This window comes from Staurois parvus, unplaced genomic scaffold (assembly GCF_062004578.1).
Source record: "Staurois parvus isolate SC_StPar_1 unplaced genomic scaffold, SC_StPar_1.0 ptg001320l, whole genome shotgun sequence".
Lineage (NCBI taxonomy): Eukaryota > Metazoa > Chordata > Amphibia > Anura > Ranidae > Staurois > Staurois parvus.
The window spans coordinates 192,506-264,594 of record NW_028319116.1 but is presented as its reverse complement, the minus strand read 5'-3'; the positions used below and the strand labels follow the sequence as shown (position 1 = coordinate 264,594).

At 48.3% G+C, this 72,089-nt stretch overlaps 1 protein-coding gene across 1 annotated transcript; it reads right to left on the bottom strand.

Moving 5' to 3' along the window:
- Nucleotides 1–11,681: 11,681 nt before the first annotated feature.
- DRC5 (dynein regulatory complex subunit 5) lies at nt 11,682–52,043 on the bottom strand. Its single transcript, XM_089661172.1, has 5 exons — nt 51,940–52,043; nt 41,905–42,124; nt 22,185–22,759; nt 16,785–17,234; nt 11,682–12,003 (listed from the first exon to the last, which is right to left on the bottom strand). Exons 2-5 carry the CDS (start codon nt 42,086–42,088, stop codon nt 11,818–11,820), a joined length of 1,395 nt encoding a protein of 464 aa, XP_089517298.1. The 5' UTR covers nt 42,089–42,124; nt 51,940–52,043; the 3' UTR covers nt 11,682–11,817.
- Between the last annotated feature and the right edge of the window lie 20,046 nt (nt 52,044–72,089).

Here is a 72,089-nt window from a genome sequence, read left to right as displayed (position 1 = left end):
TTGGGACATCGACACAATTCTAACATTTTTGGCTCTATACACCACCATAATGGATTTGAAATGAAACAAACAAGATGTGCTTTAACTGCAGACTGTCAGCTTTAATTTGAGGGTCTTTACATCCAAATCAGGTGAACGGTGTAGGAATTACAACAGTTTGCGTATGTGCCTCCCACTTGTTAAGGGACCAAAAGTAATGGGACAATTGGTTTCTCAGCTGTTCCATGGGCAGGTGTGTGTTATTCCTTCATTATCCCAATTACAATGAGCAGATAAAAGGTCCAGAGTTCATTTCAAGTGTACTATTTGCATTTGGAATCTGTTGCTGTCAACTCTCAAGATGAGATCCAAAGAGCTGTCACTATCAGTGAAGCCATCATTAGGCTGAAAAAACAAAACAAACCCATCAGAGAGATAGCAAAAACATTAGGCGTGGCCAAAACAACTGTTTGGAACATTCTTAAAAAGAAGGAACGCACCGGTGAGCTCAGCAACACCAAAAGACCCGGAAGACCACGGAAAACAACTGTGGTGGATGACCGAAGAATTCTTTCCCAGGTGAAGAAAACACCCTTCACAACAGTTGGCCAGATCAAGAACACTCTCCAGGAGGTAGGTGTATGTGTGTCAAAGTCACCAATCAAGAGAAGACTTCACCAGAGTGAATACAGAGGGTTCACCACAAGATGGAAACCATTGGTGAGCCTCAAAACCAGGAAGGCCAGATTAGAGTTTGCCAAACGACATCTAAAAAAGCCTTCACAGTTCTGGAACAACATCCTATGGACAGATGAGACCGACATCAACTTGTACCAGAGTGATGGGAAGAGAAGAGTATGGAGAAGGAACTGCTCATGATCCTAAGCATACCACCTCATCAGTGATCATGGTGGTGGTAGTGTCATGGCGTGGGCATGTATGGCTGCCAATGGAACTGCTTCTCTTGTATTTATTGATGATGTGACTGCTGGCTGAAGCAGCCGGATGAATTGTGAAGTGTTTCGGGAATATTATCGGCTCATATTCAGCCAAATGCTTCACAACTCATTGGACGCTTCACAGTGCAGATGGACAATGACCCAAAGCAGACTGCAAAAGCAACCAAAGAGTTTTTTAAGGGAAATAAGTGGAATGTTCTGCAATGGCCAAGTCAATCACCTGACCTGAATCCGACTGAGCATTTCACTTGCTGGAGACAAAACTGAAGGGAAAATGCCCCAAGAACAAGCAGGAACTGAAGACAGTTGCAGTAGAGGCCTGGCAGAGCATCACCAGGGATGAAACCCAGCGTCTGGGGATGTCTATGCGTTCCACACTTCAGGCTGTAATTGACTGCAAAGGATTTGCAACCAAGTATTAAAAAGTGAAAGTTTGATTTATGATTATTATTCTGTCCCATTACTTTTGGTCCCTTAACAAGTGGGAGGCACATATGCAAACTGTTTTAATTTCTACACCGTTCACCTGATTTGGATGTAAATACCCTCAAATTAAAGCTGACAGTCTGCAGTTAAAGCACATCTGGTTCATTTAATTTCAAATCCATTGTGGTGGTGTATAGAGCCAAAAATGTTAGAATTGTGTCGATGTCCCAATATTTATGGACCTGACTGTATGTGTTGTATGAAGGCGCTGTATACAAGGCATTGTACTGCGCATCAACGCAACACACGTCAAGGCACGCCACTCTAGGGAATGGTGCCGCATTGCTCATACCATGCCTGGCAATAAACATTAGCTGCAGTCCTTTCTGTGCGTTGTGGTCTGTTGCCAGTCCATTGAAGATGAATGGGCTGCCTTAACCCAACGCAGGATAATGCATGTTGTGTCACATTCACACCATGAACCGGAGCACTGAGCTGTGAAGGGAGCGTTAATGGATTTTTTTTTTCACAGTTCCAGATGTATTAAAAGGTTCTGTCCCTGGAAGTGGAATCTGCTATAGACGGTCCTGGTGACCCCATTGTAGTATTAATGGTTGAGAGAAGAGTGGTGTGACTTATCATTTACAGCTGACACTGGTGTGAGTGGGGACCAGTGCGTCCGACAGGCGGGGGGAAATCACATCACCGCTATGACTTCAGAGCTCCAATGAATTTCATTACAAAATGTATTGCTGTGCAGATGGTAATAAAGTGATGTCGGAGCAAAAACCTCTACAGCCCAACAGGAGCTGTGCTGCCCCGATGCAGGGAGGGGTGCCGCTCCAATCCAGGGAAGGGTGCCGCTCCGATCCAGGGAGGGGTGCCGCTCCAATCCAGGGAGGGGTGCTGCTCCGATGCAGAGAGGGGTGCCGCTCCAATCCAGGGAGGGGTGCTGCCCCGATGCAGTGAGGGGTGCCGCTCTGATCCAGGGAGGGGCGCTGCTCCAATGCAGAGAGGGGTGCCGCTCCGATGCAGAGAGGGGTGCCGCTCCGATGCAGAGAGGGGTGCCGCTCCGATGCAGAGAGGGGTGCCGCTCCGATCCAGGGAGGGGTGCCGCTCCGATCCAGGGAGCTGTGCTGCCCCGATGCAGGGAGGGGTGCCGCTCCGATCCAGGGAGGGGTACCGCTCCGATGCAGAGAGGGGTGCCGCTCCGATGCAGAGAGGGGTGCCGCTCCGATCCAGGGAGGGGTGCCGCTCCGATCCAGGGAGGGGTGCCGCTCCCAATCCAGGGAGGGGTGCCGCTCCGATCCAGGGAGGGGTGCCGCTCAGATCCAGGGAGGAGTGCCGCTCTGATCCAGGGAGGGGTGCCCCTCAGATCCAGGGAGGAGTGCCGCTCTGATCCAGGGAGGGGTGCTACTCCAATCCAGGGAGGGGTGCTGTCTCGATCCAGGGAGGGGTGCCACCCCAATTCCGGGAGGAGGGATTAGCACTGGGATAGAGGAAATCCCACATAATGGGCATGGCAGACCTGGGAACTCATCACAGAGATGGTGGAAACCCCTCATAATGGGCACAGCAGGGGTATAGACCCTGGAACTCAGCACAGGGATGGTGGGAACCCCTCATAATGGGCACAGTGGGTGTACAGACCCAGGAACTCAGCACAGGGATGGTATGAGCCCCTCATAATGGGCACAGCGGGTGCACAGACCCAGGAACTCAGCACAGGGATGGTGGGAACCTCTCATAATGGCCACAGCGGGTGTACAGACCCGGGAAATCAGCACAGGGATGTTGGGAACCTCTCATAATGGCCACAGCGGGTGTACAGACCCGGGAAATCAGCACAGGGATGTTGGGAACCTCTCATAATGGACACAGCCGGTGTACAGACCCAGGAACTCAACACAGGGATGTTGGGAACCTCTCATAATGGGCACAGCCGGTGTACAGACCCAGGAACTCAGCACAGGGATGGTGGGAATCCCTCATAAAAGGTACAGCAGGTATGCCGACCTGGAAATTTAGCACCGGGATGGAGGAAACCCCACATAATTGTCAAGGCAGACCTGGGAACTCAGCACAGGGATGGTGGGAACCCCTCATAATGGGCACAGCAGGTGTGCAGAGCAAGGAATTCAGTGCAGAGATCTCACCCATAGAGACCCTGATAGACAGACAAGACTGTCAGGAGGATTACCACTCATTGATACAGCGAACAATAACATATCAGGATTGGGAGGAGTGACTCTAGTAGCGGGATGACGTGCTGTACACAAGGATCTGACTGCAGGGCTCATTCACAGGCTTCTCCTTTATTCAGACGACTCCAGAGTGAATGAGGCCTTACTGAGTGTCCCCATGTCACCTTCCTCTGGCAGTTGAGAGGTGACACCCTGAGCTGGTCTTCTCCTGTGTGTATTTGGATTGAGGGACCCAGCAATGGTGATCACCATATCACGCCTTCGGCCAGAAGGCCAGTACCGTCATTGCATATCACCCCCCACCCCCACCGTCATTCTCAGTATCATGTGACCCAAGCCGTTCCGCGAGGGTTCTCACCGTAGTCTCTGCACTGCACATCCAGATTTACAATATGTTTTGTGACAATTTTTTTATGTGTTTTCGTTACTTCTTTTATTATATATATATGTATATAGCTTTTACCACAATGTTGCCTTTTGGTTGCAATATTGAAGATTGTAAATGACATCTGTGTAATAAAGTCACAGACGGTTCACAAACACAGCCGGGCTCTGAACTGTTTATTTATTATTACAGGTCTTTCTATAGTGCCGACAATTCGCATCCATCCCTGCCCCCGAGGAGCTTACAGACTCACAATCATACTCACACATACTGGAGCCAATTCATCTACCAGCATGTCTTTGGAGTGTAGAAGGAAACCCGCGCAACCACATAGGGAACATGTAGATTCCATGCAGATAGAATCCTGACTAGGATTTGGACCAAGGACCCCAATGCTGCAAGGCAGAAGTGCTAACCACTAAGGCAGGCCATAGACGGGCCATTTATCGGCCGATAAACGAAAAATCGGTCGGCGCCGTTGCCGATGCTGCCACCATCGTCCACAAAAAATGCCTGCTTTTCGTGGATTTTCCAGCATGATCGATAAAAGTAAACGGGACGATCCATGAAAAACGGCGAACGGGTGGGCCCCACTAACGGCGTGAATATCGGCTGATTTTTCGTGCGGACGAAAAATCGGCCGATAAACAACCCGTCTATGGCCTGCATAAGCCACTGTGCATACCATGCCGGGAATGGTTTCATGGACAGCTCAAGTGATTTACTCTTTAACCGCTTAACCACTTCCAGTCCGGACACTTTCACCCCCTTCCAGTCCGGACACTTTCCCCCCCTTCCAGTCCGGACACTTTCACCCCCTTCCAGTCCCGACACTTTCACCCCCTTCCAGTCCGGACACTTTCCCCCCCTTCCAGTCCGGACACTTTCACCCCCTTCCAGTCCGGACACTTTCACCCACTTCCAGTCCGGACACTTTCACCCCCCTTCCAGTCCCGACACTTTCACCCCCCTTCCAGTCCCGACACTTTCACCCCCCTTCCAGTCCCGACACTTTCACCCCCTTCCAGTCCCGACACTTTCACCCCCCTTCCAGTCCCGACACTTTCACCCCCCTTCCAGTCCCGACACTTTCACCCCCCTTCCAGTCCCGACACTTTCACCCCCTTCCAGTCCCGACACTTTCACCCCCTTCCAGTCCGGACACTTTCCCCCCCCTTCCAGTCCGGACACTTCCCCCCCTTCCAGTCCGGACACTTTCCCCCTCTTCCAGTCCGGACACTTTCACCCCCTTCCAGTCCGAACACTTCCCTCCCTTTCCAGTCCGGACACTTTCCCCCCCTTCCAGTCCGGACACTTTCCCCCCCTTCCAGTCCGGACACTTTCCCCCCCTTCCAGTCCGGACACTTTCCCCCCCTTCCAGTCCGGACACTTTCCCCCCCTTCCAGTCCGAACACTTCCCTCCCTTTCCAGTCCGGACACTTTCCCCCCCTTCCAGTCCGGACACTTTCCCCCCCTTCCAGTCCGGACACTTTCCCCCCCTTCCAGTCCGGACACTTTCACCCCCCTTCCAGTCCCGACACTTTCACCCCCTTCCAGTCCGGACACTTTCACCCCCTTCCAGTCCGGACACTTTCCCCCCCCTTCCAGTCCGAACACTTCCCCCCCTTCCAGTCTGAACACTTCCCTCCCCTTCCAGTCCGGACACTTTCCCCCTCTTCCAGTCCGGACACTTTCACCCCCTTCCAGTCCGAACACTTCCCTCCCTTTCCAGTCCGGACACTTTCCCCCCCTTCCAGTCCGGACACTTTCCCCCCCTTCCAGTCCGAACACTTCCCTCCCTTTCCAGTCCGGACACTTTCCCCCCCTTCCAGTCCGGACACTTTCCCCCCCTTCCAGTCCGGACACTTTCACCCCCTTCCAGTCCGGACACTTTCCCCCCCTTCCAGTCCGGACACTTCCACCCCCTTCCAGTCCGAACACTTCCCCCCCTTCCAGTCCGAACACTTCCCTCCCCTTCCAGTCCGAACACTTCCCTCCCCTTCCAGTCCGGACACTTTCCCCCCCTTTCAGTCCGGACACTTTCACCCCCTTCCAGTCCGGACACTTTCACCCCCTTCCAGTCCGGACACTTTCCCCCCCTTCCAGTCCGGACACTTTCCCCCCCTTCCAGTCCGGACACTTTCACCCCTTTCCTGTCTCCAGGCAAATTTTTTCAGCTTTCAGCGCTGTCACACTTTAAACGACAATTGCGCGGTCATGCAACACTGTACCCATATGATTTTTTTGAGACAGATAAAACTTGATTTTGGTGGTATTTATTCACCACTGGGATTTTTATTTTTTTATAAATGAAAAAGTCCCAAAATTTTTGTTTTTCTTATAACATTTTGCAAATAAATAATCTTTCTTCATAAATCTTGGCTAAAATTTATTCAGTTATCTTTTTAGTAAAAAAAAAATAATCCAAATTAGTTTATAACCAAATATTATAATTTAAAAAAAAAATTTTTTTACATTTTTATTTTTTTTTATATTATTGTTTATGGTTTTCTTTTTTTAACATACTGTCACCCTAGCAGTACAGGGTCACCATGGTGACACTGCACTACTTATGGGGGGTGATGAAGATTTTGTTTTTTCTTACACTGATTGATTTTACACCCATAAAGGCTGTAAAAGCAATCATTTCTCTTTGTCTCTGGCTGCATTCTTGCAGCCATTCAGAAATACTGTGAGAGCTGTGATTGGTCACAGCTTGTCACATGGTACAAGGCTGTTGTGAATGGCCCTGTACCATGTGATCTCTGTGATCATTTACAGATTTCACACATAGTAAGCAATGATGTCAGAAGTGACATCTTGCTTACACCTATTCATGTGATCACTGATTGGCCAATATATATATACACACAGTATATACCATAGTTTGCAGACGCTATAACTTTCATGCAAACCAATCAATAATTTACTGAGATTTGTCTTTTTCGAAAGAGATGTAACAGAATACATTCTGGCCAAAATTTATGAAGAAGTTGATTTGAGTTGATGAAGAAGTTTGATTTTTACTTTTTTTTTTATTGGATACGTTTTATAGCAGAAAGTTAAAAAAATACTGGGGTTTTTTTTCAAGATTTTCGGTCTTTTTTAAGTTTATATCGTAAAAAATAAAAAACCAAGTGGTGATTAAATACCACCAAAAGCAAGCTCTATTTGTGTGAAAACAAAATTATATAAATTTTGTTTGGGTACAGCACTGCATGTCTGCAAAAGTTGTGCCGAATAGTAAAAAAAAAAAAGGGGATAAAACCTTCCGGAGCTAAAGTGTTTAAAATGGAATTAAACTTACCAATAAAACCGAGTCCCATCTGAAAATGAACATAAAATAGTATAAATAAATAGTACCCATGGATAGCTGCCAGCTCATTCAAATCAATCCTCTTTTTTTTGTTTTTACATTTTTTTTCTTTTCTTTATGTCAGTAGTACATGTGCACGGTCCCCCACATTTCCAAAATCTGAGCCAGGGGCAGACTGACAACTCATGGGGCCCCCTACTGACCCCGGGCCCTCGGGCAGTGCCTGAGTTTTCAAATGGTCAGTCCACCCCTGATCTGAGCACTGCCACAACCTTCCTGTGATTGTGTTCTGGTGGTGCCCCTGCTTCTCCCATCTGCTGTGTGTCACTTGTGAGGCTATTCATTATAGGTTTGAAGAGTGATGTTGGTGGAAGAGACCAACAAGGAAGTCAGAGAATCAATCCAAAATGGCGCCGGTATCGGCTGCTGGAATGGTGGTGTGGCCTGCAGTGTTCAGTGGGATAAGGGAAGTCTTTTTTTTCTGAACTGGGCACTTTAGCATTTTGTTTGGGACCTAAAATATACTCCAGAGATTTTTGGGGCCGTTACTAGTTGGGTTTAGTTCTGCTTTAAGACATCCAGAGGAGCTTGTGAAACTCAGAAGATACTCATCTATGGCGAACATTAACAGAGATCTTCAATAAATATTTTTATCGATCTTCCACACCGGAATCAATATAAATGTTTGGTGACCTTCATCAGGGATAACATCTGCTATTCTGATCTGTGATTTATATGAAAATTGATATCCATGTATTTACCCCCGGTTCACATATCCACGTTCCTGCGGGCCGCGTTTTGTGCGGGCACGAGAGCCCATTCATTTGAATGGACTCCTGTGCCCCGGGACACGCAGGGAAGAAGTCCCTGCACTTCTGAAAACGCAGCCAAGGTTCCCAGTACGGTTGCAATTTCTAGTGCAGGCTGCGTGCCATTAGAATGAATGGCACCCGCCCGCGGGTGTGCAGGTGGTGCGGCTGCACGGATTTTTGTGCCTGTTTTTTGAACCTAGCCTTACACCCTGTTGTATCTTGGGCTTAAAGCAGATCAACATCAAAAGTCTCTCCTCTCCACTAAACTACATCACAATCACTTTTTTTTTTAAACTCAGAAAAGGTTCGGTTTCACCTCCTATGCACATCATTTGCTTAGGCCCTAGGCGTATGAGGTGTACTGTGCTTCATAAAGGAGGAGGGGGGCGGGCCTAGCATCACGTCATTGGGAGGCCTGCCGGCTGAACCCAGAAGAACCAATGAAATCACACACAAACCTGGCGGCACGGGACCCGAGCGGAGGCTCCAGAGAAGAGGATCTTGGCAGGACAACTGGGCGGTTGAGTATCTAAGCTGTGGAGAACCCGCAAGAAGGTAAGGGGGGAGTGGAAGTAAAGGGACGATTATGAAAGTGATGCCCTCATATGTACACCATATGGGCAAAAGTCTGTGAACATCTGACCATCATGCCTATTTGAGCTTGTTGGACATCCCATTTGAAAACGTTGGTCTTTAATAAAAAGTTGCCTTGATGCCCCGTTCCACCAACCCCCTCCCCGCCCGGGCTATACAGATGCCCTCCCCTCAAGGTCATCAATAGCTCCCTGTCTATGTGGCATCCCTAGTTTTCTGTGGCTTCCCTTCCCTAGCATCCTCCACTCTTCTGGGAAGACTTTCCACATTTTGAAGGGTGTCTGTAGGAATTTGTGTCCATTTGTGAGGTCTGGTACTGATGTTGGATAAGAAGACCTGGCTCACCATCGATGTTCCAATTCATCCCAAAGGTGTTCAGTAGGGTTGAGGTGAAGGACACTCGAGTTCCCAAAGGTGTTCAGTAGGGTTGAGGTGAAGGACACTCGAGTTCCCAAAGGTTTTCAGTAGGGTTGAGGTGAAGGACACTCAAGTTCCCAAAGGTGTTCAGTAGGGTTGAGGTGAAGGACACTCGAGTTCCTCCACACCAAACTGGTCAACCCATGTCTTTATGGAGCTGGCTTTGTACACAGGGGCACAGTCATGGTGGAACAGAAAAGAGCCAACTCCAAACTGTTACACAAGGCTGGAAGAGCACAATTTTCTACAGTCTTTGTATGCTGTAGTAGTAACAGTAGTCCTCACTGGAAACACCTGAACATAACTATTTGGAGGGGTTCCACAAGCTATCGGCCATATAATGTATAAATATATGACTTTTGTTAACAGACCAAATTCGCATTTGCTGAAGACAGGGCTCCAGCAGAAGACTATACAGCACTGAGGCCTGGATCGTGAAGCCGTAAAGAAGTGTTTTACCCCATGCATCTCTGTCCAGGAGACCCCTTATTTTATACTGCAGTGTTACCCTCTCCTGCTGTTCTCCATTTACAAACATAAATTATTAGTCCTGAAGAAGAGGATCCCCAATACACATCTGGTTACCACTAGATCAGGAGTCTCCAAAACTTTCTAAACAAAGGGCCAGTTTACTGTACTTCAGGCTTTAGGGGGGGCCAGATGTTGGTGTCAGTGGGAGGAGTAATACCCCATCACTGGTGTCAGTGGGAAGGGTAGTGGCCCATCATTAGTGTTAGTAGAAAAAATGGTACCCCATCATTAGTATCAGTAGAATGAATAGTGCCCCATAGTTGGTGTCAGTGGAAGGAATAGTACCCCATCAATGGTGTCAGTAGGAAGTATAGTGCCCAATTATTGGTGTCAGTAGAATGAATAGTGCCCCCTAGTTGGTGTCAGTTGGAAGAATAGTGCCCATTATTGGTGTCAGTAGAATTAATATTGCCCCCTAGTTGGTATCAGTGGAAGGAACCATCATTGGTGTCAGTAGGAGGAATAGTGCCCCATCATTGGTATCAGTGGGAGGAATAGTGTCCCATCATTGGTATCAGTGAGAGGAATAGTGTCCCATCATTGGTATCAGTGGAAGGAATAGTGCCCCATCATTGGTGTCAGTGGGAGGAATAGTGCCCCATCATTGGTGTCAGTGGGAGGAATAGTGCCCCATCATTGGTATCAGTGGAAGGAATAGTGCCCCTTTGTTGGTATCAGTGGGAGGAATAGTGCCCCAAGAGTCAGATAAAGGCAGATAAAGGGCCACATTTGGCCGCCGGTGTGAGGACCACTGTGTTAAGCCATCAGAGAGGTGAAATGCAAAGAACACCGTACCAACAATATCCACAAAATCAGCTTGTTTTTTATAGCCCGTTGGAGGAAACAGCACTGATGTGTCCCCTAACCCCCTCCATTAATTACTCTGCCCTACACCACCATGGCTCCTCTGTCCATCACTGACAATACAGCTTTTGTCTCATGTTTTGTAAAAGGAAATGGGCAGGAGAAGTATTTTGCGGTGTGTGATGTAGGAAAGGAGGAGAGGAGTGCTCCTCTGTGACCAAGCCCCGGTGTGTGGGGCGAAACGTGTCAGAGGGCATGGCCAGAGCAATGGCTGAGGCCATCTTCATACTAGATTCCACATGTGGTTAGAGCGGCGTCCTTTCCTACATCACACTTGCAAGACTGGATACCATTGTGGACACCGCTCCCCCTTCATACCAGTGAGGCGACTATTGGAGCGGCGCCACCACGCTACACATATTTTGGGGTGTGGTTTGAAACAATGGGGTGTGGCTTGTTTCTACACAAATGGTGATAATGCCACTCCAGTGCTTCTCATCTTTATGGAGGTATGTACTGCTAGCCTTTACCTTACTCCACCCAATGGGATTACCGTATCTCCCGTACATGTAGTATTATTAGTATTTCAGGTACTTATATAGTGGTGTCAATTTACGCAGCACTTTACATATATATTGTACATTCACATCAGTCCCTAACCCTCAAGGGGCGTACAATCTAAGGTCCCTAACCCTCAAGGGGCGTACAATCTAAGGTCCCTAACCCTCAAGGGGCGTACAATCTAAGGTCCCTAACCCTCAAGGGGCGTACAATCTAAGGTCCCTAACCCTCAAGGGGTGTACATTCACATCAGTCCCTAACCCTCAAGGGGCGTACAATCTAAGGTCCCTAACCCTCAAGGGGTGTACATTCACATCAGTCCCTAACCCTCAAGGGGCGTACAATCTAAGGTCCCTAACCCTCAAGGGGTGTACATTCACATCAGTCCCTAACCCTCAAGGGGCGTACAATCTTAGGTCTCTAACTCACATAAACATACTACGGCCAACTTAGACAGGAACCTATTAACCTACCAGCATGTCTTTGGAGTGTGGGAGGAAACCGGAGTACCGCGAGGAAACCCACGCAGACACAGGGAGAACATGCAAACTCCAGGCAGGTGGTGTCGTGGTTGGGAATCGAACCAACGACCTGAGTACTGCCAGGTGGAAGTGCTAACCATTTAGCCACTGTGCTGCCTGCTTGTTACCCCATGTGAAAATGTTCTCTAAATAATAACTAGAACACTATAGATTGATGTTTTCATCATTTGGTTTATTATTCGCTTGATATACGTTTGTATGTATGTGTCCCCTTACCCCTCCTGCTGGTTCTAACCGGACATCATACTGGAGGATTTTAGAATGTCCTGGTGATGGAAACATACTTTTTAGTGCATGTGGGTTTTGCTTGGTGTTGGTTTTGGTTGGCTCTGTAGTCGGGCCCGCTCTTGATTACTTCTCAGGACCTGGTTTATGAAGAATTCACTCTCCTGTCCCACATCGGTCAGCCGCAGATCGAACTCCAGCAGGGTTTTGTTCTCCGACATCCCTTCCAGCAGCTGCTTCCCACCATCCTGGAGACACAATGGAGATCATATGATGCCAGACATGCAATAACTCCAAGGCTCTCATCAGACTCATAACATGTGCTGATCCTTCATGGTAAAGTATGGAACGGCATGTGTTCTGTGTACCTGGTGCAGTGAGCATCGCCGTGTCGGCTACTCCTGGGCATGCATCTTGATGGGGTCACATCTGGTTCAGTGGGGCAGAAAGGTTGCAAAGACTTTGCATGGGGCAAGTTCACTTGTAAGAACCCCTTTCCCCCCAACCCTCACTCTGCATCAGATGGTGTTGGAGCCTTCACTTCTATCCTCTCCTCTTCAGGTGACAGTGTCAAGAACTGGTGATTGGGAGGAGGTTGCATGCTTACTAAGGGCTCCAACATAGCAACGGAGCCGGGGCTGGGGGGGTGCAGCAATGGTGTGTACCAGCAGGTGGGTGTTCTTACTGAATCATTTTGGAAAGGCCAAACTCTGGCCTTGAGCATTCATCTAGAGCTGGCAACGCTTATCAGGTGTCTTCAAATTTTATTGGCTGCATGCTTGTTCCAGGTCAGCAAACCACATGGCTAGGTCAGGACACCTCAAACTGAAGGCACATGCTCAGTTTGGTGTGTATTGCTAGGACCCTGCATTCACTATATCGGCTCTCCCCGGACCCTGCATTCACTATATCTGGTCTCCAGGGCCCTGCATTCACTATATCCGCTCTCCTCGGACCCTGCATTCACTATATCCGCTCTCCCCGGACCCTGCATTCACTATATCCGCTCTCCCCAGACCCTGCATTTACTATATCCGGTTTCCCCGGACCCCGCATTCACTATATCCGCTCTCCCCAGACCCTGCATTCACTATATCCGCTCTCCCCGGACCCTGCATTCACTATATCCGGTTTCCCCGGACCCTGCATTCACTATATTTGCTCTCCCGGGACCCCGCATTCACTATATGCGCTCTCCCTGGACCCCACAGTCACTATATCTGCTCTCCTCGGACCCCGCATTCACTATATCCGGTTTCCCCGGACCCCGCATTCACTATATCCGCTCTCCCCGGACCCTGCATTCACTATATCCGGTTTCCCCGGACCCTGCATTCACTATATTTGCTCTCCCGGGACCCCGCATTCACTATATGCGCTCTCCCTGGACCCCACAGTCACTATATCTGCTCTCCTCGGACCCCGCATTCACTATATCCGGTTTCCCCGGACCCTGCATTCACTATATCCGCTCTCCCCAGACCCTGCATTCACTATATCCGCTCTCCCCGGACCCTGCATTCACTATATCCGCTCTCCCCGGACCCCGCATTCACTATATCCGCTCTCCCTGGACCCTGCATTCACTATATCCGCTCTCCCCGGACCCTGCATTCACTATATCCGCTCTCCCCGGACCCTGCATTCACTATATCCGCTCTCCCCGGACCCCGCATTCACTATATCCGCTCTCCCCGGACCCCGCATTCACTATATCCGCTCTCCCCGGACCCTGCATTCACTATATCTGGTCTCCCCGGACCCTGCATTCACTATATCCGCTCTCCCCGGACCCTGCATTCACTATATCTGGTCTCCCCGGACCCTGCATTCACTATATCCGCTCTCCCCGGACCCTGCATTCACTATATCCGCTCTCCCCGGACCCTGCATTCACTATATCCGCTCCCCCCGGACCCTGCAGTCACTATATCCGGTCTCCCCGGACCCCGTATTTACTATATCCGCTCTCCCCGGACCCCGCATTCACTATATCCGCTCTCCCCGGGCCCCGCATTCACTATATCTGCTCTCCCCAGACCCTGCATTCACTATATCCGCTCTCCCCGGACCCTGCATTCACTATATCCGCTCTCCCCGGACCCTGCATTCACTATATCCGCTCTCCCCGGACCCCGCATTCACTATATCCGCTCTCCCTGGACCCTGCATTCACTATATCCGCTCTCCCCGGACCCTGCATTCACTATATCCGCTCTCCCCGGACCCTGCATTCACTATATCCGCTCTCCCCGGACCCCGCATTCACTATATCTAGTCTCCCACAATACACAGAACATGGAAATGCAATTATTTTAGTAAATATAACTGCTAAATCCTTTTTCTCATCAGCAGTATATAGCAGTCTTGTGACTTCTATCAGTGTCCAGCAGAGCACTGGTTAATCTTGTAGGGGGAGTTTTTATTTTGCTCTAGGAATCCTCCTAGAGAACCCCTGACCTTTGTCTAGGTCAGTGTTTCTCAATGTTCTTTCAGTCAAGGCACCCTTTAAAATGATGGAAAATCTCAAGGCACCGCAATCTAAAATGTGAAAACATTATTCTCCACACATCCAGGACACCCAACATTGGAGGCCATTTATTCTTCCACAGCAAATACACCTTTGCACACCGACTAGCATTCCAGTGTGTCTCTCCCTCACTCTGCTAATGTGACCCCAGTGCTGAGAGGGGCGGGGGAGGGCCAAAAAAAGGTGATGTGCCGGCACCCGATGTCCTCCTTATCAACCGATGATGTCATTAGTTGTTAGGGTGCTGGCAGCTAAAAGGTCAGAAAACTGCACAATGATAACCTGTGGATGTGTGTACTAGAAGGCAGGAATGATCCACCTGCTGGCTTGTTTACAATTTTTGGTCATTTTGCCAAGACACCCCTGAGGAAGCCTGAAGGCACCCCATGATGCCTGGGCACCCTGGCTGAGAAAGGCTGGTCTAGACAGTGCTGATTGGCCCTGTGCTGATCACATGCACTCTCCCAAGAAAAAAGGATACACACCAAACTGAGCATGTGCAGAATGTCTCCACATGATATGTCTTATCAGGAGATAAGAGGGGGACACTGGAAGAAAGGGAGGATCAGAGAAGTCAGGATCAAACAATCAAACAGCGTTTTTACACAATGGAGAGGATTAACCCCTTAGGTCCCACAGTGAGTATAACAAGCACGCTTTACTGCATCTACAGACTGATTGTACTGTTGTGGGTTTAGGAACACTTTAAAGTGGTTTTAAACCTCAGACATATGAACAAAGCATATCCTTCTATAGTATGTACTTGTCTCAATCCAGAGCACTAAGTGTCATTTCTGTCTGCTGCCTCCTTCCTCTGCTATCTGCTTGAGTCACTTCTGAAAAATGTTTCTGACACCAAGAGAAAAATGGTGACAGGGGAGGGAGCTCCAGCACACAGCTTGTGCTTGACAGTCTGTTTAAAGGGGGTTGTGTCCCTTTCCACCAATCAGCTGTCAGAGCTCTCTTCACTGAGTGTTCACACTAATGCTGTGCGGGATACCGCATATAAATCGCACAGGAATCACACTGCATTCCTGAGCGAATTACATGCAATGTCTGTGAGGTGCGATTTGAGCCATACATTTTGTATGGCTCAAATCACATCGCATCTGCACCAAAAAGGTGCAGGACCCATTTTTTCACCCGCACCTGAATCGCATTGCATGGGTGTTCTCACCCATGCAATGCAATTTCTGCCAATGGCATCGCGTTTTGCGATCTGTTTCAGGGTGTCATTAATTTAACATTGACACCCACACCAGATCGCATGAACGCCGTACAACTGCAATGTAGTGCAGGAAACGCACAGGATTCACAACGTTTCCCGCACCGCATTTGTATGAACCCGGTCTGAGTGTAACTTAGGCTCTCTGTCCCCTCTGACAGCTCAGACAAGCTTTATAAATTCTGGACTTTGAATGGCTGTAGAGAAGAGAGGGTTTCAGCTAAACAGGTACAACTTCTGGGTTTACAACCACTTTAATCACTAAAGTATTTGTCTGCAGGAAACTGTCTTTGTGGATTAAGGGAGGATATTTATTGGTATTAGTGTAACTATACACTCAGCGGCCACTTTATTAGGTACACCTTGCTAGTACCTTGCAGTTTACCGTCAGAACAGCCTTCATTCTTGGAGGCATGGATTCCACAAGGTGTTGGAAACATTCCTCAGATTTCGGTCCATATTCACATGAGATACCCCCAGTTCACATCTATGCGGCCGTGCGGGTTGCGTTTTGCACAGGCAGGAGAGCCCTTTCATTTGAATGGACTCCAGTGCCCGGGACACGCAGGGAAGAAGTCCCGGCACTTTTTTGGAAAATGCAGCCGAGGTTCCCAGTACGGTTGCATTTCTGAGTGCGGGCGGCATGTCATTAGAAACAATGGCACCCGCCCGCGGGTCCGTATTTCTCTGTGCGGGTGGTGCTCGGCTGCTCGGATTTTCGTACGGATCCGCAGTGGCACCTCCCGCACAGATGTGAACCTAGGGTGACTGTTGCCTTTCTATCATCTGGAACCAGTCTGCCCATTCTCCTCTGACCTCCAACATCAACAAGGCATTTTCCTCCACACAACTGCCGCTCACTGGATATTTTCTCTTTTTCGGACCATTCTCTGTACACCCTAGAGATGCTTTTTGATGGGTGGTTACACCCCTAATTAATGGCACTTTTTTTTTTCGTATAAACCCTAGAGATGGTTGTGCATGAAAATCCCAGCAGATCAGCAGTTTTTGATACTCAGACAAGCCTGTCTGGTACCAACAACCACTGCAAGTTCAAAGTCACTTAAATGCCCTTTCTTCATCATTCTGATGCTCGGTTTGAACTTTAGCAAGTGGTCTTCACCACGTCTAAATGAATTGAGTTGCTGCCATGTGATTGGCTGATTAGTAATTTGTGTTACCAACCAATTGAACAGGTGTACCTAATAATGTGGCCAATGAGTGTATATCTGCAGTGCAGACCACCACCAGGTAAGGCTGAGTCAGATACATACCAGGCCAATGCGGTTGCTGGAGAGGCTGATGCTCTTTAGTGTCATGTTCTGGGTGAGGACCTGTGCCAGGACAGTCGCTGTGGGTTCAGACAGCTCGTTGCTCCCCAGATACAGAGTTACCAGGGTGCTGTTTTTCAGCAGAGCGTTAGAGAGCGCCTGTCCGCCCTCATCCCCGATGTGGTTCAGTCGTAGATTCAGTGTATTGAGAGTGCAGTTTTTGGACAATGCGTGAGCAATGGCCTTGGCTCCATGCGGCCCCACGTTGTTATTGCACAGGTTGAGAATCTGAAGCTGGCTCTGGTTCAACAGTTTGCCTACAGCACGGGCTCCGCGGTCTGAGATCTGGTTGTGTGACAGGTCAAGGTGAACCAAAGATGGATGATCTAGTAAACTCCTGATCAGGACACGGGCCTTGTCATCATCCACTTTACTCCTGTGCAGCCTGAAGACCTGGAAAATGTTGGAGGAATCATTAGTGGAAGAAGAAAATACAAAGGAAAATGTTTGTGAAAAATAAAGCTGTGAAAAGAAAAAAAAAGAGCCGAGCTTACAGCAAGCAATCAGAAAAGAAGAGCTGTGTTTACAGCAACCAATCAGAAAAAGAGAGCCATACTTACAGTAACCAATCAGAAAAAGAGAGCCATACTTACAGTAACCAATCAGAAAAAGAGAGCCATACTTACAGCAACCAATCAGAAAAAGAGAGCCGTACTTACAGCAACCAATCACAAAAACACAGCAGTGCTCACAACATTTAGGCCCCATGTACACGGGACGTTTCTGAACAATGGAAACTGACCGCTGGAAACCGTAGGTTAAAATAAATCTGTTTAGCTGCGTTTGCATAACATGTTTATGCGCGTTTGCATTTAAAAATGTTTTTTAAAGATAAGCACAGGAGAACCTTGCAAATGCCCAGAATGCACTGAAAAGTGGTAATTTATTAACTATTTCGGACTGTTTCAGAGAAATACAGAGAGTAGAAGCAGAGACAGCAGTATGTGTTGAGATCAGCTTAGGTGTGAGTTGCTCATTAACATTTCTTTTGTCTCCAAGGGTGGGAAAGGTGTCTGGTGGAGGGAGTCATTGAGGCCAACTGGCAGGGGGTCTTCATGAGGAATTTGAGGTGTGAATGGTCATTAACATATCTTTTGTTTCCAAGGGTGGGAGAGGTCTGTGGTGTGAATTGGTCATTACAATGTGTGACAAGCTTGGTAGGAACATCCTGTGTTCAGTGTTTTGTCCATCTGAGCACCTTGAAAATTCTTTGCATGAATTTTTCATGATGAAAAAAGGCTCCAGACAGCATCGGGAACTGGAAGAGTTAAAAAAAAAATTTAAAACGCTTATAAACGTGATTTGCCGCGTTTAGCAGAGTTTACAAGCGTTTTGCGTTTGTAATGCTGATAAAAGCGACGTTTGAACGCAAGTTTGTTGCATTCAAAAAAACGATTGTAAACTCTGCCTGTAAACGAAGATGTCTATACGGACACATAGGAAAACATTAGGGAGAGTTCAGGGGCTGTTGAAAAAACGCTGAACAGCTCCTAAACGTGAGTTTAGCAGCTGCAGTGTACATGAGCCCTTACACCGTGTTCCAAATTATTATGCAAGTTCTATTTAAGTGTCACAAAGATGAAATATTTTGTTTTTCAGTGTAACTCATGGATGGCATTGTGTGTCAGGGCTCTTTTGATCACTGAAAACAATCTCGGACACCTGTGATAATTAGATTGGCCGGTGAGCCCAATTGAAGGAAAAACTACTAAAGGACGGCGTTCCACATTATTAAGCAGAGAGCCATTTTCAAGCAATATGGGGAAGAAAAAGGATCTCTCTGCTGCTGAAAAGAGTGAAATAGTTCGATGCCTTGGACGAGGGATGAAAACATTCGATATTTCACGAAAACTTAAGCGTGATCATCGCACTATGAAGAGATTTGTGGCTGATTCAGAGCACAGACGGGTTGGTGCAGATAAAGGCACATTGAGGAAGATTTCTGCCAGATCCATGCATCGGATCAAGAGAGCAGCTGCTAAAATCCCATTACATAGCAGCAAACAGATATTTGAAGCTGCTGGTGCCTCTGGAGTCCCACGGACATCAAGGTGTAGAGTCCTCCAGAGTCCTGCAACTGTGCATAAACCTTCTATTCGGCCACCACTAACCAATGCTCACAAGCAGAAATGGCTGCATTGGGCAGAAAAATACATGAAGACTAATTTTCAAACAGTCCTGTTCACTGATGAGTGCCGTGCAACCCTGGATGGTCCAGATGCATGGAGTAGTGGATGGGTGGTGGATGGCCACTCTGTTCCAACAAGGCTGCGACGTCAGCAAGGCGGTGGTGGAGTCATGTTTTGGGCCGGAATCATGGGAACAGAGCTGGCCGGCCCCTTTAGAGCCCCCGAAGGTGTAAAGATGACCTCTGCAAAGTATGTGGAGTTTATGACTGACCACTTTCTTCCCTGGTACAGAAGGAAGAACTATGCTTTCCGTAATAAAATCATCTTCATGCATGACAATGCGCCATCTCATGCTGCAAAGAATACCTCTGCATCAATGGCTGCTATGGGGATAAAAGGAGAGAAAGTCATGGTGTGGCCTCCATCCTCCCCTGACCTCAATCCTATTGAGAACCTTTGGAGCATCCTCAAGCAAAAGATCTATGAGGGTGGGAGGCAGTTTACATCCAAACAGCAGCTCTGGGAGGCTATTCTGACATCTTGCAAACAAATTCAAGCAGAAACTGTCCAAAAACTCCCAAGTTCAATGGATGCCAGACTTGTGATCTGCTATCAGATAAGGGCTCCTATGTTACAATGTAACGTGACCGCTTCAAATGTTTACAAAGTTAAAATGTTGTTAAAAGTTTGATTGAAATAGCTTTTGATTTCAGTAAATTTGCTGCAAACACAACAAATGACAATTTTCAGTTCTTTACAACCTATAAAGTGTTTTGAAACTTCCTGTGCGGAATAATTTGGAACAACATTGTAAGTGTTTTATGTTTTAAAAAAATCCTGTTATCATTAGGAGGTTTGTGCAATAAAATGTGAATTGTACTCTTAATAGTTGATAACATGAGAATTATGCTGACTGTTATTTACATCAATTATTTAGGTAAATGAGAAAAATATAATTTGCATAATAATTTGGAACACGGTGTATAGGTAAAGTTGATCCAGGGAATATCCGATTGCCTCTCAGGGGATCAGGAAGGAATTTTTTCCCTGCAGGAGCAAATTGGATCGTGCTTTGCTGGGTTTTTTTGCCTTCCTCTGGATCAACTGTGGGTGTAGGATTATAACTTTTTTTTTTTTTTTTTAAACGGTTGAACTGGATGGACTTTTGTCTTTTTTCAGCCAGACTAACTATGTAACAACAACCAATCAATAAAAAAGAGTGGTGTTCTTGCAACACTAATGAGGAGCACACACGGGTCGAATTCCCAACAAATTATCTTTAGAAAATCAGAATTTGTGTGCACTTTGTAATCCAATGGCGCCACCTTTGATTTCGAAATTCGACCAACCAAGCCTTCAATTTCTCATGTTGCTACAGAAAATAATTTTCGTGGCCAAGAATCTTCTTTTCTTTCCAGGTCACAGCTCATGCTTGTTTCTTTTTCGATTATATTTCTCGCATGATTCTCCCATCGATTAGAAATTAGTTTGTTTTTCAAAAAATTTCCAACATGTCCGATCATTCAGATCAGTGCTTAAAATTTCAAGTCCTGAGCTACTAGCCAGGCCTTAAGAGTTACTCGCCACCAACAAACACACACAAACAGAGACACCTGTACACACACACAGACATGTACACACACACACACACACACATACAGACACATGTATACACACACAGGCACGTACAGACACGCATACACACAGATACATGTACAAACACAGAAATACACATGCACACACATGTACATACATACATATGTACATACATACACATGTACACACACACACACACATACAAGTACATACACGCAGACACATGTACAGATACAAACATGTACATACACAGACATGCATACACACACACACGCTGTTAAGTGCTCTCTCCTCTCCCCTGAAGCCACCACTGGCTGACAGAGGATCATGTGACCAGAGTGAGTTGAAATTCGGTACACACACACCTATAAAAAGTTGCAGTACTTCGTTGTTCACGCACAGAGCCAGGTACTGCACTCTAGGGGGAGGCAGAGAGCACAGCACACACTCCTTGCTTTGCTTTCACTGCGCTCAGCTATTGAGCAGTCTGACGGCTCCCAGTGCCAATGACAGATCCGGCCTGAGCTCCAAGCCTGCTGAGCAAGACGGCCCAGGGGGACACACTCGCCCCCACCATAATTTCCACTCGCCATTGGCTAGCAGGCGAGTGGAAATTTCAAGGCCTGATTCAGATTCGATGATCGCACAAAAATCAGACGTTTCTGTGGTCCACCAGTGGTTCAAAATTCAGACAAAAATTCTTAGAAAAATTTTCGAAAGAAAATTCTTTTGGAATTCGACCCATGTATAGCCGGCTTTAGCCTAGGTTCACTAATGCGATCTGTGCGTGTTTTTTGCACCACCCTTGCAATCTGCAGCGGGTATCGGTGCAATTTTAATGACACTCCAAACGCAGGTCACAATTGCAGTGCGTTTACCTGCACCAGATCACACTGGATCGCATGGTACAAAAAGACCATGTGATCCAGTTGCAGTGCGGCTCCAAAATTGGTGCATGCATGTCTTTGGTGCCATGCAGCGCGATTTGAGCCCATTGAAAACACAATGAGTTGCGAAGACAGTGCAGTTCCTGCGCAATTCATATGCAGTTCTCAGTGTGAACCAGGGATAGATGGACACAAGATATCTAACACAACCCGATATATATATATATATGTATACACTCAAACCACCACCTGGGGTTTGGCGGGTGCAGCTGTTCCTGGGCCCTTTAGGTGAGGGGTCCCCAGCATTATAATTTCTTTATTTCACAACTGTGTGGCGGCATTACATTCTAATAGTAGAATTTACTCACACCACTTCTATGCTATTATTGGCTCTTTGGGGCTCTATAAAAGGAAACTAGAACCCATTTTAATACATATAAGTGGAGGGGGACTGGTGAAGAAGGCACGATCAGTTAACTTTCAGAATGCCATGGGAGCCCCAAAAGCTAGAAGGATCTATTGTTCAAACAGCTACTTTTGATCCATAGGGTGCAGTGTACCCCCTTCCACACCTAATAGTCAGTGCTGCCAATCACACTTGGGAGATGTGGATTTAGGATTCTGAAAGGGTCTGCAATCTTGTTCTGGAAAGGTGGTGAGACCTTTGACAGACCTACTGTAGAAAAGTGGCCTCTTATTTCCTTCGAGCCAATTGTCTCCTCATCACTTACCTTCAGGTTTCTGAATGTCTTGAAGGTGTCAGCCAGCAGACCGCAGTCCCGCTCTGTGAACCTAAAGAGGTTCCACTCAAAGTTCATGCCGCAACCTTTAACCCCATAGACAAGGTGCAGTTCCTCTAGACCACAGAGTGAATTGGCTATAAGGTTAAAATCAAAGTGGTCCATGGATGGCAGGTCACCACCGACCTCACTTCCTTCATCAGAGACCTCATCGACCTCCTCTTCCTTCTTCATCTCTACCTTCACCGGTGGCAGAAGCTGCTGGATGTCCAACCTTTTCACATACTCCTTGCTGAGCTCCGCAGCCTCACAGATGGTCCGTATCTCAGTCACATCAGGTATGAATCGTTCGATGAGGTTCTCCAGGTGTCTCTCGAAGAATAACCTCTTCCAGCTGGAGCCATAGCGGGAGACGTCACAGATAGGCCAATGTTCAGCACAGCACCGTCTCCAGTATTCTTCATAACTGATCAGGTTTGCCGTCACCTGAAGGGGTAGTGAGGTGGAGAGAGTGTCCAAGACTTTGACCCTGTGCTTCGGGAGCAACTTATCCAGAATAGGTTTATCTGCAGACATTTAACAGAAAGAGAGTTATTCAGAAAAGTGACACCATGGCCAAAAATTTTTGCATAAAATTTGAAAGTAATTATTAATGGGACCTTTGAGGCACTCATGAATATGAATCAAACTGCAGATCAAATACTGAAAATGTAATTACCACAAATTATTTAGCTTTATTACTAAACAGACATGTGCAGTGCGTTCTGTTACGAATCAAAATTTGGGCAAAATTTTCGTTATTCGTAGACTCAGATGTATTTCCGAATCACAATAGTAGCGAATTTCAACAGAGAGCATTCATCAGAGAAGCAGCCAAGAGGCCCATGGGAACTCTGGATTTGCTGCAGAGATCCACAGCTCAGGGGGGAGAATCTGTCCACAGGACAACTATTAGTCGTGCACTCCACAAATCTGACCTTTATGGAAGAGTGGCAAGAAGAAAGCCATTGTTGAAAGAAAGACATAAGAAGTCCCGTTTGCAGTTTGCGAGAAGCCATGTGGGGGACACAGCAAACGTGGAAGAAGGTGCTCTGGTCAGATGAGATCAAAATTGAACTTTTTGGCCTAAAAGCAAAACGCTATGTGTGGTGGAAAACTAAGACTGCACATCACCCTGTACACACCATCCCCACTGTGAAACATGGTGGCAGCATCATGTGGTGGGGATGCTTTACTTCAGCAAGGACAGGGAAGCTGGTCAGAGTTGATGGGAAGATGGATGGAGCCAAATACAGGGCAATCTTAGAAGAAAACCTGTTTAGAGTCTGCAAAAGACTTGAGAACGGGGCGGAGGTTCACCTTCCAGCAGGACAACGACCCGAAACATCCAGCCAGAGCTACAATGGAATGGTTCAGATCAAAGCATCTTCATGTGTTAGAATGGCCCAGTCACAGTCCAGACCTAAATCCAATGGAGAATCTGTGGCCAGACCTGAAAATTGCTGTTCCCAGACGCTCTCCATCCAATCTGACAGAGCTTGAGTGATTCTGCAAAGAAGAACGGGCAGAAATGTCCCTCTCTAGATGTGCAAAGCTGGGAGAGACGTCCCCAAAAAGACTTGCAGCTGGAAATTCAGCCAAAGGGGATCCTGCAAAGTATTGACTCCGGGGGGCTGAATACAAATACTGCCACACTTTTCACACATTTATTTATCACAAATGTTGAACCATTTCTCATTTTCCTTCCACTTCACAATTATGTGCCACTTTGTGTTGGTCTATCACATCCAACCCCAATAAAATACATTGTAACATGACAACCTGGAGACATTTCAAGGGGTATGAATACTTTTTTAGGGCACTGTAGTTGAATTCAGGGTCCTGGTTTTAGTAACACTTTAAGCCTTAGCAAGTATCTTCCCGAAAATGTAATTCCTATTGTGGGGGGCTACATTTTTTGTTGTGTCTTAGTGCAACCACCTGAGAAAATCAGTGAGTCAATCATACAAGCAGGAAATTAAATTTCTTGGGAATTTCTGTACACCGCCAGTGTACAGGTGTCAGGGCAGGAGCGGTGGAATGGACGGGCAGGCCTAATGGTAGGGTGACGCACCGACTGAAGACAGCCACCACCCACAGACCGGAGTCCCTCAGGGCGCGGAGTCTAAGCCCCAGGATGCCTTTCACCAGGGCCCCTGATGGTGGGGATGGACTTGACGCAGCCAGGGACCAGGTCACGGCCCCGAGTAACCCCAGCTGCGGTAATGGCCGCCGCCAATGGCGTATAGTTGGTGGGAACCAGATGGGAAACAATAGCGTAGTCGGACAGGCCGGGTCGATAACAGCGGGACAGACAGTACAAGACGGTAGGCAAGAATACACAGGTCACGAGCCGGGTTCAGCAACGGGAGGTCAGATAAAGGGATAAGGCAGAGAATAGTCTTAGTCAAAGCCGAGTCGGTTTCCAGGAGAGCAACGAGAGTAGAACAAGAGCTTGCTGCAACACAATCATACAGGACACAAATGCAAAGAGCTAGTGCAGACAACAGGCTTAAATGTGATCAACCACACCCCTCTGGAGGAGGGACTGCAGAGGTCTGAAAGCATAAAAGGCTCCCACCATGCTTTGCAGAAACCAGATTGGATGCCAGCACATGGAGCAGCATAACCTCTGGGGAAAGGTAGGACCTTGACAACAGGACATGCCTCCATATTGCATTTAGTTTTTTGACAGTTTTAGAAAATTACAGTGGCTGCAGACTGATATGGAAAAGCCACATGTTTTGTCATGTCATTCATAATGCATATATATCATAACCCCTAGGAGGCAAGGAAGATAAAGGCCTATTGTCCTAGTGAAAAATGGTGCATTATGTATTCGTATTTACTATACAAATTCCATTTTCTTTCTCTTTTTTTTTTTATGTCCCATGCATTGTTTTTATTTTTTCCACATTTACATGCAGGCCAAGCTGTCTGGCAAAAATGACAAATATAGGGCTTAGACAAACCATATACAGTAACACAGTCGGTGGGGGAGGGGAGGGGGTAACTTTTCCTTATATGGTTTAAAACGTTTTTTCTAAAAGAAAAAAAACTGTTCCTCTAACTTTTAAAAAAGTGGAGTTGGGCATTAATTAGTTAAACTGTGCAATGGAACCAACCCCAGACTGCACTTGGGTACTTCCGTTAGACTCCCGCTTCCCCGTCCGAACACCGACCACAGACACCACAGCTGACCATACAAGACTAGACGACACCAGTCTTGATGTAAACCAGGAAATAGACTAGTTTATTTTAACACAGATACAAGATATATACATTTAAGGGCACAACAACCCCCCCCCCCTCCCTGCATAATGACACAAGGCGGGTCAATCTACATTCAGTAACAAGAGACACACCAGCAGACAGTCCCATCAGGAGGGAGGGCTGCTGGAGACACCCCCCCCCCCCCACCAAGCCAATACACATAAACACATACATCCCATAATAGTTTGCTCCCAAGCAAAACACACAATAGAACAAAGGGATGAAACCACATAACACCAAACAATCCACAAAACCCCACCCCAATATTAGGACAGATCACCCTGTACTCCCAACAGGCACAGGGTGACTTACACATAAGAGGGATATGGGGAGCTGAGACAGGGGTCTCCCCACCTCTCCAAAGTGAGCTGTGTTCCATGGGCTCCCCACCCAAAGTGACTCCCGTCACAAAGTGTTTCTTCAGTCATTTCTCAAAAAATTATATGGCAGCAGCTACAAGAACTGTAGCTGCTCATTTTTAATAAACAGACACTCACCTATCCCTTGATCCAGCGCCATCCTCACCCGGGCTGGTTTCTTCACTGGTCTTTGGTCCCTGGCACTAGCAATAGCATTTTAGATGTGGGCAGCCAGTTGTGACTCCTTGCAGCTTCACAGCTTAATGGCCACAGCGCATGCGTAAGCCGCACTGTAGTTTTTGAATGGTCATGCAGCTTTCGGGGACCTGTGACGTGTCCCAAAAAGTTGTGGGCAAAGGGGGGAATTTCCTCTCAGATCACCTAGAAGCTGGAGCAGGTACCTGTCAAAACTAGTCCCACTTTAAAGTCCATTTTAAACTTCATGTAATTTCTAAGACTACCTCTTCCACAGGCACATTGGTGATCAGTGGGAAGAATGTTCCTTACATTGGTGATCAGTGGGAAGAATGTCCCTTACATTGGTGATCAGTGAGAAGAATGTCCCTTACATTGGGGATCAGTGGGAAGAATGTTCCTTACATTGGGGATCAGTGGGAAGAATGTCCCTTACATTGGGGATCAGTGGGAAGAATGTCCCTTACATTGGCGGTCAGTGGGAAGAATGTTCCTTACATTGGGGATCAGTGGGAAGAATGTCCCTTACATTGGTGGTCAGTGGGAAGAATGTCCCTTACATTGGTGATCAGTGAGAAGAATGCTCCTTACATTGGTGGTCAGTGGGAAGAATGCTGCTTATATTGGTGGTCAGTGGGAAGAATGCTCCTTACATTGGTGGTCAGTGGGAAGAATGTCCCTTACATTGGGGATCAGTGGGAAGAATGTCCCTTACATTGGGGATCAGTGGGAAGAATGTCCCTTACATTGGGGATCAGTGAGAAGAATGCCCCTTACATTGGTGGTCAGTGGGAAGAATGTTCCTTACTTTGGTGGTCAGTGGGAAGAATGCTCCTTACATTGGTGGTCAGCGGGAAGAATGTCCCTTACATTGGTGATCAGTGGGAAGAATGTTCCTTACATTGGTGGTCATTGAGAAGAATGTTCCTTACATTGGTGATCAGTGGGAAGAATGTTTCTTACATTGGTGGTCAGTGGGAAGAATGTCCCTTACATTGGTGGTCAGTGGGAAGAATGCCCCTTACATTGGGGGTCAGTGGGAAGAATGCTCCTTACATTGGTGATCAGTGGGAAGAATGTCCCTTACATTGGTGGTCAATGGGAAGAATGCCCCTTACATTGGGGGTCAGTGGGAAGAATGCTCCTTACATTGGTGATCAGTGGGAAGAATGTCCCTTACATTGGTGATCAGTGGGAAGAATGTCCCTTACATTGGTGGTCAGTGGGAAGAATGCCCCTTACATTGGTGATCAGTGGGAAGAATGCATCTTACTTTTGGTGGTCAGTGGATAGAATGTCCCTTACATTGGTGATTAGTGGGAAGAATGTCCCTTACAGTGGCGGTTAGTGGGAAGAATGCTCCTTACATTGGTGGCCAATGGGAAGAATGCTCCTTACATTGGTGGTCAGTGGGAAGAATGCTCCTTACACTGGGGGTCAGTGGGAGGAATGCTCCTTACACTGGGGGTCAGTGGGAGGAATGCTCCTTACACTGGGGGTCAGTGGGAGGAATGCTCCTTACATTGGTGTTCAGAAGGAACAATGCCCTTACATTGATGGTTTGTGGAAAGAATGCTCCTTACAGATAACTAAAAAGCTAATTAGAGTCAGTGGTTGCTTATCTGAGAGGAACAAATTGCTGATTTCTCAAGGAATCCCCAGCAACCTCAGGAAAAATCCTGGATGAGAAAGTCTTCTCCATAGCAAACAAACTGGCATAGGTACAGAATGAGGAGAGACCCAAAAGTCCACAGCTCAACATGGAAGAAGTGTGATGGTAGCATGTTTTTAATGTGTTCATTTAAAGCTGCATGACAGGGGGCTGTACATAGCTTCCTAAAAACATCACAGCCCCTGACCTTGGTACTCTTCTCAAGAGCTTTCAGTCCTGATGCAAGCAGTGGGATGGCTCTTGAGAGGAATTTCATAAATATCAAAATGCCTTGATAGGTGGGTGTCAGTCTCCAGGAGTGACACATGCAGGTCTAAGCCCAAAGGTGCAGACGTGCCCACATAGAAAATGTATGAGAGACTTACTGCACCTGTGATCCATCCTACCTCAGCCAATCTCTCCATCCACTTCCATTGTGGCCAGCTCCTCTGAGCCTTAGAGGAATGAAGGAGGACGGTCTCTAGAGCAGGTTGAATATATTGTACAGCTTGCTGGGAACTGTTATTCCCTGAACCTGAAGCTACTTAAATTGCATATGGAAAATGAGACTGACCAAACTAAAGCTATGGGAAGCACAGTGGCTAAATGGTTAGCACTTCCCCCTGGCAGTACTCGGGTCATTGGTTCAAATCCCAACCACGGCACCACCTGCCTGGAGTTTGCATGTTCTCCGTGTCTGCGTGGGTTTCCTCTGGGTATGTGAATTGGCTCCTGTCAAATTGTCCCTAGTATGTGTATGTATGAATGTGAGTTAGGGACCTTAGATTGTACACCCCTTGAGGGTTAGGGACCTTAGATTGTACACCCCTTGAGGGTTAGGACCTTAGATTGTACACCCCTTGAGGGTTAGGGACCTTAGATTGTACACCTCTTGAGGGTTAGGGACCTTAGATTGTACACCCCTTGAGGGTTAGGGACCTTAGATTGTACACCCCTTGAGGGTTAGGACCTTAGATTGTACACCCCTTGAGGGTTAGGGACCTTAGATTGTACACCCCTTGAGGGTTAGGGACCTTAGATTGTACACCTCTTGAGGGTTAGGGACCTTAGATTGTACACCCCTTGAGGGTTAGGGACCTTAGATTGTACGCCCCCTGAGGGTTAGGGACCTTAGATTGTACGCCCCTTGAGGGTTAGGGACCTTAGATTGTACGCCCCTTGAGGGTTAGGGACCTTAGATTGTACGCCCCTTGAGGGTTAGGGACCTTAGATTGTACGCCCCTTGAGGGTTAGGGACTGATGTGAATGTACAATATATATGTAAAGTGCTGCGTAAATTGACGGTGCTATAAAAGTACCTGAAATAAAGCGATCGTTTCAACGCACGGATGATTCACACACAGAAAAAGAATGAAACAACATCTGAAAGCTGTTGGCCTGGAAATCACTGGGAAGAAACATTCAAAAGAGCAGAAAAGGTGAGATAAGACAGCTGTCCACGGGCCAAGAGTGGCCTCCATAATTGTCCCTCGTGGCTATTTCCCAGCTGTGGGCTCAGATCACACTAAAGCTGCAGGTCTTCGTGTTTCATTTCCTTCATCTTTTTGAGGAGCCTCTGCCAGTCTTGTCAGAGTCAATTAGAAGAAATGGGACCCCCAAGAACAGGATACAGGAAAGAGTTTGCACCAGTCAGAGGTCTATATAGCCATAACAATCCATGAGGCCTGGGGTGGGAGGGGGGCGGCTCCATTAGGCTCCATGTACCCGGGACACTTCTGAACGATGGAAACTGACTGCTGGAAAACGTAGGTTAAAAAACGCCTGTTTAGCCGCGTTTGCATACTGCGTTTATGAGCATTTATGAGCGTTTGCATTTAGAAGCGTTTTTTAAAGATAACTTCAGGAAAAGATTATTTATTTGCAACATTTTATAAGAAAAACACTTTTTTTTTTAATTTTTTGGACTTTTTCATTTTTATAGCCAAAAAAATAAAAATCCCAGCAGTGAATAAATACCACCAAAATAAAGTTTTATTTGTCTCCAAAATATGCTAAAAAATTCATATGGGTACAGTGTTGCATGACCGCGCAATTGTCATTCAAAGTGTGATAGCCCACAAAGCTGAAAATTAGCCTGGACTGGAAGGGGGTCAAAATATCCGGATTTGAAGGGGTTAAAGATAACCTCAGGAGACCTTCCAAAATGCCCAGAATGCACTGAAAAACAGTAAATAATTAACTATTTCAGACATTTTGAGAGAAATAGAGAGAGCAGAAGCAGAGAGAGCAGTATGTGTTGAGATTAGCTGTCTTTTTTTTTTTTTGTGGTGTTTGGATGTGTTCCGGCTCATTTCTGTGCAGAAATGATTGCACCAGTCTCTAATATATTTTCTTTCATGCGAAAACTCAAAGTATGGTGTTCCAGGTCCATTTGAGTACTGGGAAAACGCTTTGCATGCATTTTTAATGACAGTGGCTAAATGGTTAGCACTTCCGCCTGGCAGCACTAGGGTCGTTGGTTCGAATCCCAACCACGGCACCACCTGCCTGGAGTTTGCATGTTCTCTGTGTCTGCGTGGGTTTCCTCCGGGTACTCCGGTTTCCTTCCACACTCCAAAGACATGCTGGTAGGTGAATTGGATTCTGTCTAAATTGTCCCTAGTATGTGTATGTATGACTGTGAGTTGGGGACCTTAGATTGTACGCTCCTCGGGGGCGGAGACTGATGTGAATGTACAATATATATGTCAAGCGCAGCGTAAATTGATGGCGCTATATAAGTACCTGTAATAAATAAATAAATAATGAAAAAAGGCTCTGGACAGCATCTGGAAATGGAAGAGTTAAAATAATTTCCAAACGCAACGCTTATAAACACGTTTAGCCACGTTTACAAGCAATTGAAACGCTGATAAAATCTACTCCTGAACGCAAATTTGGTGTGTTCAAGAAAACTACTGTAAAGGACGATGTGTACATGGATATACAGTTGCAAGAAAAAGTATGTGAACCCCTTGGGATTACGTGGAGTTTTGCATGAATTGGGCATAAAATGTGCTCTGAACGTCATCTAAGTCACAACAATAGAAGAACACAGTCTGCTGAACATAATACTACACAAACATTAGATGTTGCCATGGTTTAATTGCACATAACATGTAAACATTCACAGTGCAGGGAGGAAAAAGTATGTGAACCTTTGGACTTAATAACTGGTTGACCCTCCTTTGGCAGCAATAACTTCAACCAAACGTTTCCTGTAGTTGCAGATCAGACCTGCACAACGATCTGGAGTCATTTTGGACCACTCCTCTTCACAAAACTGTTTCAGTGTAGCAATATTCTTGGGATGTCTGGTGTGAATCGCTCTCTTAAGGTCATGCCACAGCATTTCAATGGGGTTGAGGTCAGGACTCTGACTGGGCCACTCCAGAAGGCGTATTCTGTGCTGTTGCAGCCATTGTTTTGTTGAATTACTTGTATGCTTTGGGTCATTGTCCTGTTGCATCACCCATCCTCTGCGGAGCTTCAGTTGGCGGACAGATGGTCGTACATTTTCCTGCAAAATGTTTTGATAAACTCTGGAATTCATTTTCCCATCAATGACAACAATCCGTCCAGGCCCTGAGGCAGCAAAGCAGCCCCAAACCATGATGCTCCCTCCGCCATGTTTCACAGTGGGGATGAGGTTTTGATGTTGGTGTGCTGGGCCTTTTCTTCTCCACACATAGTGTTGTGTGTTCTTCCCAAACAACTCAATCTTGGTTTCATCTGTCCACAGTATATTTTGCCAGTAGTGCTGTGGAACATCCAGGTGCTCTTTTGCAAACTTCAAACGTGCTGCAATCTTCTTTTTGGACAGCAATGGCTTCCTCCGTGGTGTCCTCCCATGTACTCCATTCTTGTTTCATGTTTTCCTTATTGTAGATGTGTCAACAAAAATGTTAGCATGTGCCAGAGATTTCTGTAGGTCATTAGCTGACACTCTGGGATTCTTCTTTACCTCATGCAGCATTCTGCGCTGTGCACTTGCAGTCATTTTTACAGGACGACCGCGCCTAGGGAGAGTAGCAACAGTGCTAAACTTTCTCCATTTGTAGACAGTCTGTCTTACCGTGGACACATGAACATCAAGGCTTTTGGAGATACTTTTGTAACCCTTTCCAGCTTCATGCAAGTCAACAATTCTTGATCGTAGGTCTTCTGAGAGCTCTTTTCTGCGAGGCATGGTTCACATCAGACAGTGCTTCTTGAAACTAGTAAACCCAAAACAGGTGTGTGTTTTTTAAGGGCAGGACAGCTGTCAGCAACACATCCAATATCATCACACTGATTGGAGTCAAGGTTGGCTCACTCCTGGCTCCAATTAGCTCTGGGAGAAGTCATTAAGCTAGGGCCTCACATACTTTTTCCTCCCTGCACTGTGAATGTTTACATGTTATGTGCAATTAAACCATGGCAACATCTAATGTTTGTGTAGTATTATGTTCAGCAGACTGTATTCTTCTATTGTTGTGACTTAGATGACGTTCAGAGCACATTTTATGCCCAATTCATGCAAAACTCCACGTAATCCCAAGGGGTTCACATACTTTTTCTTGCAACTGTATAGGAAAACATTAGGGAGCGTTCAGGGGCTGCTGAAAAAACGCTGAACAGCTCCTGAATGGGAGTTTATCAGCTGCAGTGTACATGGAGCCTTAGGGAAGCTTTTTAAGTGGTTCTAAAGGCTCAAGGTGTTTTACTGTCATGCATTCTATGCAGCAGCCCCCCTCTAATACTCACCTAAGCCCCCTCTCGATCCAGCGATGTGCACTGGAGTCTCAACTATCCCAGGACTCCCTCTTCTCATTGGCTAAGACTGAAGAAGGAACCACTGGCTCCCATTGCTGTCAATCACAGCCAGTGAGCCAATGAGAAGAGAGGGGTCAGGGCCGAGCCGCAGCTTCGTGTGTGAATGGACACACAGAGCAGTGGGTGCCTCAATAGCAAGCTGCTTGCTGTGGGGGTCCCCGACAGAAGGGAGGAGCCTTGAATATCTTTTTCCAGAGCAGCCTGTATTTTTTCTGTGGTTACCTATGGGTTTCCCTTTGTATTCTGAACAATTCTTCTGTCAGTTGTGGCTGCAATCTTTCTTGGTGTACCTGACCTTGGCTTGGTATCAAGAGTTCCCAGAACTTTCCACTTCTTAATAGGCGATTTAACAGTACTGATTGGCATATTCAAGACTTTGGATATCTTTTTATGTCCATTTCCACCTTTATAAAGTTCCATTACCTTGTTATGCAGGACTTTTGACAGTTCTTTTCTGCTCCCCATGGCTCAGTATCTAGCCTAGTCAGTGCTTCCACGTAAGAGCTAACAAACTCATTGACTATTTATACACTGACACTAATTGTAATTTAAAAAGCCACAGATGTGGGACATTAACCTCTAATTGGCATTGTAACCCGTGTGTGTCACCTTGTGTGTCTGTACCAAGGCCGAACATTCCGGGGCGGAGACTTCTGATCCGGGGGGCGGAGTCTTCTGATCCGAGCCATTTGGGTGATTTCTGTTATCATTATGATTTAAAAAGGAGCCAAACAACTATTTGATAATAATGGCTTCATATGATCATCATCCTTCAATAAAAGCCCATTTTTTGGCATAATCAGTCATATTTTAATATCAATGCCAAGATTTCACAATTCCTGCCAGGGGGTGCAAACTTTTGAGCACCACTGTGTGTCTGATACTAGGTCCCCTTTAGATAGAACTGATACTCTCATTTCATGGTCCGTGTTGGACTTTCGTTTGGATCAGAACTTCTTCTCTCCCTATACAAGCCTATGGAATGCCACTGAAGCGGGTCAGATGGATTCTGAATGATCTCGGAAGCATCTCAAACTGATGCCAACAGAACTCCGTATTTGTCTATCCAAACTGGACCTTACAATACTGAAAATGCTTCCGCTGATTTCTCTGCACACTGTGAGCGTCTCACAATGTGCATTAGAAGCTGCAGATAGAGTTGGCCAATCATGGAGGCTCAGCTATGCAAATACAGCCTGCCTAGGAACACCCACGTCTCCAGATTGACACCCACCCATCAAGGCGGCATTATTAAATTTGCATACCTCCTCCCAAGAGACAGCACACTGCTAATATCAGGGCTGAGGGCTCATGAGAGGAGTGCTGTGATTTGTAGCTATGTAGGAAGCTATGTACAACGCCCTGCTGGCCCCTCCCACCAGCCATGCATTGCATAGAGAAGTACAGGGACCCAGTAATTATGTCACGGGGTCTGACATAAGGTATGTAATAAAAACAGAAATGTTTTATTTAAAAAGGTTATAAGAATGTTGATGTGTGTGTGTGTGGGGGGGGGGGAGCAGGGAGGGCGAAATATAAGCTGAATACACTTCAGCCTTAATACCACGGATCTTTGTTTTTTTGTTGGTGGTGTGGTCAGGGGCGGACTGACCATTCATGGGGCCCCCCGGGTAATAGGGGATCATAGGGCCCCTGTGTCCTTGTCCACACTCAAACCACACCCAAAAAAGCCTATGAAAGGTACCAGGGGCATCCCATGGGGCCCCCTACTGACCCCGGGCCCTCGGGCAATACCCGAGTTCCCAAATGGTCAGTCCGCCCCTGGGTGTGGTGTATACCGGGAGCCTCTGCTTTCCTCCGTCTTGCAGTTCAATCTGCAGCTCTTCCTCGCCCCGATTCCGCTTGCTTTGTACAAATCGGCGCCATGATTGTTTCTTCGTCTCGGAGGGGCTGAGCATTTAAATGACGCCGAGATTATAAATAATTGAGGATGGTTTTCTCTGCCTTATCTTGTGACAACATCCAGAGGAGAGTATTAGCGCACAGATGAAATGTCACGGGCTAAACGCCTCCACGCACCCCAGAGGGATGTTTAACCCCCGCAGCGCCAGAAGGCGACTTCCTCACTGGGAAAGCTGCGGTGGGGGGGGGGGGTGATTATGGGATCCTCCGACATAATCTGTAATAAACACATTGCTAATGAGCGGAGATGATTCCTCCGTGGGGATGGACATGAGGGACGAAGAGACTCACGGGTCAGCCAAACATGGATTTTAAAGGGCAAATTGTAAGGAGCCCAGCAGATGTGTACAGTCCATGTATGGGGACAAATTGTAGCAGTTAGTGGGGGTCATTCACATACTGCAGTGTTTATATGGACTGGCACTGACAATATGTGCCTGTTTATGCCGGCCATAGATGGGTCAAAATTTGGCCAATTCAGCACCAGTCGGGTTTTTTTTTGCTCGACTACTGCTGGAGGCTATAGCCACTAGAAGTGCTCATTCTTTCTGTGGGTGGGGAAGGCTTCCCCTGCTCCCTGGTCAAAGAACACAATAACGCCGTGGGAGGGATTCCTCCATCCACACCGACTGTGTCGATGGGGGAATCTAGCAATTTTCTTTCCTTCAGACTGTGATTGAAGGAAAGAAAACTGAATAATGTATGGCCAGCAGGGCTGGGACAAGGGGTGGGTGGGAGGGACAGCTGCCCTGGGTGCAATTATTTACTGTAGGGATGGGGGCGCTTTCCTTCTGTTACAAGGCTGAGAGGAGTAGTGACAACGGCATCATTACTCCAGTCAGCCCAGTGCTGAGAGCAGCGAGGAGAGGAGGAGAGAGCCGGGACACGGTGCAGGCTGTGTTTTCACTCCCCCTCCTCCTTCCTGCCAGTGCAGTGCTCCTGTATTAAGCAGGTGGTGGTGTTCAGACACACAGGAGCTGTACTAGCAGGAAGGAGGTGGGGGAGAGAGAGCACAGCATACACCGCCGAGCTCAGAAGTGTCCAGGAGAGAGCCGAGAGTGGAGAGCCATCAACACAAGCATGTGCCCAGTGTTAAAACTGAGCTGCAAGGTGATTTTGACAAGCGAGTGACTGCTGAGCATAGAGTCTCATAAACTTGCACATCATGAATGAGGGGACACACACACAGTTTGGCATCTTTGCCCTGGGTGCTGGTTGACCTTTCCTTGGCACTGAGGGCCAGCCTCACAGAAAAAACCGGGTCTGTGACAAAAATGGGATTTTTTTATTCAAATATTTACTGTAGGGATAGGGGTGTGACGATCCCACGATCGCTGCCACCAATATGTGACGATCCCATGATCGCTGCCACCAATATGTGATGAACACGGCGTCAGACCCCTGACCTTCTCACCAAACTCGTGACCAAAGGAACAGCCAATCTAAAACTGCGATGTCGCGAAACAATACCACGCCCAGCTGCACCCTGCACAACAATTTTCCAGCTAATTGGACCACAATCTATGTACCGGCCATCTGGGAGCGATTGTTACTGGGTCAGGTTAATTACGCAATTAACCCTTCACACTGCCACCACCTCCTTTTTGTATAGAGAAAGAGGAAACTCGGCAATATCAGCAATAACACTATAATGGTTGAGATAATCGTCTGTATAACACGGTCACCGCAGGCGGGATATACAGAGGGTTAAACAAACACAGTAGCGCTCTTTTAGAGGCAGGAATTCGTAAATTGCAACAAGGAGCTATAGAAACAGTTCAACACTTTCAGTAGGAAAGATTTATTACTAAAAGGTCAAAAGGGTGCAATAAAAATATTTACAAAAAAAAGATGTAACCAATATATATATATAAATATACAGAGAACAACAGCACAGCAAAGAGATAACAGAGAAAAGTTAGAGGGTTAAAGTACTTGCCAAAGTCCTGGGTTAGCAGGTAAAGTTTCAGATCGAAAGAGTACGGGTCTCCCCAGGTGGTTCTGATGTTAAAAAGGGAGAATTCTTCAACTTAGCTCTCTTAGGCCCGACAAACCATTTTGTAGTTCCCCAACAGGGGGTGTCTCTGAAGTCAAGGACCAATACCCCGTTTAGGGAGGGATCGTCTGGGCGTAGGCCTAAACTAGAGCCAAAATCTCTTATAGTTCATATTTTGGCTCATAACTTTCCCTGTGCACAAGTGACATTCCACCCGCGGGTAGATTATTATGCAGATGCCTCTAAGCAGCGGGTAGATATGAAATATGAAATACATATTTGAAGGGTTCCAGAGATGTACTTTTTTGCTTTCCTATATATTCCAGTCAGGAAGTGTGATCTACCAAACTGTTTGTCTCCTTGTGGCCAATCTGTAGATATGCCTGGTTTTTATGTATGTCTCTCATATTCCAAGATATGAGACATAGGGGAAAAATAGATTTTTAAAAGTGTTATCTGGTTCGTGCTTCTCTGGAATTCCTTTGAACTCCTGGGAAGGCTTGCATTATCATTTTACAAGGTGCTAGGTTGCACAGGTTCTTTGGACAGCGAGGCCCCAGCTCCCTTGGGGGTTTTATAGCTCGTAGCCCCCTTCTGGGCGCTGGCCTCCTGTGACATTCCTAACCCAGGGGCCATATGTCAATGAGTGGAGAGAGCCAAGAGTGGAGAGCCGAGAGTGGAGAGCCATCAACACAAGCATGTGCCCAGTGTTAAAACTGAGCTGGAAGGTGATTTTGACAAGTGAGTGACTGCTGGGCATAGGATCTCATAAACCTGCACATCATGAATGAGGGGGGAGACATGCAGTTTGGCTTCCTTGTCCTGGCACTCATGGCCAGCCTCCCAGAGAAAACCGGGTCTGTGACAAAAATGGGATTTTTGATTCAAATATTTACTGTAAGGATGGGAGCGCTTTCCTTCTGTTACCAGGCTGACAGAAGCAGTGACAACGGCATCATTACTCCAGTCAGCCCCCTGCTGAGAGCAGCGAGGAGAGAGCTGGGACGAGGTGCAGGCTGTGTTTTTACTCCCCCTCCTTCCTGCCAATGCAGTGCTCCTGTATTATTAAGCAGGTGGTGGTGTTCACAGACACACAGGAGCTGTACTAGCAGGAAGGAGGTGGGGGAGAGAGAGCACAACCCACACCGCTGAGCTCAGAAGTGTCCAGGAGAGTAGAGAGAGCAGAGTGTGGAGAGAGCCGAGAGTGGAGAGCCGAGAGTGGAGAGCCATCAACACAAGCATGTGCCCAGTGTTAAAACTGAGCTGCAAGGTGATTTTGACAAGTGTGTGACTGCTGGGCATAGGATCTCATAACCTTGCACATCATGAATGATGGGGGGGGGGGGGGGGACACGCAGTTTGGCTTCTTTGCCCTGGGTGCTGGACCTTGTCCTGAGAAGACCGGGTCTGTGACAAAATTTTTGACTCGGACTACTAAAACAAGAGGGCCTCCGAAAGATCTGCTTAGATTGTGAAGCTCCATGACGCTCTCTGCCAGTTGAGGGGAATATGACAATGAAGCAGTTAAAGGAAACGTCACGGAGTGTCAGGTGTGAAGAAGAAGCTGCAGGCGATACTTCCCGCTAAACAACGCAGCGCAGAGAAAAGCCGATTCCTCGCCGAGCAGTCCTGGGTAATCAGACATTTAGGTTTGATTCGCTATTTCTAGGCCACCATCCGGAGCACACCAGAAAAGCACACCCTGTTCTAATGGTCATATTCCTGCGCACCACCACGGTGTACACAATGACTGAACACTAGGTGCTGAGGCTCCACAACATACAGTGGGGCAAAAAAGTATTTAGTCAGCCACCAATTGTACAAGTTCTCCCACTTACAAAGATGAGAGGCCTGTAATTGGCATCATAGGGAGACCTCAACTATGAGAGACAAAATGAGAAAACAAATCCAGACAATCACATTGGCTGATCTGGAAAGAATTTATTTTCAAATTATGGTGGAAAATAAGTATTTGGTGAATATGAAAAGTTCATGTCAATACTTTGTTATATATCCTTTGTTGGCAATGACAGAGGTCAGACATTTCCTGGAAGTCTTCACAAGGTTGGCACACACTGTTGCTGGTATGTTGGCCCATCCTCCATGCAGACCTCCTCTAGAGCAGTGATGTTTTGGGGCCGTCGCTGGGCAACACGGACTTTCAACTCCCTCCAAAGGTTTTCTATGGGGTTGAGATCTGGAGACTGGCTAGGCCACTCCAGGACCTTGAAATGCTTCTTACAAAGCCACTCCTTCGTTGCCCGGGCGGTATGTTTGGGATCATTGTCATGTTGGAAGACCCAGCCACGTTTCATCTTCAATGCCCTTGCTGATGGAAGGAGGTTTGCACTCAAAATCGCACGATACATGGCCCCATTCATTCTGTCCTGTACCTGGATCAGTCGTCCTGGTCCCTTTGCGGAGAAACAGCCCCAAAGCATGATGTTGCCACCCCATGCTTCACAGTAGGTATGGTGTTCTTTGGATGCAACTCAGCATTCTCTCTCCTCCAAACATGACGAGTTGTGTTTCTACCAAACAGTTCTATTTTGGTTTCATCTGACCATATGACATTCTCCCAATCCTCTTCTGGATCATCCAAATGCTCTCTAGTAAACTTCAGACGGGCCCAGACATGTACTGACTTAAGCAGGGGGACACGTCTGGCACTGCAGGATCTGAGTCCCTGGCGGTGTAGTGTGTTACTGATGGTAGCCTTTGTTACGTTGGTCCCAGCTCTCTGCAGGTCATTCACTAGGTCCCCCCGTGTGGTTCTGGGATTTTCGCTCACCGTTCTTGTGATCATTTTGACCCCACGGGGTGAGATCTTGCGTGGAGCACCAGATCGAGGGAGATTATCAGTGGTCTTGTATGTCTTCCATTTTCTAATTATTGCTCCCACAGTTGATTTGTTCACACCAAGCTGCTTGCCTATTGCAGATTCAGTCTTCCCAGCCTGGTGCAGGTCTACAATTTTGTTTCTGGTGTCCTTCGACAGCTCTTTGGTCTTCACCATAGTGGAGTTTGGAGTGTGACTGTTTGAGGTTGTGGACAGGTGTCTTTTATACTGATAACAAGTTCAAACAGGTGCCATTGATACAGGTAATGAGTGCAGGACAGAGGAGCCTCTTAAAGAAGAAGGTCCAGGTCTGTGAGAGCCAGAAATCTTGCTTGTTTGTAGGTCACCAAATACTTATTTTCCACCATAATTTGCAAATAAATTCTTTCCAGATCAGCCAATGTGATTGTCTGGATTTGTTTTCTCCTTTTGTCTCTCATAGTTGAGGTCTCCCTATGATGCCAATTACAGGCCCCTCTCATCTCTGTAAGTGGGAGAACTTGTACAATTGGTGGGGACTAAATACTTTTTTGCCCCACTGTACATATTATCCTTGAAGGGAAACATTACAGCTCTGAGCCAAATCATTTTGTTTTTTAAATGTCCCCCTGGGACCCCCCCACCAAAAAAAGAGACGAAAACAGCTTTGGCTTCAATAGTCATCCTCAATTTGGAGGTGTCCCTAGCAGTTCCTCCACTGAATGTCGTCAGGAAGATTAAAGTAGGTGTAAATACTGACCCCCCGTTCACATCTATGCGGCCGTGCGGGCCGCGTTTTGCATGGGCACGAGAGCCTATTCATTTGATGGACTCCCGTGCCCATGACGCGCAGGGAAGAAGTCCCTGCAATTCTTTGGAAAACGCAGCCGAGGTTCCCAGTACAGCTGCGCTTTCCAGTGCGGGCGGCGTGCCATTAGAATTAATGGCACCTGCCCACGGGTCCGCATTCCTCTGTGCGGGTGACCTGACCAGGCCATTTTTTGCGATACGGCGCTGCGTTACTTTAACTGACCCAGCCATGGCACCTCCTGCCTGGAGTTTGCATGTTCTCCCTGTGCCTGCATGGGTTTCCTCCAGGTACTCTGGTTTCCTCCCACACTCCAAAGACATGCTGGTAGGTGAATTAGCTCCTGTCTACATTGTCCCTAGTATGTGTATGTATGAATGTGAGTTAGGGACCTTAGATTGTACGCCCCTTGAGGGTCAGGGACTGATGTGAAGGTACAATATATATATAAGTGCTGCGTAAACTGACAGCGCTATATAAGTACCTTAAATTAAAAAAAAAATAACTGGCAATTGCGCGGTCATGCAACGCTGCACCCAGATGAATTTGCATCCTTTTTTTTCCCCCACAAATAGAGCTTTCTTTCAGTGGTATTTGATCGCCTGTGTTTTTTTTATTTTTTGCTCTATGAACAAAAAAAATCCGACAATTTTGAGAAAAAAAACAATATTTTTGATTTTTTGCTATTAAACATGTCCAGTAAAAAAATATTAAAAATCAAATTTCGTCACAAATTTAGCCCAAAACGTATTCTGCTCCGTGTCTTTGCTAAACAAAAATCCCAATATGTGTAAATTAATTGGTTTACGTGACAGTTAAAATGTCTACAAATGGCGGTATAGATACTGGAATTAAAAAAAAACATTGTTTTCACTAGTATTGGCTGCGATCAGTGACTTATAGCGGGACTGCGGCGGGCATTCTGACACTGGGGGGGGAACTGGCCTGGTGTCACTGACATAGCCAGTGACACCAATACAGTGATCAGTGCTAATAAAAAGCGCTGACACTGTACTAATAGCACTGGGCAGGAAGGGGTTAAGATCTGGGGCGATCAAAGGGTTAACTGTGTGTGTTTTACTAAGTGTGCTGTTTTACTGGGCTGTGTGTATGTGTTTCACTGTAAGCTTTGTATGGCTCTGCTATGTAGAGCCATACAAAGCAGTGTGCATGAGCTGACAGGGGAGAGATCTGTGTTGCTTATACACAGGTCTCTCCCGTCGGTAATTCTCGAAGATCGCCGGGTGTTGGCAGGGAATCACTGGCCGAGACCCGGTGATTGACAGCCAAGGCCGAGAATGGCGGCACAGGTAGGGCGCGTGTGCGCCCCCTACCTGGAACTGCAAAATCACATATATATATGTGTGTGGTTTTGCGCACCCCTGACGCCCTGTAGCAGTATTTATGCTATAGAGCGGCGCAGAAGCGGTTAAAGTGGTTGTAAACGCAAAAGTGTGTTACCTTAAAGTGTTACTAAACATTTTGAGAGGAATAGAGAGAGCAGCAGCAGAGAGAATGATGAGGAATGCGGACCCGCGGGCGGGTGCCATTAATTCTAATGGCACGCCGCCTGCACTGGAAATCGCAACCGTACTGGGAACCTCGGCTGCGTTTTCAGAAGAAGTGCAGGGACTTCTTCCCTGCGTGTCCCGGAGCACGGGAGTCCATTCAAAGGAAAGGGCTCTCGTGCCCCCACAAAACGCGGCCCGCACAAAAATCCATTCAGCCGCACCACCCGCACAGAGGAATGCAGACCCGCAGGTGGGTGCCTTTAATTCTAAATCCCCCCCTTAGAGTTCCTCCAATCACAGAGCTGGACAAGATGGCAACTTACGCTCAAAGTTCTTGACGATGTGCTGCAGACAGAGGTCGGTGAGCAGTGGGACGATAGCCAGGGACCAGCTGTAGTCCTCTGTGATGATCCGACGCATCTTCCTAAGATCAGCCGCTGCATTTGTGTGATGGATGGGTAGCGGTGCGGGGACCGCCATCTTCTCATTGGCTGCAGACTCCGGCATGGTCGGGACTGGCTGGCCAATCTCAGTTGCACATTCCTGGAGGATGGAGGAGGAGAGGCAGATTATAATTCTGTTCTATAATTCAGCAGAATGTTCACAGTATGGGTTCATCCAAGAAATAAATCCTCACAGGAAGTGAGGGGAAATCTCTCCAGTGGGGACACAGACAGCAATAAAAACTTGACAGAGGCTCTAAACCCCTGGTGCCCAGCCTGGGGGCCACATGCGGCCGTTTGGAACTTGCTTTGCGGGCCTTTGCACAACCCAGTGGTCAGCAATGGAAGCAGTCATATGCAAATAGGATTTAATGTCAGTGATCTTTAGAAGTCTCATGTTGCACATCACCAGCCTCTATCTCCTAAAGTGTCTGTCCTGTCCTCTACCACATTTGTTGCATGTCTGCAGTCTTCGATCTTCCCCTCTAGTGTGTTTTTAGTCTCTGATCGTCTTCTCTGGTATGTCTGCAGTCACTGATCGTTTCCTCTAGTATGTCTCCAGTCACTGATCGTTTCCTCTAGTATGTCTGCAGTCTCTGATTGTCTCCTCTAGTATGTCTGCAGTCTCTGATCGTCTCCTCTAGTATGTCTGCAGTCTCTGATCATCTCCTCTGGTATGTCTGCATTCTATGATTGTCTCCTCTAGTATGTCTCCAGTCTCTGATCGTCTCCTCTAGTATGTCTCCAGTCTCTGATTGTCTCCTCTGGTATTTCTCCAGTCTCTGATCGTCTCCTCTGGTATGACTCCAGTCTCTGATCGTCTCCTCTAGTATGTCTCCAGTCTCTGATCGTCTCCTCTGGTATGACTCCAGTCTCTGATTGTCTCATCTAGTATGTCTCCAGTCTCTGATCGTCTCCTCTGGTATGTCTGCAGTCTCTGATCGTCTCCTCTGGTATGTCTGCAGTCTCTGATCGTCTCCTCTAGTATGTCTCCAGTCTCTGATTGTCTCCTCTAGTATGTCTCCAGTCTCTGATCGTCTCCTCTAGTATGTCTCCAGTCTCTGATCGTCTCCTCTAGTATGTCTCCAGTCTCTGATCGTCTCCTCTGGTATGTCTCCAGTCTCTGATCGTCTCCTCTGGTATGTCTCCAGTCTCTGATCGTCTCCTCTGGTATGTCTGCAGTCTCTGATCGTCTCCTCTGGTATGTCTGCAGTCTCAGATCATCTCCTCTGGTATGTCTGCAGTCTCTGATCGTCTCCTCTAGTATGTCTCCAGTCTCTGATCGTCTCCTCTGGTATGTCTGCAGTCTCTGATCGTCTCCTCTGGTATGTCTGCAGTCTCTGATCGTCTCCTCTGGTATGTCTGCAGTCTCTGATCGTCTCCTCTGGTATGTCTGCAGTCTCTGATCGTCTCCTCTGGTATGTCTGCAGTCTCTGATCGTCTCCTCTGGTATGTCTGCAGTCTCTGATCGTCTCCTCTGGTATGTCTGCAGTCTCTGATCGTCTCCTCTGGTATGTCTCCAGTCTCTGATCGTCTCCTCTGGTATGTCTGCAGTCTCTGATCGTCTCCTCTGGTATGTCTGCAGTCTCTGATCGTCTCCTCTGGTATGTCTGCAGTCTCTGATCGTCTCCTCTGGTATGTCTGCAGTCTCTGATCATCTTGTCTAGTATGTAAGAGCATCAGACATAACCCACCATTATAGCACCTTCATTGGGTACAACACATTGTTGCACAAAGAGCTCTACACTAAGCCCAGCTAAGTTCAGCTTTACACAGTGCTCAGTGCTGTCAGGCCTCGACCTCCACCATCATTCACACCGATGACAGCGGAATTATACGTCCAGCTCTTCCTTGGTGCAATGTTCCCACAGAGACCAGCTATCCATATTTTTGGCAAGTGGGGTCACAGCGGGGGTCACAGCCTCAGTGACAAAACAATAAATTACATAATCAATCCAGCCATAAATTCTCATTTGGTCGATGGAAGCGAGTGACCCCTCCCCCCCCCTCCATGGTGCCTACGCTGCAGAGTGCTCTATTCAGGAAGAGATGACCATTGCTCATAGTGACCATAATAAAGATTCTCCTACATCGGGGTCAGCAACCTCGTCCACATCAAGTGCCATTTTTACAAGCAGCCGGTGATCCGGTGAACCACAGTGTGCCCGAGTCTTATGCTGGACATACACAGCTCCGGGACAATTCCTGCTGAATCAGCCTAATTCAAGCTGTGGGGAGCCCTGTCAGTACCATGTGGCTCTGCAAACTTCAATCTGCAAATCAAAGAAACCAGGAGGAACATTGTTGGCTGAACAGTGACAGCAGCCAATCAGGTGGAGTCACTTTTCGGGTTTTCTGACAACAGTGGTCACTCAGGCCACCACCTTGTTTCCCCAAATCCACTGTATCCCCTGCAGACCCCTGACTGGCATGACTGGTGCCCCTGGGTAGAAAGGAGGGAGACTAGCAAACATCCATTCATCTCCCCTACCTGGTAAGAACCTGGAAACAACATGTATGACGTCACTGCCGGGTTCAGCTGTCACTGTGGTCAGTGAAGAAGCTAATGGAGCATAATCTGCGCTCCATTAGCTTCTATGGGGGGCAGCTGAGACATCAGGGGTGAAAGACCCCACACGTCTCAGTAAACAGAACATACAACAACAAAATTCTACATATAAGTCAGAAGAAATGCAGCGCTTGATTTCAAGATTTACAATTAGAGCCATAAGTGATATGTCCATTTCAATGTCAGTTCTTTTGTAACAAAAGTCCTGTGAACATCATAAGTTCCAAATTGTAGGATACACAATGTTGCAGACTCCTAGCTGATCCGTGAAATAACTGTATAGTGATGCACTTACCAGAAGTACATACAAACTGGGCGTTGTATGCAAATACTCCACATAGACATCCAGATCTGGTCATTAGAATGGCGTCATCTAGGGCCATGATCGACTCTCAGGGATGGTGTCACTCACTCATGGGGGTCATCACAGGCTCACCAGAAGGGTCCAACGCCGTCTAGAGTCTGGGGATTCCTCCACCTTAAATGGCTCAGAAAATAGCAAACCAGGAGGCAAAAATGGTACTAATAGTGTGATATCGTTTATTAAATCAAAAAATAATATAACTGGGTAAACTGCAGAGCACTCACATGAAATACAGCATAGTAGAAAAAGAGGTCTTACCCCTTTGAGAAAGTGTGTTTTGCACGAAACATGTTAGGGGAATCCCTCTATTTGTCGCTATTTTTATCTGCAACATTGAGTACTGAGGTTATGGTTGTATAGCCTTTTTTTCTACTATGCTGTATTTCATGTGAGTGCTCTGCAGTTTACCCAGTTATATTATTTTTTGATTTAATAAACGGTATCACACTATTAGTACCATTTTTGCCTCCTGGTTCGCTATTTTCTGAGCCATTTAAGGTGGAGGAATCCCCGGACTCTAGACGGCGTTGGACCCTTCTGGTGAGCCTGTGATGACCCCCATGAGTGAGTGACACCATCCCTGAGAGTCGATCGTGGCCCTAGATGACGCCATTCTAATGACCAGATCTGGATGTCTATGTGGAGCATTTGCATACAACGCCCAGTTTGTATGTACTTCTGGTAAGTGCATCACTATACAGTTATTTCATGGATCAGCTAGGAGTCTGCAACATTGTGTATCCTACAATTTGGAACTTATGATGTTCACAGGACTTTTGTTACAAAAGAACTGACATTGAAATGGACATATCACTTATGGCTCTAATTGTAAATCTTGAAATCTAGCGCTGCATTTCTTCTGACTTATATTTACTACTGAGGTGATGAGGTATACCTTTTATGCTAGCAGCTTTGTAACATTAACATTATATTTGGGTTGCAATACCGTATAAGGTGGGACCTGTATCTTTTTGCGCTCATTCATTTATATTTATCTTAAACAAAATTCTACAGTTGTCATATATAAAGCGGATGAGGAGCGATCGTTCTATTTATTGTTGTTGAGGCGAGAGTTCGATAGCCGATATGGAATGTAAAACTCCTCTATCCAAGAAATGAATTTTCCTGCAGCCTCAAGTCCAACGGTTCTTTTCCAGAGAGACGCATTTATTCAGATAAAGATGCAGCAGATGACAAAGTCTAGATGAATATTTGTAAATATTACAACCAACAACAGGCCTCAGAGTCCCATTATCAAGCATAGAGATACTACACCGCCCAGCATTTCATCCAACCTGTGATATGCACCGAGGCAGCTTCCATGCATGCAAGAATGCGAGTTCAGATCTATACTGGGCATCCATGATCACGTTGTGTAAGCATCATAAAACCTTTTCTTCCTATACAATTTCTACCTCCATCTAAAAACAGCTGATTGCTTGGTCATCCTAACATGAAAAGTCCCTACTTGCATTTTACTAAAAACAACAATTAAAGCGGCGCTCCACCCAAAAGGGGAAGTTCCGCTTTAAGCCTTTGTCCCCCGCTTCCCATTAACCCCTTCATGTCCGGACACTTTCCCCCCCTTCCAGTCCGGACACTTTAACCCCCTTCCAGTCCGGACACTTTCACCCCCTTCCAGTCCGGACACTTTCACCCCCTTCCAGTCCGGACACTTCCCCCCCCCCCCCCCTTCCAGTCCGGACACTTTCACCCCCTTCCAGTCCGGACACTTCCCCCCCCCCCTTCCAGTCCGGACACTTTCACCCCCTTCCAGTCCGGACACTTCCCCCCCCCCCCCCCTTCCAGTCCGGACACTTTCACCCCCTTCCAGTCCGGACGCTTTCACCCCCTTCCAGTCCGGACACTTTCCCCCCCTTCCAGTCTGGACGCTTTCACCCCTTCCAGTCCGGACACTTTCCCCCCCTTCCAGTCCGGACACTTTCCCCCCCTTCCAGTCCGGACACTTTCCCCTCCTTCCAGTCCGAACACTTTCACCCCCTTCCAGTCCGGACACTTTCCCCTCCTTCCAGTCCGAACACTTTCACCCCCTTCCAGTCCGGACACTTTCCCCCCCTTCCAGTCCGGACACTTTCCCCCCCTTCCAGTCCGGACACTTTCACCCCCTTCCAGTCCGGACACTTTCCCCTCCTTCCAGTCCGAACACTTTCACCCCCTTCCAGTCCGGACACTTTCCCCCCCTTCCAGTCCGGACACTTTCCCCCCCTTCCAGTCCGGACACTTTCCCCCCCTTCCAGTCCGGACACTTTCACCCCCTTCCAGTCCGGACACTTTCCCCCCTTTCCTCTCCAGGCCAATTTTCAGCTTTCAGCGCTATCACACTTTGAATGGCAATTGCGCTGTCATGCAACACTGTACCCATATGAATTTTTTAGCATTTGTTGAGACAGATAAAACTTTATTTTGGTGGTATTTATTCACCACTGGGATTTTTAATTTTTTGCTATATAAATAAAAAGTCCAAACATTTTGGAAAAAAAAGTGTTTTTCTTATAAAATTTTGCAAATAAATAATCTTTTTTCATAAATCTTGGCCAAAATGTCTTCGGTTATCTTTTTCGTAAAAAAACAAAAACAAAAACAAAATTGGTTTATAACCAAAAATTATAATTTTTTAAAAAATGTTTTGACATTTTTATTTTATTTTTTTATATTATCATTTATGTTTTTTTTGTTAACATGCTGTCACCCTAGCAGTGCAGTATCACCATAGCAACACTACTACTTGTGGGGGGTGATGAAGATTTTTTTTTTTACACTGATTGCTTTCACACCCATAAAAGCTGTAAAAGCAATCATTTCTCCTTCTCTGTGGCTGCATTCTTGCAACCATTAAGAAATACTGTGCGAGCTGTGATTGGTCACAGCTTGTCACATGGTACAAGGCTGTTGTGAATAGCCCTGTACCATGTGATCTCTGTGATCATTCACAGATTTCACCAGTAGTAAGCAATGATGTCAGGAAGTGACATCTTGCTTACTACTATTCATGTGTTCACTGATTGGCCAATCAGTGATCACATGATCAGCACCTCACACAGAGGTCCCATACAGCGATCAGCACAGGTGGGGAGCACCATGTATATAAACAGACGGATGGGAAGTGGTTAAGGATTGGCACCTTTGGGGAGCGGGGGGTACCCGAATTTGACAGGTATCCGCTCCCACTTCTGCTGCGATCGCCTAGGCCAGGGGTAGGCAACCTGCGGCTCTCTAGCTGTTGTGGAACTACATTTCCCATGAGGCATTGCAAAGATTACAAAACTGACAGTCACAACTATGACTTGCAGAGGCATGATGGAACTTGTAGTCCTGCGGCTCTCAGGTTGCCTTCCCCTGGCCTAGGCGATCGGAAGCGGAAGTGGTCCTCCCCCCTCCCCGTAGTCTTCTGGGACACGTGACAGGTCCCAAAAGACTACAGGACCATCCATAAACCGCAGTGATTCTCGTGCATGCGCAGTGGGCACCCGGAGGTGAAGCCGCAAGCTGTCACAGCCAGGTGCCCACACTGAAGATGCCAGCACCAGGGAGAGAAGACGGCCGATGAAACCAGCCACAGTGAGGACACCGCGGGACTGAGGGACAGGTAAGTGGCTGGATTTTAAAAGTCAGCAGCTGCAGTATTTGTAGTTGCTGACTTTTATGTTTTTATTTTTTTCAGGTGGAACTCCGCTTTAAGACTTACAATGAAGCTACAGTGTCTACAACCCCCTTACCCAGGACAGTAAGCAACTGAACGACTGACCAACATTAACCTTTCTCTCATGACAGTTATACGGGTTCCATCTGCCTGTTAAGTAGAATCAGCATATGAGTAGTCTGCCAGCCCTATCAATCTTCAAGCCGAGTTCCACTCACCTGTCAAAAAATAAAAGTCAGCAGCTACAAAAACTGTAGCTGCTGACTTTTAAAAAACAGCCACTTACCTGTCCCTCGGTCCCGTGGTGTGTCCCCCGCAGCCCGTTTCACCGGCCGTCCTGGATTCCAGGAGGCCGGCATCTTCAGTGTGGGCACCCGGCTGTGATAGCTTGCGGCTTCACAGCCGGGACCCACTGCGCATGCGCGAGTAGCGCTGCACTTCATGAATGGTCCTGTAGTGTTCTGGGACCCGTCACGTGTCCCACAAGACTACAGGGAGGGTGTACACCTTCAGCTTCCAATCGCCTAGGCCAGGGGTGGTCAACTGTGGCCCTCCAGCTGTTGTAGAACTACAAGTCCCATGAGGCATTGCAAAACTGACAGTTACAAGCATGACTCCCAAAGGCAGAGGCATGATGGGACTTGAAGCTGGGGGGCCACAGTTGCCCACTCCTGGCCTAGGCGATCGGACCAGAAGTGGGAGCGGGTACCTGTCAAATTTGGGTATCCCCGCCCCCCAAAGGTGCCAATCATGGGGAGCGGGGGAGCAGTCCTTAAAGCGGAACTCCCCCTTTTGGGTGGAGCTCCGCTTTAATGACCTCCCTCTTAAAATAAGTATTGAACACGTCACCATTTTTCTCAGTAAATATATTTCCGAACATGCTATTGACATGATATTTTCCCCACATGTCGGCAAGAACCTATGCAATCCATACATACAAACAAACTAAAACAAATAAGTTCGGAAAATAAGTTATGTGTAATAAAATGGAATGACACAGGGAAAAAGTATTGAACACATGAAGAAAGGGAGGTGCAAAAAGGCCTGGAAAGCCAAGACAATAGCTGAAATCTATCAGTAATTATTTATTACAGGTAGGCTTCTTTCACGCGGGTGTTCCATATGTCCGTTTTTCATCTGTCCGTTTACAGATGAAAAACGGACCCCCCCATGTATTTCTATGGACTAGCAAAAGTAAACGGATGATCATCTGTTTACATCCGTTCATGTCCGCATCTGTTAACATCTGTTTACATCCGTTCATGTCCGCATCTGTTAACATCTGTTTTTTTGAACGGAACAAAACCCTCTTTTTCTTCCGTTAAAAAAACCGAAACGGACAAGAAACGGGTGTAAACAGACTAAAACGGATGTACATGGATGTAAAATGGAAGTAAACTGACAAAAACAGATGTAAACGGATGTGAACTGATGAAAAACTGATGTGAACTGATCCGTTTTTTCTTGGAGTCGGAACTGCATTGATATGACTTCTCTAATTGCGGACCAAAGGCTGCAATTTGGAAGTCGCATGGCATGCAAATCGCATGCCAATTCGCATCCAGTGTGACCGGGGTGTTACACCGCAATGCCTCCGTGTGGAAGCATACATAAATATACATTCACATACACAGGGAAGCATTTTTCTTGAGCTTTTCAGGTGCTTTTTTTTACACCAAATGCTTCAAAAACTCCTCAGTGTGAAAGTAGCCTAAAACTTTTTCCTGCCCCCCACACTGTCTCCATAAAGAGTTCCAAACATCCGGGGGAGGGGGGAAGGATCAGAGATCATGTGACCACTGTGTCACAGTGGTCACATGATCAGGAGTCAGTCCTGCTGGCTACTGTTCCTTAGTGGGGACTGAAAGCTGTCTTTGACAGCTCAGTCTCTGTGCTGTGAGCGTTCAATCAGTGCGTTCTCGGCGCAGAAGCATTGGTTGACCAGTGGCGCATAGGTGCGGTGTGTGGGAGTGAATGCAAGCATTGGCCGACCAGTGGCGCATAGGTGCGGTGTGTGGGAGTGAATGCAAGCATTGGCCGACCAGTGGCGCATAGGTGCGGTGTGTGGGAGTGAATGCAAGCATTGGCCGACCAGTGGCGCATAGGTGCGGTGTGTGGGAGTGAATGCAAGCATTGGCCGACCAGTGGCGCATAGGTGCGGTGTGTGGGAGGGAAGGCTTACCTTTTTCCAAGGACAGCAACAGGTTAAACATGTGCAAAAAATTCAGACAGCTCTGACAATGAAAGTCTTAAAGGGTGAGTCTGACCCCCATTATACCGCGCACGGATCTGGCAGTATGGATATTATGGATCGCGCCGGTGTTGGTGAGGGAAACGCCAGGACTCGGGGATACCTGAGCTGACCCAGGACATTTCAGTTGACACAGGAGATTTGGGGACACGTGGGCCTATTTTTATCCTCATCATGGCCCCTGCGTGTCCCCAAAACTCCCGTGTCACCTGAAATCTCTTGGGTCAGCTCAGGTATCCCCAGAACATCCTCAATGAAGATTTCCCGGAGTCCAGGCCTTCCCCGCCATTGGCCGATGAGGGATGTGATGGATCTGTGATTAGTGGGGGCACTTCCAGGGACATCTCCCAGTCCAGGGGTGAGCCTCCGATGTACACATCGTGTCTGTGACACCGTCGCCCGAGAGAGGGGGCGGAGTCCTGACAACCGTACAAAAGCTAAAGGGTGAGGCTGACCCCCATTATACCGCGCACGGATCTGGTAGTATGGATATTACGGATCGCACCGGGGTTGGTGAGGGAAACGCCAGGACTCGGGGATACCTGAGCTGACCCAAGACATTTCAGGTGACACAGGAGTTTTGGGGACACGCAGGGGCCATGATGGGGACAAAACAGACCCACGTGTCCCCAAAACATCCTCAGTGAAGATTTCCCGGAGTCCAGGCCTTCCCCGCCATTGGCCGATGAGGGGTGCGATGGATCTGTGAATAGCGGGGGCACTTCCAGGGACATCTTTCAGTCCAGGGGCGAGCCTCCGATGTACACATCGTGTCTGCGACGCCGTCGTCCAAGAGAGGGGGCGGAGTCCTGACAACCGTACAAACGCAGCGCCTGTAAAAGACGGATTGGACGCAACACAGCACAACAAATCATAACAAGTCTACACTAAGCGACCAGATTGACAGAGAACTCCATACACAGGTATCATTGTGTACATCCCCCCATCCCCCATACTGTTTGTGTGTGCAGCTTCTATCAGGGGCCCCAGAAAGCCTCACATGTCCCGGTACAGAGGAGTCCTGAGGCTCCTGAGCTCTCCCCGGGGCGCCACACTGAGAACAGGAATACCTCCAGAGCCGGTCCCGGGACTGTCACACGGCGCAGTAAACAAACATGGCGGCCTCCGTTCCTGTGTACCGGCCGGAACCATGGCAACCGCGATGCCGCCAGTAACCAAGGAGAGACAGGGGAGGAGCTCACTGTGCTGAACCCGCCCACTACCGCCACTCCTGACTGCAATACCTGAGGGGGCGGAGCCTATCCCTGACTGAACTGTAAAGTTATCTGTATACTGAACTATATAGAGGGTGTAATACACAGATGTCCCCTGTACTGTCCTCTATAGAGGGTCTAATACACAGATATCCCCTATACTGTCCCCTATAGAGGGTGTAATACACAGATATCCCCTATACTGTCCTCTATAGAGGGTGTAATACCCAGATGTCCCCTGTACTGTCCTCTATAGAGGGTGTAATACACAGATGTCCCCTGTACTGTCCTCTATAGAGGGTCTAATACACAGATGTCCCCTGTACTGTCCTCTATAGAGGGTGTAATACACAGATGTCCCCTGTACTGTCCTCTATAGAGGGTCTAATACACAGATGTCCCCCGTACTGTCCTCTATAGAGGGTGTAATACACAGATATCCCCTGTACTGTCCTCTATAGAGGGTGTAATACACAGATGTCCCCTGTACTGTCCTCTATAGAGGGTGTAATACACAGATGTCCCCCGTACTGTCCTCTATAGAGGGTGTAATACACAGATGTCCCCTGTACTGTCCCCTATAGAGGGTGTAATACACAGATATCCCCCGTACTGTCCTCTATAGAGGGTGTAATACACAGATGTCCCCCGTACTGTCCTCTATAGAGGGTGTAATACACAGATATCCCCTGTACTGTCCTCTATAGAGGGTGTAATACACAGATATCCCCTGTACTGTCCCCTATAGAGGGTGTAATACACAGATATCCCCTGTACTGTCCCCTATAGAGGGTGTAATACACAGATGTCCCCTGTACTGTCCTCTATAGAGGGTGTAATACACAGATGTCCCCTGTACTGTCCTCTATAGAGGGTGTAATACACAGATGTCCCCTATACTGAACTATATACAGAGTCTAATACACAGATATCCCCTATACTGTCCTCTATAGAGGGTGTAATACACAGATGTCCCCTGTACTGTCCTCTATAGAGGGTGTAATACACAGATGTCCCCTGTACTGTCCTCTATAGAGGGTGTAATACACAGATGTCCCCTGTACTGTCCTCTATAGAGGGTCTAATACACAGATGTCCCCTGTACTGTCCTCTATAGAGGGTGTAATACACAGATGTCCCCTGTACTGTCCTCTATAGAGGGTGTAATACACAGATGTCCCCTGTACTGTCCTCTATAGAGGGTGTAATACACAGATGTCCCCCGTACTGTCCTCTATAGAGGGTGTAATACACAGATGTCCCCTGTACTGTCCTCTATAGAGGGTGTAATACACAGATGTCCCCTGTACTGTCCCCTATAGAGGGTGTAATACACAGATGTCCCCCGTACTGTCCTCTATAGAGGGTGTAATACACAGATGTCCCCTGTACTGTCCTCTATAGAGGGTGTAATACACAGATGTCCCCCGTACTGTCCCCTATAGAGGGTGTAATACACAGATGTCCCCTGTACTGTCCCCTATAGAGGGTGTAATACACAGATGTCCCCTGTACTGTCCCCTATAGAGGGTGTAATACACAGATGTCCCCTGTACTGTCCCCTATAGAGGGTGTAATACACAGATGTCCCCCGTACTGTCCCCTATAGAGGGTGTAATACACAGATGTCCCCTGTACTGTCCCCTATAGAGGGTGTAATACACAGATGTCCCCTGTACTGTCCCCTATAGAGGGTGTAATACACAGATGTCCCCTGTACTGTCCCCTATAGAGGGTGTAATACACAGATGTCCCCCGTACTGTCCCCTATAGAGGGTGTAATACACAGATGTCCCCTGTACTGTCCCCTATAGAGGGTGTAATACACAGATGTCCCCTGTACTGTCCCCTATAGAGGGTGTAATACACAGATGTCCCCTGTACTGTCCCCTATAGAGGGTATATAACCAATGCACAGTGTATAATATATAGTGCCCCCCCCCTATATAACCAATGCACAGTGTATAATATATAGTGCCCCCCCATATAACCAATGTACAGTGTATAATATATAGTGCCCCCCCCCTTATATAACCAATGCACAGTGAATAATATATAGTGCCCCCCCCTTATATAACCAATGCACAGTGTATAATATATAGTGCCCCCCCCTTATATAACCAATGTACAGTGTATAATATATAGTGCCCCCCCCTTATATAACCAATGTACAGTGTATAATATATAGTGCCCCCCCCTTATATAACCAATGCACAGTGAATAATATATAGTGCCCCCCCCCTTATATAACCAATGCACAGTGTATAATATATAGTGCCCCCCCCTTATATAACCAATGTACAGTGTATAATATATAGTGCCCCCCCCCTTATATAACCAATGCACAGTGTATAGTATATAGTGGCCCCTTTATAATATACAGTATAATGTCTCTGTTCAATGTACGCTGTGTAGTGCCCCCCCCCCCCCATATAACCAATGCATAGTGTATAATATATAGTGCCCCCCCATATAACCAATGCATAGTGTATAATATATAGTGCCCCCCCATATAACCAATGCACAGTGTATAATATATAGTGCCCCCCCATATAACCAATGCATAGTGTATAATATATAGTGCCCCCCCATATAACCAATGCATAGTGTATAATATATAGTGCCCCCCCATATAACCAATGCACAGTGTATAATATATAGTGCCCCCTCATATAACCAATGCACAGTGTATAATATATAGTGCCCCCCCCATATAACCAATGCACAGTGTATAATATATAGTGCCCCCCCATATAACCAATGCACAGTGTATAATATATAGTGCCCCCCCATATAACCAATGCATAGTGTATAATATATAGAGATCATCAATGTACGCTGTGTAGTGACCCCCTATTATTATCTCTGTACTGTGTATAATGTGTTGTCACCCCCTATGTACGATGTATATACACTCTGTATATGCCGTATTCCCCTTCCCGGGGATCTGGGGGCCGAGGGACAGCTTTTCCTGGAGACGTATTGAGGTCAAACACTCGGCTCCAGTCATGGAGATCATAAAGAATTAATAAGAAAACACTTCACTGCCTCCACACACCAACCACGGGGAACCACAGCAAAACGCGTCCTACACAAATCCCACCCCGGGGCCCCGCAGCACTACCACCCCGGGGCCCCGCACCACTACCACCCCTGTATACTGGGAGCACCGTAAATATACGGGGTGATCTACAGTATCCATGAGAGGGGGGCGATCATAGAGGAAGAGGGAAAGGGGGATATCATCCATTATGTGTCCTATTATATTCCCTTCCCTATAGGCAACCTGAGAGCCGCAGGACTACAAGTTCCATCATGCCTCTGCAAGTCATAGCTGTAACTGTCAGTTTTGTAATCTTTGCAATGCCTCATGGGAAATGTAGTTCCACAATGGATAGAGAGCCGCAGGTTGCCTACCCCGAGTTATACAATGCTTCCTATAATAATCATTTACTATGCCATATTATTCATTGCTGGTACGTACAGTATAGAGCGCCATCAATCTACATATATATTGTACATTCACATCAGTCCCCGCCCCCGAGGAGTGTACAGTCTAAGGTCCCTAACTCACATTCATACATACACATACTAGAGCCAATTTAATGACCAGCAAGTATAGTGCCTTGAAATCGTCTTCCTCCCCCTTGAAATGTTCCACATTCTGTCATGTTACAACTAGAGATGAGCGAAGAAATGAAAAATTCGATTCGACTGATTCGGCGAATTCGTGGACAATATTCGATTCGAGTCGAATAAATTCGCTGTGAATTTAACTTAAAAAAGGGTGTTTCTAGGCTTCAGAGAGACTTAATATTAGTGCAGAACACTGTACCTTTAATTTAAATGCCCTTGGAGTCTGCTGGGGAAGAGAAATAATACTGTCTGTCAGTATGACATGCAGATGAGTGCCGTCGATCTTAGAATCACTGCACACTTCACTCCTTTGGCCAGTCACGGGGCCAAAACCAGTGTTTGGAGCCACAGTGTGGCGGTGGAGGCAGCAGCAATGGGAGGCCATACAGCAACCTATGACAAAATGGAAACCAGCAGGAGCGTGAGGAGACCTGAAAGTGGCACATGGCAGAGTGGGAGCAATGGGAGGCGGTACAGGGACCCAGGTCACACTATGGGCCCAGCAGCAGCGTGACCAGGCGGTACGGGGGCCCATGGCCGATATGGGGCTTGGTGGCACCTATGGAAGGCCTGTAATCTGCCAGCAACCTATGACAAAATGGACAACCGCAGGAGTGTGAGGAGATTTCAAAGTGGCACATGGCAGAGTGGAAGCAATGGAAGGCCGTACAGGGACCCAGGTCACACTGTGGGACCAGCATCAGCGTGAACAGGCGGTACGGGGGCCCATGGCCGATTTGACCTCATTCATCCCATAGTCCTGCCGACTCACGAATAGCGTGGCCTCCTCAAAGGGCCTGAGCAAGCGCAGGTGTCACACATGAGCTGCCAATGGCTGACATCTAAGTTACACAGGGAGTACCTTTATCCGCTTTTAACATCAGGAAATCTGTGATGGCCTTTAGCTGTTCGTAAAGGCGGTCTAACATATGTAGGGTTGAATTCCACCTTGTTGCAACGTCACAGCATGAGGAGTCGGTACGGGGGCCCATGGCAGATTACATGTCTGGCAGCAGCTATGTGAGGCCCGTAATCTGCCTGCACCCTATGTCAAAAAATTTAACACACCAGCAGTGTGAAGAGACCTGAAAGTGGCACATGGCAGCAGAGTGTGGCGATGGAGACAGCAGCAATGGGAGGCCGTACAGGGACCCATGAGAGACTCTGGACTTGGCAGCAGCATGAGGAGGCGGTATATAGGGGCCCATGGCAGATTAGGGGCCTGGCAGCAGCTATGTGAGGCCCGTAATCTGCCTGCACCCTATGTCAAAAAATTTAACACACCAGCAGTGTGAAGAGACCTGAAAGTGGCACATGGCAGCAGAGTGTGGCGATGGAGACAGCAGCAATGGGAGGCCATACAGGGACCCATGACAGACTCTGGACTTGGCAGCAGCATGAGGAGGCGGTATATAGGGGCCCATGGCAGATTAGGGGCCTGGCAGCAGCTATGTGAGGCCCGTAATCTGCCTGCACCCTATGTCAAAAAATGTAACACACCAGCAGTGTGTGAGGAGACCTGAAAGTGGCACATGGCAGAGTGGGAGCAATGGGAGGCGGTACAGGGACCCAGGTCACACTATGGGCCCAGCAGCAGCGTGACCAGGCGGTACGGGGGCCCATGGCCGATATGGGGCTTGGTGGCACCTATGGAAGGCCTGTAATCTGCCAGCAACCTATGACAAAATGGACAACCGCAGGAGTGTGAGGAGATTTCAAAGTGGCACATGGCAGAGTGGAAGCAATGGAAGGCCGTACAGGGACCCAGGTCACACTGTGGGACCAGCATCAGCGTGAACAGGCGGTACGGGGGCCCATGGCCGATTTGACCTCATTCATCCCATAGTCCTGCCGACTCACGAATAGCGTGGCCTCCTCAAAGGGCCTGAGCAAGCGCAGGTGTCACACATGAGCTGCCAATGGCTGACATCTAAGTTACACAGGGAGTACCTTTATCCGCTTTTAACATCAGGAAATCTGTGATGGCCTTTAGCTGTTCGTAAAGGCGGTCTAACATATGTAGGGTTGAATTCCACCTTGTTGCAACGTCACAGCATGAGGAGTCGGTACGGGGGCCCATGGCAGATTACATGTCTGGCAGCAGCTATGTGAGGCCCGTAATCTGCCTGCACCCTATGTCAAAAAATTTAACACACCAGCAGTGTGAAGAGACCTGAAAGTGGCACATGGCAGCAGAGTGTGGCGATGGAGACAGCAGCAATGGGAGGCCGTACAGGGACCCATGAGAGACTCTGGACTTGGCAGCAGCATGAGGAGGCGGTATATAGGGGCCCATGGCAGATTAGGGGCCTGGCAGCAGCTATGTGAGGCCCGTAATCTGCCTGCACCCTATGTCAAAAAATGTAACACACCAGCAGTGTGTGAGGAGACCTGAAAGTGGCACATGGCAGAGTGTGGCGATGGAGACAGCAGCAATGGGAGGCCGTACAGGGACCCATGAGAGACTCTGGACCTGGCAGCAGCATGAGGAGGCGGTATATAGGGGCCTATGGCAGATTAGGGGCCTGGCAGCAGCTATAGGAGGCCCATAATCTGCCAGCACCCTATGTCAAAAAATTCTACACACCAGCAGTGTGAGGAGACCTGAAAGTGGCACATGGCAGCAGAGTGTGGCGATGGAGACAGCAGCAATGGGAGGCCGTACAGGGACCCATGACAGACTCTAGACTTGGCAGCAGCATGAGGAGGCGGTATATAGGGGCCCATGGCAGATTAGGGGCCTGGCAGCAGCTATGTGAGGCCCGTAATCTGCCTGCACCCTATGTCAAAAAATTTAACACACCAGCAGTGTGAAGAGACCTGAAAGTGGCACATGGCAGCAGAGTGTGGCGATGGAGACAGCAGCAATGGGAGGCCATACAGGGACCCATGACAGACTCTGGACTTGGCAGCAGCATGAGGAGGCGGTATATAGGGGCCCATGGCAGATTAGGGGCCTGGCAGCAGCTATGTGAGGCCCGTAATCTGCCTGCACCCTATGTCAAAAAATGTAACACACCAGCAGTGTGTGAGGAGACCTGAAAGTGGCACATGGCAGAGTGTGGCGATGGAGACAGCAGCAATGGGAGGCCGTACAGGGACCCATGAGAGACTCTGGACCTGGCAGCAGCATGAGGAAGCGGTATATAGGGGCCTATGGCAGATTAGGGGCCTGGCAGCAGCTATAGGAGGCCCATAATCTGCCAGCACCCTATGTCAAAAAATTCTACACACCAGCAGTGTGTGAGGAGACCTGAAAGTGGCACATGGCAGAGTGTGGCGATGGAGACAGCAGCAATGGGAGGCCGTACAGGGACCCATGAGAGACTCTGGACCTGGCAGCAGCATGAGGAGGCGGTATATAGGGGCCTATGGCAGATTAGGGGCCTGGCAGCAGCTATAGGAGGCCCATAATCTGCCAGCACCCTATGTCAAAAAATTCTACACACCAGCAGTGTGAGGAGACCTGAAAGTGGCACATGGCAGCAGAGTGTGGCGATGGAGACAGCAGCAATGGGAGGCCGTACAGGGACCCATGACAGACTCTAGACTTGGCAGCAGCATGAGGAGGCGGTATATAGGGGCCCATGGCAGATTAGGGGCCTGGCAGGAGCTATGTGAGGCCCGTAATCTGCCTGCACCCTATGTCAAAAAATTTAACACACCAGCAGTGTGAAGAGACCTGAAAGTGGCACATGGCAGCAGAGTGTGGCGATGGAGACAGCAGCAATGGGAGGCCATACAGGGACCCATGACAGACTCTGGACTTGGCAGCAGCATGAGGAGGCGGTATATAGGGGCCCATGGCAGATTAGGGGCCTGGCAGCAGCTATGTGAGGCCCGTAATCTGCCTGCACCCTATGTCAAAAAATTTAACACACCAGCAGTGTGAAGAGACCTGAAAGTGGCACATGGCAGCAGAGTGTGGCGATGGAGACAGCAGCAATGGGAGGCCGTACAGGGACCCATGAGAGACTCTGGACTTGGCAGCAGCATGAGGAGGCGGTATATAGGGGCCCATGGCAGATTAGGGGCCTGGCAGCAGCTATGTGAGGCCCGTAATCTGCCTGCACCCTATGTCAAAAAATTTAACACACCAGCAGTGTGAAGAGACCTGAAAGTGGCACATGGCAGCAGAGTGTGGCGATGGAGACAGCAGCAATGGGAGGCCATACAGGGACCCATGACAGACTCTGGACTTGGCAGCAGCATGAGGAGGCGGTATATAGGGGCCCATGGCAGATTAGGGGCCTGGCAGCAGCTATGTGAGGCCCGTAATCTGCCTGCACCCTATGTCAAAAAATTTAACACACCAGCAGTGTGAAGAGACCTGAAAGTGGCACATGGCAGCAGAGTGTGGCGATGGAGACAGCAGCAATGGGAGGCCGTACAGGGACCCATGAGAGACTCTGGACTTGGCAGCAGCATGAGGAGGCGGTATATAGGGGCCCATGGCAGATTAGGGGCCTGGCAGCAGCTATGTGAGGCCCGTAATCTGCCTGCACCCTATGTCAAAAAATGTAACACACCAGCAGTGTGTGAGGAGACCTGAAAGTGGCACATGGCAGAGTGTGGCGATGGAGACAGCAGCAATGGGAGGCCGTACAGGGACCCATGAGAGACTCTGGACCTGGCAGCAGCATGAGGAGGCGGTATATAGGGGCCTATGGCAGATTAGGGGCCTGGCAGCAGCTATAGGAGGCCCATAATCTGCCAGCACCCTATGTCAAAAAATTCTACACACCAGCAGTGTGAGGAGACCTGAAAGTGGCACATGGCAGCAGAGTGTGGCGATGGAGACAGCAGCAATGGGAGGCCGTACAGGGACCCATGACAGACTCTAGACTTGGCAGCAGCATGAGGAGGCGGTATATAGGGGCCCATGGCAGATTAGGGGCCTGGCAGGAGCTATGTGAGGCCCGTAATCTGCCTGCACCCTATGTCAAAAAATTTAACACACCAGCAGTGTGAAGAGACCTGAAAGTGGCACATGGCAGCAGAGTGTGGCGATGGAGACAGCAGCAATGGGAGGCCATACAGGGACCCATGACAGACTCTGGACTTGGCAGCAGCATGAGGAGGCGGTATATAGGGGCCCATGGCAGATTAGGGGCCTGGCAGCAGCTATGTGAGGCCCGTAATCTGCCTGCACCCTATGTCAAAAAATGTAACACACCAGCAGTGTGTGAGGAGACCTGAAAGTGGCACATGGCAGAGTGGGAGCAATGGGAGGCGGTACAGGGACCCAGGTCACACTATGGGCCCAGCAGCAGCGTGACCAGGCGGTACGGGGGCCCATGGCCGATATGGGGCTTGGTGGCACCTATGGAAGGCCTGTAATCTGCCAGCAACCTATGACAAAATGGACAACCGCAGGAGTGTGAGGAGATTTCAAAGTGGCACATGGCAGAGTGGAAGCAATGGAAGGCCGTACAGGGACCCAGGTCACACTGTGGGACCAGCATCAGCGTGAACAGGCGGTACGGGGGCCCATGGCCGATTTGACCTCATTCATCCCATAGTCCTGCCGACTCACGAATAGCGTGGCCTCCTCAAAGGGCCTGAGCAAGCGCAGGTGTCACACATGAGCTGCCAATGGCTGACATCTAAGTTACACAGGGAGTACCTTTATCCGCTTTTAACATCAGGAAATCTGTGATGGCCTTTAGCTGTTCGTAAAGGCGGTCTAACATATGTAGGGTTGAATTCCACCTTGTTGCAACGTCACAGCATGAGGAGTCGGTACGGGGGCCCATGGCAGATTACATGTCTGGCAGCAGCTATGTGAGGCCCGTAATCTGCCTGCACCCTATGTCAAAAAATTTAACACACCAGCAGTGTGAAGAGACCTGAAAGTGGCACATGGCAGCAGAGTGTGGCGATGGAGACAGCAGCAATGGGAGGCCGTACAGGGACCCATGAGAGACTCTGGACTTGGCAGCAGCATGAGGAGGCGGTATATAGGGGCCCATGGCAGATTAGGGGCCTGGCAGCAGCTATGTGAGGCCCGTAATCTGCCTGCACCCTATGTCAAAAAATGTAACACACCAGCAGTGTGTGAGGAGACCTGAAAGTGGCACATGGCAGAGTGTGGCGATGGAGACAGCAGCAATGGGAGGCCGTACAGGGACCCATGAGAGACTCTGGACCTGGCAGCAGCATGAGGAGGCGGTATATAGGGGCCTATGGCAGATTAGGGGCCTGGCAGCAGCTATAGGAGGCCCATAATCTGCCAGCACCCTATGTCAAAAAATTCTACACACCAGCAGTGTGAGGAGACCTGAAAGTGGCACATGGCAGCAGAGTGTGGCGATGGAGACAGCAGCAATGGGAGGCCGTACAGGGACCCATGACAGACTCTAGACTTGGCAGCAGCATGAGGAGGCGGTATATAGGGGCCCATGGCAGATTAGGGGCCTGGCAGCAGCTATGTGAGGCCCGTAATCTGCCTGCACCCTATGTCAAAAAATTTAACACACCAGCAGTGTGAAGAGACCTGAAAGTGGCACATGGCAGCAGAGTGTGGCGATGGAGACAGCAGCAATGGGAGGCCATACAGGGACCCATGACAGACTCTGGACTTGGCAGCAGCATGAGGAGGCGGTATATAGGGGCCCATGGCAGATTAGGGGCCTGGCAGCAGCTATGTGAGGCCCGTAATCTGCCTGCACCCTATGTCAAAAAATTTAACACACCAGCAGTGTGAAGAGACCTGAAAGTGGCACATGGCAGCAGAGTGTGGCGATGGAGACAGCAGCAATGGGAGGCCATACAGGGACCCATGACAGACTCTGGACTTGGCAGCAGCATGAGGAGGCGGTATATAGGGGCCCATGGCAGATTAGGGGCCTGGCAGCAGCTATGTGAGGCCCGTAATCTGCCTGCACCCTATGTCAAAAAATGTAACACACCAGCAGTGTGTGAGGAGACCTGAAAGTGGCACATGGCAGAGTGTGGCGATGGAGACAGCAGCAATGGGAGGCCGTACAGGGACCCATGAGAGACTCTGGACCTGGCAGCAGCATGAGGAAGCGGTATATAGGGGCCTATGGCAGATTAGGGGCCTGGCAGCAGCTATAGGAGGCCCATAATCTGCCAGCACCCTATGTCAAAAAATTCTACACACCAGCAGTGTGTGAGGAGACCTGAAAGTGGCACATGGCAGAGTGTGGCGATGGAGACAGCAGCAATGGGAGGCCGTACAGGGACCCATGAGAGACTCTGGACCTGGCAGCAGCATGAGGAGGCGGTATATAGGGGCCTATGGCAGATTAGGGGCCTGGCAGCAGCTATAGGAGGCCCATAATCTGCCAGCACCCTATGTCAAAAAATTCTACACACCAGCAGTGTGAGGAGACCTGAAAGTGGCACATGGCAGCAGAGTGTGGCGATGGAGACAGCAGCAATGGGAGGCCGTACAGGGACCCATGAGAGACTCTGGACTTGGCAGCAGCATGAGGAGGCGGTATATAGGGGCCTATGGCAGATTAGGGGCCTGGCAGCAGCTATAGGAGGCCCATAATCTGCCAGCACCCTATGTCAAAAAATTCTACACACCAGCAGTGTGAGGAGACCTGAAAGTGGCACATGGCAGCAGAGTGTGGCGATGGAGACAGCAGCAATGGGAGGCCGTACAGGGACCCATGAGAGACTCTGGACTTGGCAGCAGCATGAGGAGGCGGTATATAGGGGCCCATGGCAGATTAGGGGCCTGGCAGCAGCTATGTGAGGCCCGTAATCTGCCTGCACCCTATGTCAAAAAATTTAACACACCAGCAGTGTGAAGAGACCTGAAAGTGGCACATGGCAGCAGAGTGTGGCGATGGAGACAGCAGCAATGGGAGGCCGTACAGGGACCCATGAGAGACTCTGGACTTGGCAGCAGCATGAGGAGGCGGTATATAGGGGCCCATGGCAGATTAGGGGCCTGGCAGCAGCTATGTGAGGCCCGTAATCTGCCTGCACCCTATGTCAAAAAATTTAACACACCAGCAGTGTGAAGAGACCTGAAAGTGGCACATGGCAGCAGAGTGTGGCGATGGAGACAGCAGCAATGGGAGGCCGTACAGGGACCCATGACAGACTCTAGACTTGGCAGCAGCATGAGGAGGCGGTATATAGGGGCCCATGGCAGATTAGGGGCCTGGCAGCAGCTATGTGAGGCCCGTAATCTGCCTGCACCCTATGTCAAAAAATTTAACACACCAGCAGTGTGAAGAGACCTGAAAGTGGCACATGGCAGCAGAGTGTGGCGATGGAGACAGCAGCAATGGGAGGCCATACAGGGACCCATGACAGACTCTGGACTTGGCAGCAGCATGAGGAGGCGGTATATAGGGGCCCATGGCAGATTAGGGGCCTGGCAGCAGCTATGTGAGGCCCGTAATCTGCCTGCACCCTATGTCAAAAAATTTAACACACCAGCAGTGTGAAGAGACCTGAAAGTGGCACATGGCAGCAGAGTGTGGCGATGGAGACAGCAGCAATGGGAGGCCGTACAGGGACCCATGAGAGACTCTGGACTTGGCAGCAGCATGAGGAGGCGGTATATAGGGGCCCATGGCAGATTAGGGGCCTGGCAGCAGCTATGTGAGGCCCGTAATCTGCCTGCACCCTATGTCAAAAAATTTAACACACCAGCAGTGTGAAGAGACCTGAAAGTGGCACATGGCAGCAGAGTGTGGCGATGGAGACAGCAGCAATGGGAGGCCGTACAGGGACCCATGACAGACTCTAGACTTGGCAGCAGCATGAGGAGGCGGTATATAGGGGCCCATGGCAGATTAGGGGCCTGGCAGCAGCTATGTGAGGCCCGTAATCTGCCTGCACCCTATGTCAAAAAATTTAACACACCAGCAGTGTGAAGAGACCTGAAAGTGGCACATGGCAGCAGAGTGTGGCGATGGAGACAGCAGCAATGGGAGGCCATACAGGGACCCATGACAGACTCTGGACTTGGCAGCAGCATGAGGAGGCGGTATATAGGGGCCCATGGCAGATTAGGGGCCTGGCAGCAGCTATGTGAGGCCCGTAATCTGCCTGCACCCTATGTCAAAAAATTTAACACACCAGCAGTGTGAAGAGACCTGAAAGTGGCACATGGCAGCAGAGTGTGGCGATGGAGACAGCAGCAATGGGAGGCCGTACAGGGACCCATGAGAGACTCTGGACTTGGCAGCAGCATGAGGAGGCGGTATATAGGGGCCCATGGCAGATTAGGGGCCTGGCAGCAGCTATGTGAGGCCCGTAATCTGCCTGCACCCTATGTCAAAAAATGTAACACACCAGCAGTGTGTGAGGAGACCTGAAAGTGGCACATGTTTGAGGCATGATTCATGGCGGATTTAGTCAGTTGTGTCAGGAACTGGTGGTTTGAAATCCAGACTAATCCACGCCTGATTCATTTTCACAAACGTGAGTCTCTCCACACTTTGGGTGGACAGTCGTGTCCTCCGCGGAGTTACAATACCTCCTGCCGCACTAAACACGCGCTCCGATGCCACGCTACTGGCCGGGCATGACAGCCTTTCAAGGGCAAATTCAGCTAGTTGGGGCCAAAGGTCAAGTTTCGTTGCCCAGTAGTCAAGGGGATTGTCTACCTCGGTTGGCAGGGTGCTGTCCAAGTAGGCCCAAGCCTGTTGTTTGAGCTCCTGCTCCAGGTCCACCTGATGCTGCTGCTGCTGCTGCGGCTGGTTAGTAGTTTCCTCACTGCGCTGGTGAAGAAAGCTACTCATCATCGACTGCAGACTGAGGCAGCCGCTGCTGGTGGAGCTGCCACTGCTCCTACCACCCCACCCCTCCCCTGCTGCCATGGCAGCGGAACGCGAGCGCACAGGGCCCACAGTGTCTGAGGATGGACGTTGGCGCACAAAGGCAGAGACCAACTGACTACATAGGTGGTTTTTATAGTACGTAATTTTGGCCTCCCTCTCAGCAGGTGTGAAAAAGGCCACCATTTTGGACCGGTAGCGAGGGTCCAACAAGGTGGACAGCCAAAAGTCATCCCTCTGTCTGATGGTTATTATTCGGCTGTCGCTACGCAAGCAACCGAGCATGCTATGGGCCATTTGTGCCAAGGAATGCGAGGGACTCCCTGCCTCCATCTCCACAGCATACTGCCACGGTGCGTCTGGGTCCTCTGTCTCCTCCTCCTCCTCCTCTACCAGATGCTCCTGCTCCTCCACTCCTGTCCGCTGAGTGGAAAAACCACCCATTTCACTCAATAATTCCTGAGCACAAATGTCCTCCTCTACCTCCTCCTCTTCTTCCTGTCCTGCCCCCACAGGGGTCATGTGGCGTTGAGATCTGTGCGCCACGTCTACCGCACCCTGACCAGCCATTGTTAACAGCATTTGTTCCAGGACGTGCAACAGAGGAATGACGTCGTTCATCCCATAGTCCTGCCGACTCACGAATAGCGTGGCCTCCTCAAAGGGCCTGAGCAAGCGGCAGGTGTCACGCATGAGCTGCCAATGGCTGACATCTAAGTTACACAGGGGAGTACCTTTATCCGCTTGTAACATCAGGAAATCGGTGATGGCCTTTCGCTGCTCGTAAAGGCGGTCTAACATGTGTAGGGTTGAATTCCACCTTGTTGCAACGTCGCAGATCAGGCGATGCTGTGGAATTCCGTTCTGACGCTGCAGCTCAATGAGGGTGTTCTTTGCGGTGTAGGAATGGCTGAAATGCATGCACAGTTTACGTGACATTTTAAGGATGTCTTGCAGTGGGATGGTGGATTTTAGGAACCGCTTGACAACCAGATTGAACACGTGAGCCATGCATGGCGCATGGCACAACCTTCCTTGACGCAGAGCAGACACCATGTTCTTTCCGTTGTCAGTCAACATGGTTCCGATTTTTAGTTTGCGCGGAGACAGCCATCTGTCGATTTCTCTGTTCATTACACTCAGCAGTTCCTCCCCTGTGTGACTACGTTCGCCAAGGCATACCAGGTGCAGCACAGCGTGACACCGTTGCGCCCTGCACATGTGATATGCCGGTCGGGTAATGGGACTTGGCACGGGGGTGGCGGCTGAGGACACGGCGGAAAAAGAGGTGGTAGAGGCGGACATGCTTGCTGGACCAAGGACGTGCAAACGTGGAGGCAAAAGCGTCGTGACCTGTCCAAGTTGCTGGTGCGGCTGTGCCGGCACCACGTTCACCCAGTGGGCCGTAAATGACATGTACTGTCCCTGACCGTAGTTACAGCTCCACACGTCGGCGCTGCCGTGCACTTTGGCAGAGACCGACATGCTCAAAGACTGGCCCACCATCTCTTCTACATGTGAATGCAGGGCTGGCACTGCCTTTTGGGCAAAGAAATGACGGCTTGGCACTCTCCACCGCGGCGCGGCACAAGCCATCATTTCTCGGAAAGGTGCTGAGTCCACCAGTTGGAAAGGGAGGGACTGCAGCACCAGCAACTTGGACAGGAGGACGTTCAGCTTTTGCACCGTCGGGTGCGTGCTCGCAAACTGTTGTCTCTTGGATACGGATTCCAAGAAAGACTGTTGACGGAATCCGAGAAGAGGAGTAGCAGGAGAAGGAGCATCTGAACGAGCGGAAGATGCCAATGAGCGACAACTCCCCTCAGCAGAGGTGTTGGAGCCTTGACTGGCTGATAGAGGGCGATTGACGACGTCGGGTGACGGAGCAAGTAACGGAGCGGGTGATGGAGCGGGGGCTGGGGCAGGCAGAACCGCCGTATGTTTATCACGGTTTTCCCAGGCCACCGAATGGTGACGCTGCATATGCTGACGCAACGCTGTAGTCCCAACATGGGCCCCCTGGCCACGCTTGCATTTCTGGCCACATAGTCGACATACGGCTACGTTTACTTCCTCGGGCGGCTTGAGGAAAAATTGCCACACCACCGAGTAGGAAACTTTGCCCCCGCTACTCTTCACTGGCTGACTGCTACTTCCTCCGTGCGCACCGGCACCACTACTGGCCGTGGTGGTAGGCTGCAGTGGAGCTGGTGCTCTACTCCGTGGACGTTTGGCTCCACTGACACTGATGCGACCCTGCTGCTGTCTCCTGGGCAACCCACCGACTGTTTTGCTCGCTGCCAAGCTGCCACCCTCTTCTCCTGATGATGCGGAAGAAATTGCCTGATGACGACGAGGCTGCCAAGTGCGATCAACCTCCTCATCATCAAGTAGGGTCTCCGCCTCACTACTAGCCCCCTCGGCTGCGTCTGGGTCAGGAGACAGACCTGTCTCTAGACCGGCTACCGAGCCACTCTCCTCGCCAGTACTTGTTCGCTTGGCTGCTGAAAAGGCCGATGTCTCCCCCCGTTCCTGACCGCCCTCTGTTAGCTCTTCCTCACTGTACAGTGGGGCTGAGCCCACAGCATGCGATACTTCGCTTGGTGAGGGAACAGCAAAGGACAGGGGCAGGTAGAGGACACGTGATTTCAGTGGGCTTGGTCCCGGGCCATGCCAACTAACGGTTGTGTCTGACGTACCCACCGACCGTTGGCTGTAGGTGTCAGAGGTGACCTGGGAAGAGGAAGACGACCGAGCCAACCAATCAATGACGGCAGGGTTGTCGGTGGAGACACGACCGCTGGATGACACCGGGAGCACTGGCCTCTGGCTGCGAATACTGCTGCCTCGACCCCTTCCTCTGCTGCCACGTCTGCTCGCTCCTAAAACATTGCCTCCTCTGCCACTCCTCTGCATGTTGTCTGACATACTATTTAATTCAACGATTAGGTGTCCCTGAGTAACAATTCTCTGGCACTCAGTAACAATTCTGTCTGTCCCTGAGTATGAATTCTGTGGCCCTGAGTAACAATTCTGTGTCTGTGCGAGTAACAATTCTGTGTCTGTGCAAGTAACAATTTTGTGTCTGTGCGAGTAACAAATCTCTGGCACTCAGTAACAATTCTGTCTGTCCCTGAGTAACAATTCTCTGGCACTCAGTAACAATTCTGTCTGTCCCTGAGTAACAATTCTCTGGCACTCAGTAACAATTCTGTCTGTCCCTGAGTAACAATTCTCTGGCACTCAGTAACAATTCTGTCTGTCCCTGAGTAACAATTCTCTGGCACTCAGTAACAATTCTGTCTGTCCCTGAGTATGAATTCTGTGGCCCTGAGTAACAATTCTGTGTCTGTGCGAGTAACAATTCTGTGTCTGTGCAAGTAACAATTTTGTGTCTGTGCGAGTAACAAATCTCTGGCACTCAGTAACAATTCTGTCTGTCCCTGAGTAACAATTCTCTGGCACTCAGTAACAATTCTGTCTGTCCCTGAGTAACAATTCTCTGGCACTCAGTAACAATTCTGTCTGTCCCTGAGTATGAATTCTGTGGCCCTGAGTAACAATTCTGTGTCTGTGCGAGTAACAATTCTGTGTCTGTGCAAGTAACAATTTTGTGTCTGTGCGAGTAACAATTCTCTGGCACTCAGTAACAATTCTGTCTGTCCCTGAGTAACAATTCTCTGGCACTCTAACAATTCTGTCTGTCCCTGAGTAACAATTCTCTGGCACTCAGTAACAATTCTGTCTGTCCCTGAGTAACAATTCTCTGGCACTCAGTAACAATTCTGTCTGTCCCTGAGTAACAATTCTCTGGCACTCAGTAACAATTCTGTCTGTCCCTGAGTAACAATTCTCTGGCACTCAGTAACAATTCTGTCTGTCCCTGAGTAACAATTCTCTGGCACTCAGTAACAATTCTGTCTGTCCCTGAGTATGAATTCTGTGGCCCTGAGTAACAATTCTGTGTCTGTGCGAGTAACAATTCTGTGTCTGTGCAAGTAACAATTTTGTGTCTGTGCGAGTAACAATTCTCTGGCACTCAGTAACAATTCTGTCTGTCCCTGAGTAACAATTCTCTGGCACTCAGTAACAATTCTGTCTGTCCCTGAGTAACAATTCTCTGGCACTCAGTAACAATTCTGTCTGTCCCTGAGTATGAATTCTGTGGCCCTGAGTAACAATTCTGTGTCTGTGCGAGTAACAATTCTGTGTCTGTGCAAGTAACAATTTTGTGTCTGTGCGAGTAACAATTCTCTGGCACTCAGTAACAATTCTGTCTGTCCCTGAGTAACAATTCTCTGGCACTCAGTAACAATTCTGTCTGTCCCTGAGTAACAATTCTCTGGCACTCAGTAACAATTCTGTCTGTCCCTGAGTAACAATTCTCTGGCACTCAGTAACAATTCTGTCTGTCCCTGAGTAACAATTCTCTGGCACTCAGTAACAATTCTGTCTGTCCCTGAGTATGAATTCTGTGGCCCTGAGTAACAATTCTGTGTCTGTGCGAGTAACAATTCTGTGTCTGTGCAAGTAACAATTTTGTGTCTGTGCGAGTAACAAATCTCTGGCACTCAGTAACAATTCTGTCTGTCCCTGAGTAACAATTCTCTGGCACTCAGTAACAATTCTGTCTGTCCCTGAGTAACAATTCTCTGGCACTCAGTAACAATTCTGTCTGTCCCTGAGTATGAATTCTGTGGCCCTGAGTAACAATTCTGTGTCTGTGCGAGTAACAATTCTGTGTCTGTGCAAGTAACAATTTTGTGTCTGTGCGAGTAACAATTCTCTGGCACTCAGTAACAATTCTGTCTGTCCCTGAGTAACAATTCTCTGGCACTCTAACAATTCTGTCTGTCCCTGAGTAACAATTCTCTGGCACTCAGTAACAATTCTGTCTGTCCCTGAGTAACAATTCTCTGGCACTCAGTAACAATTCTGTCTGTCCCTGAGTAACAATTCTCTGGCACTCAGTAACAATTCTGTCTGTCCCTGAGTATGAATTCTGTGGCCCTGAGTAACAATTCTGTGTCTGTGCGAGTAACAATTCTGTGTCTGTGCAAGTAACAATTTTGTGTCTGTGCGAGTAACAATTCTCTGGCACTCAGTAACAATTCTGTCTGTCCCTGAGTAACAATTCTCTGGCACTCAGTAACAATTCTGTCTGTCCCTGAGTAACAATTCTCTGGCACTCAGTAACAATTCTGTCTGTCCCTGAGTATGAATTCTGTGGCCCTGAGTAACAATTCTGTGTCTGTGCGAGTAACAATTCTGTGTCTGTGCAAGTAACAATTTTGTGTCTGTGCGAGTAACAATTCTCTGGCACTCAGTAACAATTCTGTCTGTCCCTGAGTAACAATTCTCTGGCACTCAGTAACAATTCTGTCTGTCCCTGAGTAACAATTCTCTGGCACTCAGTAACAATTCTGTCTATCCCTGAGTATGAATTCTGTGGCCCTGAGTAACAATTCTGTGTCTGTGCGAGTAACAATTCTGTGTCTGTGCAAGTAACAATTTTGTGTCTGTGCGAGTAACAATTCTCTGGCACTCAGTAACAATTCTGTCTGTCCCTGAGTAACAATTCTCTGGCACTCAGTAACAATTCTGTCTGTCCCTGAGTAACAATTCTCTGGCACTCAGTAACAATTCTGTCTGTCCCTGAGTATGAATTCTGTGGCCCTGAGTAACAATTCTGTGTCTGTGCGAGTAACAATTCTGTGTCTGTGCAAGTAACAATTTTGTGTCTGTGCGAGTAACAATTCTCTGGCACTCAGTAACAATTCTGTCTGTCCCTGAGTAACAATTCTCTGGCACTCAGTAACAATTCTGTCTGTCCCTGAGTAACAATTCTCTGGCACTCAGTAACAATTCTGTCTATCCCTGAGTATGAATTCTGTGGCCCTGAGTAACAATTCTGTGTCTGTGCGAGTAACAATTCTGTGTCTGTGCAAGTAACAATTTTGTGTCTGTGCGAGTAACAATTCTCTGGCACTCAGTAACAATTCTGTCTGTCCCTGAGTAACAATTCTCTGGCACTCAGTAACAATTCTGTCTGTCCCTGAGTAACAATTCTCTGGCACTCAGTAACAATTCTGTCTGTCCCTGAGTAACAATTCTCTGGCACTCAGTAACAATTCTGTCTGTCCCTGAGTAACAATTCTCTGGCACTCAGTAACAATTCTGTCTGTCCCTGAGTAACAATTCTGTCTGTCCCTGAGAATGAATTCTGTGGCCCTAAGAATTCTCTGGCACTCAGTAACAATTCTGTCTGTCCCTGAGTAACAATTCTCTGGCACTCAGTAACAATTCTGTCTGTCCCTGAGTAAAAATTCTGTGGCCCTAATAACGTTTCTGTGGCCCTAAGTAACAATTCTCTGGCACTGAGTAACAATTCTGTCTGTCCCTGAGTATGAATTCTGTGGCCCTAACTAGCGTTTCTTTGTCCCTAAATAACGATTCTGTGGCCCTCATTAACAAGTCTGTGTCCCTGAGTAATGGTTCTCTGTCCCTAAGTAACTTCTCTCTGTCCCCAATTCTCGTTTCTGTGGCCCTAACTCTGTCCCTGTCCCTAGTACAGAGCGGTCTGCCTCTGTTCAATGACTG

Bases quoted from the DNA above. Each gene is read 5' to 3' on its own strand.
- DRC5 (XM_089661172.1), bottom strand. From the start codon at position 42,088: ATGCCGGAGTCTGCAGCCAATGAGAAGATGGCGGTCCCCGCACCGCTA. The intron at 22,760-41,904 runs GTAAGTTGCCAT...AAATGTCTGCAG, and splicing joins CATCGTCAAGAACTTTGAGC to ATAAACCTATTCTGGATAAG. The intron at 17,235-22,184 runs GTAAGTGATGAG...AACATTTTCCAG, and splicing joins AGACATTCAGAAACCTGAAG to GTCTTCAGGCTGCACAGGAG.